This window comes from Myzus persicae, unplaced genomic scaffold, assembly GCF_001856785.1.
Source record: "Myzus persicae strain clone G006 unplaced genomic scaffold, MPER_G0061.0, whole genome shotgun sequence".
NCBI lineage: Eukaryota > Metazoa > Arthropoda > Insecta > Hemiptera > Aphididae > Myzus > Myzus persicae.
In genome coordinates, this window is record NW_019101928.1 from 144,071 (window position 1) to 196,021 (window position 51,951).

General features: G+C 29.2%; 8 protein-coding genes across 8 annotated transcripts; 3 read left to right on the plus strand and 5 right to left on the minus strand.

Annotated features, from left to right (window-relative positions):
* Positions 1 to 7,432: 7,432 nt before the first annotated feature.
* LOC111030780 (TBC1 domain family member 13) lies at positions 7,433 to 11,497 on the minus strand. The gene is made up of 9 exons (XM_022310450.1): positions 11,309 to 11,497; positions 11,153 to 11,226; positions 10,942 to 11,067; positions 10,583 to 10,715; positions 10,147 to 10,505; positions 9,567 to 9,768; positions 9,363 to 9,485; positions 8,551 to 8,676; positions 7,433 to 7,829 (listed from the first exon to the last, which is right to left on the minus strand). The coding sequence occupies exons 1-9, from the start codon at positions 11,326 to 11,328 to the stop codon at positions 7,808 to 7,810; spliced, it is 1,185 nt and encodes a 394-aa protein (XP_022166142.1). The 5' UTR covers positions 11,329 to 11,497; the 3' UTR covers positions 7,433 to 7,807.
* Positions 11,498 to 11,644: 147 nt separating this feature from the next.
* Positions 11,645 to 17,787, plus strand: LOC111030779 (nibrin). The gene is made up of 11 exons (XM_022310447.1): positions 11,645 to 11,988; positions 12,072 to 12,202; positions 12,284 to 12,444; positions 12,554 to 12,713; positions 14,343 to 14,604; positions 14,668 to 14,796; positions 15,400 to 15,578; positions 15,647 to 15,825; positions 15,893 to 16,682; positions 16,762 to 16,914; positions 17,533 to 17,787. Exons 1-11 carry the CDS (start codon positions 11,928 to 11,930, stop codon positions 17,590 to 17,592), a joined length of 2,265 nt encoding a protein of 754 aa, XP_022166139.1. The 5' UTR covers positions 11,645 to 11,927; the 3' UTR covers positions 17,593 to 17,787.
* Positions 17,766 to 20,591, minus strand: LOC111030786. The gene is made up of 4 exons (XM_022310457.1): positions 20,585 to 20,591; positions 20,181 to 20,234; positions 19,955 to 20,104; positions 17,766 to 17,900 (listed from the first exon to the last, which is right to left on the minus strand). The coding sequence occupies exons 1-4, from the start codon at positions 20,589 to 20,591 to the stop codon at positions 17,782 to 17,784; spliced, it is 330 nt and encodes a 109-aa protein (XP_022166149.1). The 3' UTR covers positions 17,766 to 17,781.
* A 135-nt stretch (positions 20,592 to 20,726) lies between these two features.
* Positions 20,727 to 22,011, minus strand: LOC111030781 (60S ribosomal protein L14). The gene is made up of 4 exons (XM_022310451.1): positions 21,880 to 22,011; positions 21,244 to 21,345; positions 20,979 to 21,173; positions 20,727 to 20,902 (listed from the first exon to the last, which is right to left on the minus strand). The coding sequence occupies exons 1-4, from the start codon at positions 21,880 to 21,882 to the stop codon at positions 20,753 to 20,755; spliced, it is 450 nt and encodes a 149-aa protein (XP_022166143.1). The 5' UTR covers positions 21,883 to 22,011; the 3' UTR covers positions 20,727 to 20,752.
* A 4,705-nt stretch (positions 22,012 to 26,716) lies between these two features.
* Positions 26,717 to 35,312, plus strand: LOC111030794 (zinc finger protein on ecdysone puffs-like). Its single transcript, XM_022310478.1, has 13 exons — positions 26,717 to 26,938; positions 27,174 to 27,457; positions 28,583 to 28,638; positions 29,555 to 30,030; positions 32,606 to 32,672; positions 32,735 to 32,992; positions 33,071 to 33,166; positions 33,240 to 33,470; positions 33,547 to 33,648; positions 33,737 to 33,857; positions 33,933 to 34,019; positions 34,314 to 34,543; positions 34,604 to 35,312. Exons 1-13 carry the CDS (start codon positions 26,922 to 26,924, stop codon positions 34,787 to 34,789), a joined length of 2,211 nt encoding a protein of 736 aa, XP_022166170.1. The 5' UTR covers positions 26,717 to 26,921; the 3' UTR covers positions 34,790 to 35,312.
* A 2,800-nt stretch (positions 35,313 to 38,112) lies between these two features.
* On the minus strand, positions 38,113 to 39,577 carry LOC111030797 (multifunctional methyltransferase subunit TRM112-like protein). Its single transcript, XM_022310482.1, has 4 exons — positions 39,237 to 39,577; positions 39,031 to 39,132; positions 38,832 to 38,924; positions 38,113 to 38,348 (listed from the first exon to the last, which is right to left on the minus strand). The coding sequence occupies exons 1-4, from the start codon at positions 39,312 to 39,314 to the stop codon at positions 38,244 to 38,246; spliced, it is 378 nt and encodes a 125-aa protein (XP_022166174.1). The 5' UTR covers positions 39,315 to 39,577; the 3' UTR covers positions 38,113 to 38,243.
* A 2,322-nt stretch (positions 39,578 to 41,899) lies between these two features.
* LOC111030796 (DNA-directed RNA polymerase II subunit RPB9) lies at positions 41,900 to 43,413 on the plus strand. Its single transcript, XM_022310481.1, has 5 exons — positions 41,900 to 42,111; positions 42,322 to 42,376; positions 42,563 to 42,636; positions 42,708 to 42,834; positions 43,061 to 43,413. The coding sequence occupies exons 1-5, from the start codon at positions 42,047 to 42,049 to the stop codon at positions 43,130 to 43,132; spliced, it is 393 nt and encodes a 130-aa protein (XP_022166173.1). The 5' UTR covers positions 41,900 to 42,046; the 3' UTR covers positions 43,133 to 43,413.
* On the minus strand, positions 43,224 to 47,218 carry LOC111030795 (activating signal cointegrator 1). Its single transcript, XM_022310480.1, has 12 exons — positions 46,846 to 47,218; positions 46,646 to 46,764; positions 46,468 to 46,577; positions 45,735 to 45,819; positions 45,559 to 45,677; positions 45,341 to 45,492; positions 45,052 to 45,215; positions 44,846 to 44,976; positions 44,392 to 44,573; positions 43,889 to 44,010; positions 43,395 to 43,583; positions 43,224 to 43,337 (listed from the first exon to the last, which is right to left on the minus strand). Exons 1-12 carry the CDS (start codon positions 46,929 to 46,931, stop codon positions 43,276 to 43,278), a joined length of 1,521 nt encoding a protein of 506 aa, XP_022166172.1. The 5' UTR covers positions 46,932 to 47,218; the 3' UTR covers positions 43,224 to 43,275.
* Between the last annotated feature and the right edge of the window lie 4,733 nt (positions 47,219 to 51,951).

A 51,951-nucleotide genomic window follows, 5' to 3' on the forward strand; every position in this document is an offset into this window, starting at 1 on the left:
TATTATTTTAAAAACGTTCGTATAGTTAATTATGATTTAAATAAATCGTATAATATAATGAAAAATATATTAGTTTATTATAATTATATCGGGGGTAAATTTGGAGCAAGCGGGTTGTCGGAAAAACGGGCGAGGCACGTTTGGGCCAGGGACGTTTAGGTCACTAATGAAAATGCAACCTGTTTGGACCAGGATTTTGTGAACCCGTTTGGGCCAATTTTTTTTTTAGTATATTTTAAATAAAGAACTTCTAAATAATTACTAGAAAGCTCGCTAAGGCCCGTTTCACATGGACGAGTATCGTACGCGCACGCTTTTAGTTTACATTGGTTAAGTTTATACGCGTCGTATCGGCGAACAAAACGCGCCATCGTCGGAGTAATAAGATGTCCAGTTAAACTGTGTAAACTAATTTGTAATTTGTAGATTATGTACAGAGCAAAATTATTTATAATTGATAACTGACCAAAAACCCACAGTTATACGTATAATACAAATGTAAAAAAATACATTTTCGTAATTCAGTGGACTCGTATTTAAAAAATTAATAATTTGACAAATTGTATATTGTACCTAATGTATCTATTTATTTTTTAATATTTTTATCTTTAAGCCGAAGTAATCATATATATTTGATATTATTATAAAAAAACAATAATAATAATAATAATAATAAGAAACGGCATTTTTAACCATGCCAAAGATAGTCCTAAGCCTGTTAAAAATAAAATGGGAAGGAAAATGCTGGTCCAAACGAGTTGTATACAAGTAATATTTTTTAGTCCAAACGGGTCTTTAAAAATGGTCCAAACGAGCTGTGTTTTAGAAAAATTGGTCCAAACGGGTCCTGCCCATTTTCATTAGTGACCTAAACGTCCCTGGCCCAAACGTGCCTCGCCCATACAAGTAATATTTTTTAGTCCAAACGGGTCTTTAAAATTGGTCAAAACGAGCTGTGTTTTAGAAAAATTGGTCCAAACGGGTCCTGCCCGGAAAAACAAACCTTTTTTATTTCGGAGCAAATGGGCTATACCCAAAACGGGTAATCAGAAAAAAAGAACAATTTTTAATAATATGATTTATACCTCTGTACTTTACTGTATAAGTGTATCCTTTAAAGGTTTTTTTGTCACCGCCTTTGTTGGATTTAAAAGTTTCCATTTCAATTTGTTTTAATATATTTACAAATTAGAATTTTTATATTATTAAAAACACTGACACTTCTGTGACGTGACCGTTAACAGAATATAATTTTTATAATATTGGAAAACACTTGTCACTTCACTGACTGGCAACAGACTAAATTTGTTCACTCAAATAATAGTATAGACGTATGAAAAGATCTACATAGGGAATTTCCAGTAATAAAAAGTTATTTTACTTTATATTATAACACTAGTTATATTTGATGATAATAAGTATGAAAAGGTCACTGTGATCTTTGCATAGAGAATTTCCACTAATAAAAAATTTATTTTACTCTATATTATACCACAAGTTATAGTTTAATGTATAAAAATGAAGAATAAAAGATAATAATATATTTTCATAGCATTTTTCCATATTATTGATACCCTTAATATTTTAATTTTCATAAACAATTATTAATACATTCCAAATTTTTAAAAATTGTTCTTTTTTTCTGTTGTTCAAAAAGAACAAAATTCTTGTACTTTTTTTCCGGGATTTCCCAAAACGAATTCATTTTTTTTTTGGCGCAAATTGGTAACACCCATTATACGTGTGCACTATATTTTAATAATATTAGGTACCTATGTTATAATATAATGAAATACCGTATACCTATAGGGCAGGGATGGCGAACCTTTTTGTACCACCGCGTATCAAATAAAAATGTTGGTTGGCTGTTGTTTTCCCTGCATGTCAACTAGTTCGATAACACTTCAATTTTTTTTTCAAAAACTTTATAAATATCATCAAACTCTTATACATTCGTGTGTGTCGCCAAAATAGTGTGCTCGGGTCACTCTGTGACACGCGTATCATAGGTTCATCATCTCTATTCTTTGCTATAGGGCATAAGTACTCCCGAGTTTATTAATTGTATTATATAATACGTTCGAATGGTATGAACATAATAATATGTTGTGCGTATAGCTATTTTTAACGCTACGTCGTCGTCGTCGTATTTATACACGAGAAACGGACGAGATCTCAATCCGAAATCGAATTTACATATTATATATATGTATGTAATAATATTAATAAGTATGTATTCAAATGACTCGCGAGTGTGTTTTACGATATCCGCATGTAGGTACGCGGGCAGGCGGTCGGTTTTTAAAACGATTTTTTATTACTTTTTTTCTCAGTGTTTGCTCGCGACGTAAAACATAATCGTGTACGAAATGATACAGGTACATCACGCCGTTTCCGACCATCGATCGCCGAATCCGATCGACTGTTATTATGTTATAATACATATAGATATATAACCGATATAGGTGTAATACCTATACTGCGGTATGCGTCGGTCGTCGATCTTTATGAAAAGTTTTCGTTTTATGACTTTTAACTACCTGTAGTTGGTATATAATAATATGCGCGCTTGTGTGTAGACAGCATAGGTACCGTTACGAAAACGATGACAATTTGCGGTCAGCGGTTCGATATATAATATTTGTTATATCGTTTAGCTATAATTGTATGGGCCTGTATGATTATTCACAGACTTTAAGAAATGTATTTTAAACTTTTTTTAGTAGGTAGGTACAGTGCGCAATTTAGGTTCATTTTTTTATGAGTATAATATAATATGTGAGTAAATCAAAATTTATATTTTTTTTTTATTTTTTACTTATTCCACGTAAAAAAGCATATTTTGAATGCAAATGTACATTTGATTACTATTGTAGCTGTATAATACATATAAACATTGTTATTAGTTACCTATTACTAATAATTTGTATCTAGGCGGGTTTGATTATAAAAACAGTAAGTAGGCACTTGTTTCTGACTTGCATTGATTAGTGTACCTATACAAACAATTTCAGAGTGACGTTGAAATGACTAATAGGTATGCGTTGAAAATAATTTTGTTCCAGAGACATAAAATACTGTAATGACCAGTAGGGATGTATAATTCAGGAAGGACAGGAACTATATAGATATCATTTGTATGTTATATATTTTTGAGGTGCTGTTGATAGATAGCTTCAAAACCATGTAAAATAAAATGTAACTAGTGTACCACATTAGTTTGTATTATTTTAAACTATTCTATTCAGGCTGTGAAGTTATTTTAAAGAATAATTTAGAAGAATAAGTATGTTTATTTTTAAAAATTGAAAATGGCACCAAACATATTTTTTAATATACCTACTCATTTCGTGTATAAAGTAGGGTAAACGGTGTTGAGATGATGTTAAGAATAAAGGCTCGAAATAAGTTCTTTTCTTTTTTTTTCGCTCTAAACCAAGCCAATAGGGATGTATATCTACTTTTTCTTTAAATGGGCCAAATACAAAACAAACTATGGACATAATTTTATTTATCACAATCCTGGTGAACTGGCACATTGTTGAAAATATTATGTGACATGTTATGTTCTAGAGATTTCATTGTATTGTTATACTATTACGACTAAAAAAATGTACACAACGCATCGCAGAGCATTTAAATGTGCACACTGCACACCCACGGACTATACTTCTAAATACCCAAGTTAACTATCAATTATATTGATTTAAAGTGAATAAATAAAGAATTACTTTTTATCAGATTCAAGTTACGTTAATGTTTAAATAATTACCTAAGTAATAAATATTTTAATGAAATTATTATTGATACCCAATGCATAAACATATTCTACTTTTATTATTTTAAAAATTTAAACCATATTACTGGCTATTTATGTATTAAAAAAATAAAAAATAAAAACTTGACTTGACTTGATAAGTTAGTTGTAAGTTTCCATGGAACCAACTTTTAACTTAAACGAGTTTTAAAAAAAACTCGGTTAGCTATTAACTTTTAAAATGTTTCGTATCATATCAACTTGACTCGGTTAAAAATTATCATCAAATCGCCCAAGATTGTAGGTAGGTGCCTAATGATACTCACGCGTCGCAGCAGAAATAAATGTGAGCGTAAAACGTGGTTTGACTTTATTCAAAAATCTATAAGTACCTATTACACTCTTAAGTATTTGGTACCGAACTGACGTGCTCAAAAAAATAAAAAATAAAAATACTCCAGTACGTTACATCACTGATGCGGTGCTTCAGAGGGGGTGCCCAGACTTATCGAGTACCTACCTATATATTATATATACGCGACTAATCCGTTCTCCGAGTTCGACTATTGTTTCGTCGATGACTGCGTATATAATATTACAATATAATAATATACATTGTGTCTGAGGACGACCACTGTTGTACAGTTACGACTTATGTATAATATGTGAATGGGAAAAAACGAAAATTTATAACACAATATTATATCGTCGTACGTAGTTGCTCGCGTGTATAAGCCGGGTGAGTAGTATCAAAAAGAATTAACACACTAGTGCGGAGAGATTTCGCGAGTTACACATAAATACATACTTTGTCTCCTTGCGCGTGCGTCGAAGGAAGATGGGGTTTTACTTGAATTTTCTTTGTTCGGAGGGGGATTAATGAAAAAAAACAAAAAACACCAACCATCTATTATACCGTTTTGAGTGTTTTTATTTAGGTAAGACCCATCGTGGTTACGCTGCAACACCGAGGAAGAATAAATATCGTCTAGAACAAAAAATCATTCACATAATATTAACCCAATAAACTGTGTACAATAAGCATTGTAAATATTATATTTAATTAATCATTTATCGCCAGTGGCGTAACTTGATAATATAAGGGCACCGTGTGAAAGCTTAAGGACGGAGGCCCTTACTTATTGCCTACCAATGCAACGAAAAACAGTTGTATCGTATATGCCTTAATATAACTCTAAAAAATATTGTTTTCTCACATGCCGTGGTTGATAATTATTAGTCATATTTATTTTTTTATAAAATCAAACATAAATCAACTATTCTAGTTTTCCGGCGCCAAAGTCTTTAGGAAATTATTTTATTAGTATCCAATTCAGCTGTCCTCTCTTTTTCAATGTTTAATATACTGATGACGGAAAGGCGATTTTGGCCAATTGAGTTTCGAAGGTACAACATTTAATTTTGAGAAAGATATCTCTGCCAAACAACTAGGTAACGTTAAATGAATGAGACATCAATATCACTGTATGTAGTGCTAAAATGATTTTCTAAAATAAATAAGACAAGATTTTATATATTTCATTTCTGAAATGTTTGCAAACAACTCTTATTTATAGATAGTACCTACTTGACGTGTAAAGTCTGGACTTCTGTCATAATTTTACAAGCCTGGGCAAGTTGATGATTATTTTTAACTGAGTTAAGTTAAGTTGAAAGAAAACATTTTGAAAAGTTTAAAGTTAATAGTTATGGTATTTTTTTTAAAAACACAGTTAAGTTAAAAGTTATTTGAAAACTTATAATTAACTTAAGTTAAGTGATTTGAAAACTTATAATTAACTTAACTTAAGATATTTATTTATTTATTTTTAATATATAAGTAGCTATAGTTATATGGTTTAAAATAATAAAAAGTAAATGTTTATGAAGCTCAAATAGGATGCTTTAGTCATCCATAATAATTTAATTATATTTATTATTTAATTTTGTATCAATGAACGAAATTAGATTTGATGAGAAGTAACTCGTTATTTATTAAGTTTGTATCGATAAAAATTGATTAAGTTAAAAATTAAGTTAATGAAAATTAAATTTTAAAGGGTTAAAATTAACTTAACTTTTTAACTTGCTCAGGCTTGTCATTTTCTAACTGTACAAAATTACATGAAGCTTTGACTATTTCTTCCTTTTTACGGTAATACCTATTATCTATATAATATCTTATTGGTGTCCGGATATTCAAGGTTAGGTTAGGTAGGTAGGTAGTTTTAATGTCCCATTTATAATTCTATATGTAGGTAGGTACCTACTTCAATAGTTTTTAGAAATAAATTGTATAATCCCTATTATTTGTTTGTTTCACAAAGAGTAAAAATAATACCTAATTTATAAAAAAAACTACTTAACGTCATACATTGTGTAACTACTAAGTCACAGTGCTGTTAATTTTAAAAACATTTTTTATAAACACGAGCACAAGTACGCATTAAAAACCTTGTAGTACTGCACAAATAGATTTTCTTTGACTAATCTACTCTTGTATAGTTTAGAACATGAGGGAAGACAGTGTGGAACTTGTAGGTTGGTGAAGCATTTTGAAGATCCGTGCAAAAGCTTTGACCTAGAATTTCTCAAAAGTATATATATATATATATATTCGCATAAGGATATATTATTATTCAATAAATAACAATATGGTATTAACAGGAAGAAACAGAAAATTCTCAACTTTAAAATACATTATTTGCTATTAGTAATGTACTCATAAAATAATACTCGTATTGTTTTTTTTATTAATATATTTTGTTCAGTATAAATTACTGGCATAACTATATTATTTGTTATGGCTTATTATTTACTCCTACCACATAATACAACTTTTAATGTTCCAACTGGTTAACAATCCTCCAAATGTTATATTAAAAAAAAAAAAAATGTTTATATATAGGAAGACTATTACAGGAATGAAGCAAACAGTAATTTAGAACACCAATAAGTACCTACTAAATAATACAAAATGATCATCCAAAACCAAATTTGAATAGGTATATCAAAATATTCAGCTTTAAAACAAGAGATTAAAAATGTATGTTCATTAAAATGTGAAAAATTTAAAAATGAATTAATGATAGAAATATTAAAATATTTTTTGAAAAAATTAGTTCTTCGATAAAAGAATATCTAGATTTTTTATTGTATAAATAAGTTCCCCTTTTTTTCCTGCACTCCGAGCAAACTTTGTTATTCTAAACAAAGAAGATAGACAAGTTTCACAATTTTTTGAGACATGATTCAATTATAAGTGGGTGTGTTAACAGGGCCGGCTCAATCAAAATAGTGGACTAGGTAAAATCAAATTTTTTAGCGACTAAAATAATAATATTAGCACTGTTTTGAAAATGCCCCCCCCCCTACTAAAGAGCTGTCCTAGGTGTGCACCTATGTTGCCTACCCCTTGAACCGGACCTGTGTGTAGGTAGTTGTTGGTTATCCTTTTCATACATTTAATTTTGTACTGTTATTTTGTGCTACTGACTGCAGATGTAGGGAGGTATGCTTACTATGGCTAGGTATGCTGTATATTTTATATCTTAGTCCATACTTATATGGTAATAACTATGAAAATTAAATCCACTCCTTCCCCCCAATCCATTCAATTGTACATAAGTTAATGTAAAAATCAAAATTACAGACATCAAATAATCAAATGCCAAGTATTATTATAAGTATTAAATTATTACGGAATCATTAAAACAAAGTTGCATGTATATTCTAAAACACTAGTTATAGAATAATTGAACAAAACCCTCATGAAAAAAACAATTTTTATAATAAATAGCGTAAAACAATGATTTTGTAACACTTAAAGAGTTAAGTAATATAGACATATAGTCGTACAAATAGAATAAAAATATTAACAAGTAGTTGATTATAGATAGCTTAGATAGCTTATAACATAAATAATGCTTAATGCGATATGAATAAAAAATAAATAAACTTGTAATTGAGAAAATTGAAAAAAAAATCACAAAACAATGTTTGATCATTTCTCAGAGAGCTGAAGGTGAAACACCTGGTATTCATGCGTCTTCATGTTCCATTAGGTTCCTCACTGAAAACCACAAAAATGTAATGATAACATTACCATGAATGTATTATATGAAACCAATCATACATGCAAATACTTAGGATATGTCTCAGTGGCCATGGATAGCGGCATAGAGATTATGTAAGCTCATATAAGGATTAGAAGTTGTTAAAAAGACGTTATAGCCATATTATGTGTTGTCTCCATCTTACTAACATGGAACATGGCAAAACAGTTTTTGAGCAGAACAACTTAGCTCCTCCTGTATTCATAAGAGTTACCAAAATTCTACAACACATAGGGAAAAAAAGTTGTTCCGCACAAAAACACTTATTACTATGTTACTTGTTAGTAAGACTCAATTAAAATGTATAAGTTAAAATCAAACAGATAATACCTTCAGGAACATGAGCTTAATTTTTAATTTTTAGTAAAAATAATGTGCATCTACTAAGTACTAACTAATACCATTAATTTGTTTACAGCATATTTTTCAGTAAATTCTCATTAATTTATATTTTTCCACAAGTTTCATCATGATGTTATGTTTAAAAAGGTATTATTATATTATAGTAGAAAGTTTTCCAATATTTTAAAGTAAAAAGAATAACTGAAACCAATCATTCAATACAAGTATCCTGCTTTAATTTTCTACAGTACACTAGGTGGTAAGTATAATTCAGTTTTATCTCAAAACTCAACATTAATAACTATATACAATAAATGATTGTAATTTTTTACTTACCCTCTGTTCTTAAAGCTCAATTCTGCAGCTTTATTCAATATAACCCGCGTTTCAACATTGGGATAATTCTGCAAAAGTTTGACAATTGTCGAAAAATCTCCTGCCAGTATTTGATCTCTGATTAAACTATAAAAAAGTGTAATAATATATTAATTTAAAAAAAATAGCATGCGGCCTTCAAAGCCCTTTTTTTGACCTCCCTAGAAGACATATTATGTATCTTAATTAAACAACTATAAGTAACTAAACCATCATAATTATATATTAATATCAATCTGTAATGAAATAACTAATAACTTATGCATTTAATAAGATTATGTTTCCAATAGAAAAAAATAAAAATAATAATAAAATTGTTTTTTCTCTTGATGGATTGGACTATTTATATGAATGTGTGAATTGGCCAGCCAACTACAAAATGTTGGACTACCCTGGTCTAAGTCATCATGCAAAAAGTGAAGAATATGATTTGCATTAGCATTTATCATACACAGCTCTCAGCAAAATTAAGGAAACACTGATTAAGATATGAAATTAAATTATAATTTATAAGTTGTAACCTTCTAAATATGAAAAATGATTATTCAGCTACAGCCAAAATAATTAGCAAACTAACTATACAACAAAGCAGCTTTCTGCAACCTTTCAACAATTTATCACGGTATCGGTGAAAACAATTAAAATATTTAAAATAAATCTAATATGGTACACTATTATACAAGCTTTGGTGAGATCACTTCTACTGCTCTCCCCTAAAACATTTGTTTGTTCTAAATTACTAAATATTATTGTAATACCCAAACCAAACTTACACTATCATTGCACAGCATATATCGATGAGAAATGAAAATCGCTGTGAATCAGAAAACAACGAATCCCATATCCTTAAGACTTCTGGCAGTGAAAATTCTTGTGACAATAACAGAGTTAACCATCTAAAAAAAAGTATACATAAAGACAACAAACAAACAAATTAATGATGAATACAACACAAAAATAATCACAAAACAACTTACCTAAAACTATAGTACTGTGGATAAATATCATTTTTAACTAAATAATTATGGACAACTGGATCATTTTCTTTCAACCTGTCTGTTACCTTACGCATCATGTTCACAATTCCAGTATCTGTTTCATCCAATGTCTTTATGAAAAAATCACGAATTTCCGACATAAGATTAGTAAAGACAAAAAAACAGTCAGCCTCTGCATGCTCTGAAATGATAATTAAGTAGCCATTTTAGATAGTTATTTTTTCATCATATACATTTACATTAAATGCATGTATTTGTGAATATTATTGTGTTGCAAAAATACACCATGATTTTCTATAAATGTATAACACAATAAAACATTTCATAAAAATAAATAACTGAATGGGTGTAATGTAGATGGTTAATACAACATCAACGTTTTTTAAATATGAATGTTATTATTTTGTTATACATTAGAAATTATATATATATATATATATATATAATACTAATCAATATGAGAATAACCATATTATATATTATTAGACTAAAATATAAATAATCAATGTGGGTCGGTCGCATACAAATATATCTGAAGGATAAAATTTAATATATTTACCTTTCATTTTAATAATTGGATCAGTAGCAAAACAATAATAAATTGGACCAATTATTTCATTCATGCCTTGTACATAACCCTGTCCAGGATTTAATTTGTAATAAACAAACAATATCCTTTCCACCACCTCCCAATGAGCTTCAGAACCTTCTTCCAGTGGCTTGAATTCAGAAGTACTGGTTTGTTCGGATTTCTGTGATATTTTAACAATACCAAGACCTTTTCGTACAACATTTGCACTATTTAAAAAATGCATACCAACTCTTCTGTTCAATCGTTTGGTGCCGCAACTGTATACAACAATAGGTAATGGATAATCAGTTGCTTGTTGGAAGAATGATAATTCAGGATGTAATCGCCTATAATTTAGAAAATAATTATAAATTATTACTACATATTCTTTAGACTGAAACTATGAATTATGATTTATGATTACCTGACATCTTTATCTATTTGCGTAAGAGCTTCATTATCTTTAAAAAATGTGTTCCACTTGCTGTTGGGATCCTCACTCAATGGATGATCACATTCTTCACTGTCAATTGAACCCGGAGTGACTAATATTTCATCTGGAGAATTGAAATATGAATTAATTGATTTTAATATATATTCATCAATATAATTTTTTTAAATTTACAAGTTATCGTTTAGATCTGCCCTAATACATGTAATTAAAAAAAAAATTTGTGATCCTAATGCCCTATGATTTTAATTGTTATAACTTAAAACACATATTATTATAATTATAGTACTATACTATAACACCCAAATAATAGATACAATAATTTGAATTACCTAACCACTGCTGGTATAATTTTCTATGGTGGTCTAGCTGTTCATCCCATTTATTTCTATCGCATGGTAAGTAATCAAACAACAACCTCCAACATAACGACCTGTAACCTTTAACATCAGGAATACCTGTAAAAAATGTATCACACATAAATGTACAGGGTACTAGAATATTTAAGAAAAAGGTACACTGAATAATAATATTAATAACTACCATTGAAACAGAACTCTCTCAGTTTTGATAGATCGATCACTTCCGATTCTAACACTTGGTCAAGATCCTTCAACCTGGGAAAAAAAATATTATTTCATTGAGTCATCATCTAGTGACTGATGTTGGAATGTTGTGTCCAAACTGCTTAAAGTTTACCTCAAATCGTACGAAGACATTGTGAACAGCGATTGTCAGACGATATTCTGAGGACCTGAATTTGACCGGATTAACATTTAAACACATACCAGACGTCAAATGATTAAATGTTTTACCCAACTAAAGAGACCGTTAGAGATTAAAAAAGCTCTGGCATGCAATTCAGATTATTATTAACAATACCATACGTCTGCCGTTTTCGTTTTATCAAACGTTTCGAAATAACAACACAGTTATCTTATCACAAATAAGAAGAAAAAAAAACAACGAAAAAATTCTGTTTAATCTCTGAATTTTTGAATATTATAGGAGACAGCGTGTCAGTGACACAGTGACTACCGGCTTTAAAGTGTGGTCAATATTGTGAGGCACGTCCCACAACAACTGTGATTTAAATATTAATATTGTTTTTGTGGAATGTAGATAAACAATAAATTATATTTTTATTGTCCGCCTCTACCGATCGATTTTCAGTGTTCTATTTCTGTAAACCTGTCAAATCTGTTATCATCTGGGTCGGACCGCGGGAAGACACTCAACAGACTGAGACAGCAAGCAAGCTGCATTAACAAAACTGACCGCAGAATTATAGAAACGCGTTTTTCAATTTTTTACTGAAATGTCCTTCAGTTATCTGCGCCAAAATTGTATGCCCATACTGACATTGAGAAATGTAAAAAGTAAGTACTCCGAATGTTTGATTTAACAGTGACAAATGTATTTTATATTGTGTATAATTGCTCGATATATTGTTGTATTACAGCACAGGAATACTACGACATATTATGGAGAGAGATTCATCTGATTGGTCGTGCTGGATTTGGTGCTGATCTAGAAATATCTGACGATTCGTCTATTAGCCGTTGTCATGCAAATCTCACGCTTGTCAAAAAAGTACCTACAGATTGTTTCATTGCCATTGGTATTTGGTACTCTAAATAACTTAAAGTGTTGATTTGTCATTTTAAATTCTAGTCATCTGGCAATCTAATGAAACTGTTTTTGATTCTTGTGGACAAGCAATCAAAGTATGGAACGTTTATTAATAATCTGGATGAACCAATTGAAAGAAATCGCCCTAAAATTTTAAAAATTGGTGACAAAATTCGTTTTGGCGTAATGGATAGTAATTGGACGTGAGTAAATCTCAATTCTCAATTATTAGCTATTAATTACTATTTCTAGATTATAAACAGTTTAAAAACAAATTGTAAGATCTGTGCATCAATACTTATTTTATTACAGTGTTGAAGAATATACTTTAGTGGTTTGTCCATCAACATTGAAAACTTATGAAAAAGATGAGTTGAAAAATATGATAACATCATTTGGAGGACGAGTAGAGCGTAATTGGTCTGAAGAGTGTACACACCTCTGTATGAATTCTGTCACTGTTACAGAAAAGGTAAATTATGCCTGTTAAATTTGTTGTACCTACCTAATTTATATTTTTGTTTTATTTTATAATTTGATACATTACAATATTATCTAAACCAGCTATTCTTTAACTTGTTTATCCGTGGAACCTTTCTTTATATGCACTTTTATCATGGAGCGCCAACTTTTTTTTTAGCTTTTTAACCTTTTTTTATTTACCTAGCTTTCAACCATAAGTTATGATAGCTTAACACTATTAGAACCATAACTTTGTTTCAATACTTTTAGTGTCACATTTTATAAAAGTTATAACATCATGTTAAAATTTTAAATTTTGAAAAATGCACACGTTTTGCAGAACCCTGAGGTGACCTCCATGGAACCCTAGGGCTCCACGAAACACAGTTTATGAAACGCTGATCTAAACATAATTAATGAAACAAAAGCTATTACGTACAAATCTGTAACTGAACCTATCTATAATTAATTTTTAACATATATTAATATAATAAATGTTTAATAATTATTGTTAAGTAATAGAACAAAATAAGAACTTCTCGGCATTGGTATAATGTTACCATCAAAAAGAAAATCAACAACTAATAAAAAAAAATGACTGCTTGAACTTTATTATATCAAAAGTATTCCAAAAAGAAATTTAATATAAAAATGTAATAAAAGAAATATTATTGTTCTAAAAAAAAATCCATTTTAAGAAGATGCTACACCGCATGTATTGTCTGCTTGCGCCAAATGCAAAACCTTGCAGATACTGTTTTTCACGAGTAAGAACCACTCAGGAAACAACCAAATTTTTACACCATAAAGAAGAGAAAATTAACTGTGCGCCGTTGTTTCTAATTTTTCGATATCACTAATACAAAAAAACTTCTTATTGTTTAAAAATTCAACATTTTTAAGTTTTTCAAATTTGAATAGCTTTTTTTAGTTTTGATATCAAAAAAATAAAAACCAAGTTGCACAGTAAAAGTTTTCCCAAACTTTGGTGCTTAGCTTGGACTACAGCCTGAGTGGCTTTTACCTGTGAAAAATAGTTTTTGCTTCATTTTACATTTGTAAGACGGACACAACATATGCGGGTGTATCATTTTTTTTTTTTTTAATGCAATATTTACAATCTATACAACAAGTAGTACAATAAGTACATTTGATAATAAGGTAGTATAATACATGACTTGAATGGGGAAAACCGTCCATCAACAGTACCTCCTAATAATGATGGGTTCTCAATGGAGACCGTTTTTTTTTTTTTTATTGTGCTAGGCAAGGGCGTCTCTTGGGCATTTTCTTTTTAACCTTCTAGGAGGGTTGCTCGGGAATGGTTAAAGAGGACATGCGAGAAATAAGAGGGTTTTGGTTTAGGTGTAGTTTGGAGTGAAACTGTTTGTAGTGACGAGTTGCTAATTCATTGACAGTTGAGATTTGTAGATCCTTATGTAGTGCGTTGTTAGTCATGTACCAGGAGGCTCCATCATATTTTTAATAATATTCTTATTCATTTATAATTTTTTTTTTCGTATAAAATCAATCTTATGACTGTAGGGCAGATTTTTTTCAGTGTCTTTTATGATTCATCAGATATGTTTTCCTTATATCATATTCTACATACTGTATTAAACATTTTAGTCACTTTCAGGTGTTATTATGTCTAGCATCTGCAAAATCAATAGTAACCGTTCAGTATTTTATTGAATTAATGAGAGGTTTAAACCCTCATTCATTATCTAAAGTACCAGCCTGTATAGATTACAAACCTCAATTGGCCGAAAGTCTTTTAAACCCAAATTCATTGTCGTTAGATGTGAATAACAAACGAAAAACGCTGTTTTCTGGAAAAACATTTATATGTTCTACAGTTAATCAACTAAATCGTCTTTCAAAATTAGTGAAATTAACAGGTGAACAAAGTTTTACAACAAATGTAGATTATAAGAAGTATAACCTTATATTTTGTTATTTAGGTGGGGAAATTATGAGTTACTCTGCTGGAATGTTATCTGACAATGATATTTTAAGCAGTACAAAATATATTCTAATGCAACGAGATCCACAGACTGAAGAAGATAATCATTTGTACCAACGGATTCTGGGTAATTTCTCCTTGATGTTTGTGAAATTTGAATAGATGGTTTAATGTATGGAAAGGTTAAAATTAATGTATAATATTTTTACTTGGGTGTGTTGTTGTTCGTAACTAAAATATAATTTTAACTATTGTAATTTATAACAAATCTAAAAAATATTAATTTATAAAGCTGTATACTAAATAGTAAATAGTTTAAAAGCAATTTGTAAAGATTGAGTGAACATTTGTTTGTCTACTTATATTTCTCATGGTTAATAAGATAGATAAGAGAAAGAATAGTTGGATAGAAACTATACAGTTAAAATGGAATGTAGTAATGTACACATTTTACAGCTAAAATAGTGGTGAACAGCGTGAGCATTTCCCCCCCCCCCCCTTTATTGTCGTTGCGTTTATTGAAAACCTATAATAAAATACACAAAGCATAATAATAACTGTTACATTAAATATTAATGTACAGTATTATTTTCGTAAGTGAGTCATAATCCTAATGGCCAACTGAATTCTAAAATCAACTAACTAATTATTTATTTAATGTAATAAGTAATTTACCTAAGACTGTTTTAAATAATTAACAATTGTTTTGCTTTATTATTATTGGTTTTAGAAAAACTTAAGATGGTGAACAAAAGGTCTATACCAGAAAATGATATTGGATTTGCCATTATTTTTTCAAATACTACAAAACATTGTAATCCTAGTTTCAATGTATCTTTAGTTAATCTTGAATCTCAGTCCAATTCAATTAAATCACAAGAGTCCATTGTCTTGGCTTCTGAAACTGAGGTACTTAATTGTGTAGTTTTATTTATACTAAAATAAAAACTAATTGGGTTAATTTTTTTATGTTTCAGGTTTTAACTGTTAATAATAGTGAGTTATTATCAGTAAATACCATACTAGATTCTCTTCCAAACACTATTCCAGATTCTTCTCCAAACACCATACCAGATTCTCTTCCAAACACTATTTCAGATTCTCCTCTAAACACCATACCAGATTCTCTTCCAAACACAGGAGGTGCTTTTAAGAGGTATTTCATTGCATTCTAAATTGTGTTACACTGTCCTTTTTTTATAATCTTATTAACTTTATTTTAGACCATTTGAAGTTGTATTTGACTCCGAAGAAATTATACAACCAATTAATAAACGTTTCTTATTGGCAAATGGCGAAGGAGAAAATAACAGTAAGGAAACAATAAGAATAGAAAATGAATGCGAAATTGAACCAACTCCATCTTGTAGTAACCATAATGTGCAAAGTCCTATTCCTAAAACACAAACAGTTGATACAAATGATAATTTGTCTTTAACCACAGTGTCAAGCTCACACTGCATTTCAAACACCAATAAATCTTCTTTGATGTTTGAACCAACTCCATCCAGTGGTAACCAAAATATGCAAAGTCCTACACCTAAAAACCAAACAGTTACCACAAATGATAATTTGGGTTTAACCACAGTATCAAACTCACAACACATTTCAAACAGAAATAAATTATCAGCGTGGCTTCAAAGCACTGTAGCTGACAATAATGTGAACAATACTAATAATTTACAGTCAAAGACTGCTGAAAACCTGGCTGTACCTTCAAAAAGAAAGATAGCAAATGATAACCCAGTATTTAATAATGAAAACGAAGACCCGTTCAACTATATGGATATCGACGAAGTTGAAGAACATCCAAAAAAAAAGCCAAGGAATAGAGATATGAATTCAATATTTTTTCCTATAACTGACACATCATCTAGCAATAAAAGTGAACCATCTAAAACTGTGGAGACTAATGCCAATGTAGCGGTGGATCCAAATTTTATTATGAATTTACTCTCCGAGGCCAAAGGTACTGGACAGTTCATAGATGCGAGTATACCGCATAATAAATCGGTAAGAAAATATATGAAAATAGTGATGATATAGTGTGTATGTATGTAATTCATTAACCAATTATTTATAAATATTTCAGTCTGATAATACAAATGAAGACACCAAATACGATTCCTTATTAAATTCGGTCATTGTGGAAACTGTCAGTATGGTGGTGTCCAGACCTACACAGACTGCAAACATCATTCAAGGAAATAATTCTAATCTTCAAAACTTTAAGAAATTTAAGAAGGTAACAGTTAAAAGTAATCATAACTGAAGGGGGAAACACCCCCCTGTAATTAATTATTAAGTAAATTAAATTATATATTTATATTATATACTACCTCTAAAAGTAATGAATTATCATTGTCAATTTTCGAATGGATAAATGTAATTACTAGTTTTATAAAAGAAAAAAACATATCTATTATGAATTATACTAAGTCGTGTTTCAGAGCAATTCCAATATTTTGACATACTGTTCAACTTAAAAATTATAAATAGGACGTAACTTGTATGATATTTATGTACTTGGATAAGCCTGGGGCTTTTTTAAAATCAGATTTAGTGTAACAATATCTAAAATATGTAAATATTTTTTCTGAATTTTTTTAAATATAATAAACTTCAAATCATTAATATAAGAACTATTGAAATATCAGAAGCCAACAATTATATAATATTGTTCATGTTATTTATTTTAATATTTTTTTGTGAGTAGGTATGATATCATAAGATAATAAATTCATAAACACTTTTTATTACAAGTGTATTACCTTTAAGTACCATTATACTAACAGTTTACCCCACCTATATTTGAAAAGAATTTCAGTTTAAATTAACATTATGTTTATAATTTTTGTTTTAGAAAGGACCAACCATGCGGATTCCACATATCGTTCCTATGGAATTCATTCAAATCGATTAATATGGCTTTATGTTTATTAAAAATTGAATTATTCCTTATTCGAGTTAAGTGCTGTTTAATTATAATGTTTTTACTTGTTTATTTATGTATAACAATATATTTTTATGAATTAAATAAACTGTATTGTATATGAGCCATGTAATAATGTTTTGTTGAGTTCTACATATAATAAAAATTTGTATTGTGTGATTAGTATTTTTGACGCTCCATATCGAGTATAATTTCATTTAATATAATACTGGATTCTACAACTTCACGTAACGTATTATTATCACAGCTGACAAAATCCATTTCCACACCAGGAGCTCCTAAATAAAAATGTATAATTATGACTCAATTTCTTTTTAAAAAGTTACAAATATAACAGTCATCTATGGCCCATGCCATGTAATTCACATAAATGAATTGAATGATGATGATTATTAGCTACTAGCTAGTATTTCTAAGGCTCTCTATATCAGCGTTTCCCAAAGTGTGTTCCTTAGGGTTCCGTGGGACAATGTCAAGGGTTCCGTTAGATGTATGAGATTATTGAGAAAATTATGTTTATTTAATGTTTGTTGTTTAAAAAATTTTTGATTGAAAATTTTTTTTAAACTAAGTTTAATAATGAAAAGTCATTAACAGTATCATTAAAATATTATTTGGACTTGAGAGTTTAAGGAATTAATTTTCCTTTTTTAATTTACAAAAATTGTAGTTGAGTTGGATTAGACATTAGGGTTCCGCAAAACACAAACAATTTTTTAAGGGTGCCGTGGTCGTAAAAGTTTGGGAACCGCTGCTCTATATAATGACATTAGTAAGTGTATTATATTCATATAAGTTTTAGAATTATAAAAAAAAAACCAAGCTTTTGTTTAATGTTTAGAAATAAATATTGAATACAATTATTATTCCTACTATATTTGTGTTGTTTATAATATTTATAATTGTATTACTGTTAATTTATTAACATTTGAAGTTCTCATTACTTATATTATCGCCAAAATATTAGGAAACGTAATGTTTTTTTCCGAGGATTTTAATTTCATTTACTGTATTATTATATTATAGAAATGTTAATTAGACTTGTACACTGTACATACCACACATCAATATAAGTTTTTGTTAAGAAAATAACTTGTACTTTTATACCAATATGTAAATAATGTAACTCAAATTTAAAAAAAAGAAAAAAATGTTTCCTGGGCAAATTAAAATGTAAGCATGTAAATGAACAACATAACAATAAAATTAAAACCAGTAGGAATGTAGAACTGTTGGATTTCGATGACTATTTTTTGATCTAAAAATAACACACTCGAGGTGGAGAGAAGTTTAAAATTAAATTATTGAAAAAAGAGCTCAATGTGGAAAATAAAATTAATTTATTATTATAAAAATAATTGAATTACATTGATTCTTCAGAATGGGATAATTAATTAACCCCGTAGAGTGAATTTCTGACAAGGTTGGCTCAAAAAAGCTCAGAATACTTTATGTAACAAGCGAATGTTTAACAACATTATGGCAGCGCTATAAGCATTAATTCATAAAACAAAAAGTTTTGTTATTTTTATTTGTTTAATAAAGCATTTTATAGTGTATTTGTATTTCGTTGTCAAGTTTTACATTTAACCACAGCGGATAACTCTAATTATAGTCCATATTTAGTTATAATTAAAAGAATATTATGTACCTAAATCTTTCTTTTTAAACTTGGTAAATGATAATTCATCTGACTGTAAATGTGTTAAGTAAGACTTGAAACAAACCGCAAACGCTTAGTAATTATAAAATAAAAATAGAGTATAAACAATAATTTTTTATAATATTAATAGGCAATGAATAGGAGGGTGGGGCAAAGTTCCATCAGGTTAATGTTTAGGAAAATGTATGGTGGGGCATTGGGGATGCTGAGTAGAGCAGATACATTTTGTACGTGTAACACTCAGTAGTTTTTATATTCTAAGTTCTAAATAGATAATAAGTATGGACTTTTAAATAATTAGAAATGTTTTAATAATACTACCTATATGGGCTTACATGGTTTTTTTTTTTATGCAAATAAGTAATTATAACACAGAATTGAAACAACTTTAACAATGATGTACACACTTTACGATTTTATTTTTACTTTTTTAACATACACCTTGTCACCTTTATGGTTGCACCTCTGGTCATAATGTTCTTATCCAAGAATTGGATTAGAATTACATTACTTGATAGTGATTTAATGGATGTTTAATAAATATTTGGTTTTCCTCTATTTTTTTAAAATTTAATTAGCTTATGAAATATCATTAACTAAAATATAACGGTACAATTAAATGATCTATGAATATTTACAAAATAACTATAATAAATTATTTGGACATACCATAGTTTTGAAAATTATCCCATAGTTCTAGGGCCAATACCATTGGTTTAATTTCTTTATTTTCATTTTGTTCAACTATGAACTTAAGACGGTTACGATTAATATTATCCAAAGTCAACCAATTAAAAAACATCTCTTTGAGTTGAGAAACTATAGATAAAATTAATTTGTAATAAATTCAAAATTGTATGTTAAATTTAAAAAATGCATGTTATATTAGTCTTACCAAAAGGTATGAGATCTGTTAATGAAACAACATTCTGGTAAGCAGACATTTTTACTACATATGATTGTCACAAGATTATTCTACTAAATAATTGTAATATTTAGCGAAAGTAATACAGAAATTAATTCCATAGATTCTAAAATCTTTGGGATGTCTTTGAATACAATATATTTTATCAAATACATTTATTTTTTACATAAAAGAAAAAATTTAATATCCCTGGTAAGAAAATACCCACAAAATTCTAATTAAACATACAACCTTGCTACAAACCTTTTAATTGTCGTATTGATATTGATATGTTGGAGTATTAAACAAACATAACAATACAAATTGTATTCAACTTCGTAAAAGTAGTAAAATATTTTGTGCAATAGATATTTTAAATAAAATCAGGAGTTCACACAACATAAGATTAAAACTACTAAAAAATTAAACGTAAATAAAGTTAGATTCTTCATTAGGAGAAAAAGGGTGATAATGTATTACCATTGCAAGAATTGGTTGATCATTAAATGCTTATAACCAAAATAAAATAAAACAACATTTACATAAATTCAAATTAAAATTTATTACGCCTTAGCAACTTTAGCAACTGCTGTCTTTTTTTTTGGACAATAAGTTTTGTTAAACAGTGCTTGGTAGACATTAGTCCTGATCTTGTTTCTGATTTTTCTTGCTCTCTTCAGCTTGAATCTTTCAAAATCACCCAAAGAAGCGCGCTGAAATCAACAAGATTCAGAAATATAATATAATATACTACTATACATAATATGTTTTATAAATAAAAATATTTACCTTCTCCCTGTTGGCGGCTTTTTCTGCCCATCTGCTTTGAACCCACAATTTGTTTAAATCAGCTTTTTTCCATGCTTGACGAACAGTCCTGGTTGATCCATTGTAAGGGAAATTAATCTTAAACTTAGTCAAGTGAATTTGACTAATACGCATCTTTGACCTAGGTACTCCAGTTTCTGGTCCATCTACCAAAACCTATGAAATAAAACATAGTTATTAACATGATCTATTGAATAAACAAATAACAAAAAATAAAAATACTAACAGTTTTTTGATCGATGCAATCGACTATTGAAACAATTTTGCCTTTGTAAGGACCATCAACAACGTAGACCACTCGGCCAGTTTCGACAAACCTCTTGAAAGGCTATAAAATATGTATAGAGATAAATAATAACCCTAACAACCAATTAAATACAAAATCTTCAACATTTAAGTGGTCAATTTGCAAACCGTAATAAGAGCTTAGTAAATTATTAATATTTAAAAGTAAATATATGATTATTGTGATCTGATTAAAGTTTATCTACAGTTAATAATAATGTTAAATAAGAAAGTCAATGATTTAGGTTTAGATTTAGTCAACTCGAAATTAACATAAGACAAAAAATACAGCAAAATTATTGTAAAAAGTTAATGTATTAACTCGAAGAGATAGTCGAATGCTAGATACCGAAATAGATTATCTTAGTTAAAATATCGAAAAACAGACAATTACCCATAAATCGAGTTGTAAAACGAGGTACTTATATTAACACGGACATAATATCGTTAACGCAATACGTATCGCTCGAACGCGATTTACTATTGATTAATACAGAAAAACGATTGGAAAATTTAATTATATCACCACAAATGTCGGGATTTTATACTACAATTAATAAAATAAACGACTACTTACCATTTTTCAGAAATATTGCTCACTTACACGTTGATTGTTGAACCTAAAAGAATGAGAAACTAAAAGGCTGGAACTGTGGTGCTCAGAAGACAATCATAACCTCACATTAACTGAAATGAAAAAATTACAGCACGGCTTTCATGGAACATGATTGAACATGTTTCGTTTCCTCCATGAAATTAACAAAAAAAAGGTGGGCAAGTGGATTGCGGTCATGACACAGATATACATTACACAGGACGAGTTCTTAAGCATGCTCACCCCCGTTTTTCCCTTTAACAGTACATTTATTCAAATTCTGATTTTTAGAATTTCTAAGTAGACCTACAGACCATATTTTCAAATTTCCGATTTCTTTTTTGTACTATTAAAGGAGAGCGCTGTGGTGATACAAACTTTTATTTTTCAAATGAAAAACCTCCTTTTTACTGAAAATAATTAATTAGAGGATAATTTTTTTTGAACATTTCGATACATCTAAAATCAAAATTTTAATGAGTAGTTTCTGAGTTATTAAAATGTTTAAACTATGGATAATAATCGTTAAAAATGGTTTCATAAAAATAAAAACCATATGTATAATGCTAGAAATAGTATTATTATACTTGAATCATTTTTACAAATTATTCATATTGATTTTTTTTATTAATTTTAAACATAAGACTCCTAGCCTAAGGCTATCTATAACTAGTGATGTTTGAGTATTTATATTTATAAATCAATAGTAATTGTTAACTTTTTCAAATTGTCTAAGCCAATTATGATTATCTTCTTAACCCATTGGCCATAGGGCATAGATATATTATACTTATAACACACAGTTACAAAACACAAAAAATACCGGCTTAAATTTTGATTTAGTAACATCAAAATTTAAAAAATATATCTGCTGGATGATGAAAAATGAAAAAGGTAGGTTTCTAATCGAAAAACTGAAGTTTGTATTGCCATAGAATATAGAAATATAGGATCATCCTTAAGTGGTACAAAACATTTCAATGATTCAAAAAATTGTCTTCAAGTCAAATTCCTAAAATATAAATTATAATATATTATGTATAATTTAAGCATACAATTAGGATAAACATGTTCAAATCATCCTGTGTAACTATAAAGTATAAACATTAAACCACAGAATAGAGATTAAAGGATTAAACATACTATATGATTATATATTTATGTATCTGCGGGCAGTGTCGCAACTAGAGATGCATGGGCCAAGGTGCGAGTTGAAATTTTGGGCCACCTATTTCAAACTTTTATGTCTGAAAAGGCCCCCCTATGTAGAATAAAGGTACTATTTTGGCGGTGCTGTCTGTGAGCTACTTGGGTAAATTATAGGAGCAGATCAAAAGGGCTTAAGAGGGGCCGCACAAAATTTTAATAGACCCCGAAACATTCCCTTCATTTATTTTTAAGCTTATTCGATATTATTTTTATTTTTTTATTATATGTAGGTAGTAGGGCTTTAGGCCTCCCCTCAAACCTTGAGCACTATTTTTACCTATGGTTAGTATGGTTACGAATATAGACATCTTAATTCTGCTGAGTAAGTACTCTGTAGTAGCAGTAGTAGTGATGTAATAACAGAGTGCTGACAGTACTTTACTAATTAGTAATTACTCTGTGTTGGATATGTTGAATTTAAATTAAAAGATATTGATATTGATTTATCATTGTACATTTGTACCCAAACGAATACGGAATAATTATTATAAATGGAAACGGTCTTCTAGACAAGCATACTATTTTATATTGTAATTGGTAATTTATTTTACTATTAGTATTATGGAAGTATTACATTATTCATATTTAACTATTATAAATTAAAATATTATACATATAAATATAAAAAAACTTTAACAGATATTATTGATATAAGGTTTTAAGACAATATCGCCTAACAGCAGTAGAAAGTTATAAATATAACGTTTATCTAGTATATTCGTGGTGTAAAATCGTCACCGTCATCAATAATACTTTTGAATTACAATTTACACAAAAACTTTAGGTTGTTGTAATGTTCGAGTGACATTGTGTACTAAGTAGGTATTTATAAAAGAAAAGTGTGATTTTTATTTTCTGGTTTCAAAATAACATAGATACTTACTAAATACTAAGAACAGTATATTCATGTTCAATATTTTTAAGGTTTTGGACAGAGCAACTACTTTATACTAACAAATTAAAAATATTGCCTTAAAAACATTAAATATTTCAAGTATCTATAAATAACGCGAAAATAATCAAAATATTTTGAAAATTATATACCTAGAGATAAATTATGTTTAGAAAAGAAAAATATTATTAACTCGTTTAATGACAATTTTAAGTATTCAAGTTATTTTTAACTGCCTAATATCCCAATACACAATCACAATAAGGAAATTGTCTACTTTTTTTTGTTTTTCGCTTTTCCTATAATTATTAAGAAGATTAAAAAGTCCCAATTAGATTCACTTTCCTATCAGAAAAGATATTGAAGTTTAAAATCTATGTATTTTTACTGCCTCAAAAAGTAGTTGCAGACAAAAAACTCCAATATATCATTGTGAAATCAATTCATTCATCACTTTGGTCACCTAAAATGGAGTACTTTTTAAATTATTGGAAAGATGATATTATTATAAAGTAAATATACCTATTGACAAAATTTACTATTTTCTATTTACAACAAAGTACAAGCTATGAACAAATCTCACACATGTTTAGGACGTTTAGATACCTACTACTTACTGGTTACCTAATCCTAATGACCTAATATGTAGTATAAAAAATTATATAATACAGGCCCCTGAGCAGCTGTGATTAAAGTCTGCAATAGCTATAGTATGTTCTATTACTACGAGTGAACTTCGCATTATACAGGGTGATTCACCAAGCATGTTTACACCCAATTTTTCGTTTAATAATACATTTATTAAAATTTTAATTTTTATACTTTAATGGACTAATGACCGAATTTTAAAGTTCTTGACATTTTTTTGTGCTAGGTACTTATAATGAGTATCCTGTGGATAAATAATTTTCTGTTTTTTAAATGAGAACCCCTATTTTTCAATGTTAACTAATTGATTGATATTTTTTTGCAATTCTGATGTACCTACCTAGTTCAAAATTCAAACGCTTAGTTTCCTAACCGTTTTATAATACGAATAATAGAACTTAAAATATATTTTACAAAAATATAAAATAGAACCATCTATAATATCGGATCTACAATCTAGTATTATTTTATTATACTTGGACCATTTAAAAAAAAATTAATTGTTGTTTGATTAATATTAATTACTTCAATATTGTCAATTTTCAAATCAGCATTGTTCTTATACCTTCCAAGTTCCAACCTATTATCGTGGACCTATTGTTTTCAGTAGGTATTTAAAGTTAAATAACTTAAAAACGACTTGTTGGAATTTTGATTTTGAATTTTGATACGTCATCATTTTTTCTTATATTCTTTTAAAAAGGTCAAATCCTGTTTTGGTTCCGCATAAAAAAGTGTGTAATTGTGTGATATGAAAAATTACAGAACAAATAGCAGCAGTGCAGCACAGCTGTAATAATTTATGTCTACACTCTGCAGTAGGTACTGCGATTCTAGGAAAAAGTACCTAAAAAAGTAAAAAGTAGTCAAGAGTAAAAAAATTCAACAAAGCCACATATTATAGTTAAATTAATAAATAATGTCACATTGTCATATAATATTAGTTATTTTTAACTACATAGGTATAGGGAAGTACTTTCTAATTTCGTATACCTACTAATTACTATATTACTACACTTAAATATAGGCATTATCCATAATAAATTTTCTGTACTACATACGCAAAAATAGACCCCGCAGGTGTTTATTATTTGTTATTTTGTAAAACGTGCAATTTCAACGAAATTATTATTTTTTTTTTTTTAACAAAATTTTATATTACGCTATCTGTTACAATTAATGAACAATAAGCTTAAGTGATAAAAATATAATAAAATAGACAGAAGAGACTGAGGGAAGATACCACCCATCGGAGGTACTTCAGTCAACGAAATTAAAAAAAAAAAAAAATACTTGCAAATTGTAAACGCTCGAGTTAGAGCCTTTGAGGTGTATACCTTGGGCATTGGCCATTGGCGAAGCTAGGGTTAAGATTCTGTTGTGAGATCTACAGTCCACCTATATAACCATTAGGTAATTTGAAAAAACCCATAGGGGGCTTATATCCCCTATAGTATGAAGTGATCCCCCCATAGTTGCGCCACTGGCACGGACCAATAGATATTAGATGGACTTTATCTTGAAAGCAAAATTCATCATCAACTTTACTGTATTATAGTAAAAAGTATTGTCCGTGTATTTATTATATATATTAAGAATATCAAAACCATTTTAATATGTATAGATGAATAAGCCGAGTTGGTTCTCGAGTTGTTACGAAGGATAGAATATTAGAATATCCAAAGTGGTTCCGAATTATTTTAAAAACATTTTCTTTCCATTTTTTACAGACTTAGGACTGTCTAAATATACATACCTATTATGCATTTGTGCAGGTGTAGTTAGAAACTGTATTTTTTTGTTTCATAATAGGTAGGTCACATAATGTTTAAAAATTGTAAAATATAAATAATAATAATAATAATAATAATAATAATAATATCAAATATAATATCATTTACGGCCTTACGGGTACAGACTGTGAGCACACCAATAAGGATACGTAAAAATGTGTGGGCACACAGAATATAGAAATGCCGCGCTTTTCTGTCCCCGGAGTACATATCGATTTTTCTTCCAAGGACAAACACGTATCACCGCTACTAGCTTATCATGGGGGGGTTGGCGGTGTGGCCCTGGGGCGGCGGAGATACAGTTCTTACAATATTTGTGTGCCGTTGCTGTTCGAGGCCATTTTGCGAATGTTTATTCCGAAGTTCGGTTAGAGTTCAGTCAGACAGTCACTAGTCGCCGCGTTCGCTGGAGCTTCGTATCGGCGGAATTTTCGCCGCACCTTCGCCATCCGCACGCTCATTGGTGATCGACTGTCGACACTATGGCCTACAGATCTAGGTAACTATGGACAGTAAACAAACTCCGATCTTTTGAGTGGATAGGAGGTACCTACAACAAGTTATTGTTGTTGTTACTTGTGAAATATCACCGTGCGTCATTCGCCAAATCGAAATATTTTGAGTATCATCTCATTACTAGTCTGTGTGCCTGGTGGTCGCTGTCCGTTAATTACCTAAAACTATACGCACACTGGATTATTTAATCTAATATTTATTTGTTTGTACGTGTTTAGTCGTGGTGGTTTTGGCAACACAAGAGGAGGAAATCGTGGGACTTCTTACAATTCGAATTATGGCAGTCCAAGAGGTAGTCGAGGTGGAAATAACTACAACGACAGTTACAGAAGCCGAGGTAATAGTTCATTTCGTGGATCTCGAGGAGGCATCCGAGGAAATAGTGGATCTTGGTCCACTAATTCACCATCAACCGGTGGTTATAGCACCATGAATCGTAACAGTGGATCTAACTGGTCGCCTCAAGGAGACTCAAATTATGAATCAAGAAATCGCTATACTGGTAAGATTTACATCTTTTGGTATATTTCTACTTTACCAGGCACCCTTTTTTTTGCTAATTTTTTTTAAACTTATGTAGTTAAGTATGCTATAAACGATGGTGAAGTCAGAATTTGGCGTACGGACTTAGTTTTGAAGTTATGGCCTAATAAAGTTTGCTATTTTGCAATATTTTTATGCTTTCGCGCATTACCTTATTTTACTACGATTATTTCAAATATTGATATTTTTTTTAAACATACCCTATGGCCTACTTGAGGTGGGAGTATAGTTGAAAGATATTTTAGATTTGCGGTGCAAAGCGATGGCGCCAAGGAACGCAGCGATGAGTGTCGCAAAACATGTAATCAGTAATCACTACCCATACTTCGACTAACTTGTGCTTCAAAAACAACATCGACTAATTCCTAGGCCTACTTTAGGTGGTTTTACACAACAAATAGAAGGATATTTTCGATTTTAATGTCCAAGGTAGCATGGCAAGCGAGTGACCACGCTGGGAGTAAACGTACTTTAAAAACAATTATTGTTGAAATCCTAAGTTTACCCGAGGTGGTTTTACACAAGTCGAGGGATATTTTCAATTTTTATGTCCTAGCAAGCGAGTGACCCCACGCAGGCAGTAAACGTATTTTCCTAAGTTAAATCCTTAGTTTACCCAAGGTAGTTGCAAAAGTTTCCAAAACACATATTTTGGAAAAATATATATGTTTGAAAAATTCGCTTAGAAGCCACATTTCAATATGGTTAAAATTTTCTTTTTTAAAAATAAAGTGCAATAAACTATGCGTGCGGTGAGTGGCGTGAAGTGAGTATCCGTGAATGCGACGTTACCATTGCGCCATGCTTCTACAGAATACTCATAGGCATTGTGGGTATTAATGGTTGATATATAATTTTAAAACTTCAACTAGCAATAACTTCGGAACTAAATTCGTGCTCCAAATTCTGATTTCACCAACATTTTTTCTTATTTGAATCCTTATTTAGCTACCATAAGAATTTTAACTTGATTTTAAGTATTTTTGTTCATTTCTAACATGAAGTTAAATTATTCAGATTATTTATTATTATTTTATGTCTATTGTATATAAGTACTCATTGCTGTTAATATTTATAATTTTAGGTAATAATGATCGATATTCAAGTAGTCATAATGATGACTATAGACGGTATAAAGAGGTATGTTTGATAATATTAAATAACTATTTAGCTGTGATTTCAATTTACAATATCTTGGGAGTTGGGTATCACTTAAACATTGCTTTTCTTAATATATTTGTTTTAATAAAATAGAACATATTTATTATAATTTAATAGTATACATAATATTAAGTTAACTACCTATGTAGGGATTATATTTATTTTAGTTCACAGTATCATTTTGAAAATATTAACAATAGTATTAAATTCTATGTACATTATTTTAATGTAGTATTTGCAATATGTAGTTCATATTACATCTTAAAAAGAAATAAAAATTAAATATAATATGTATTTGAAAATTTCTAAATAGCCCTATGTAGAAATTTAAAGAGATAAATATTTAACCTGGTATTAAAATACCAGGTAAATTATGGCTTCATATATATTTCATATATCGTACTCCATGTATTTCCAACTAAAAAAATTTCTTCTTTCGGTTACAACAATTTTTATACTATTAATTCTCATTCAAGAATTTTAGTTAAACAGTAAATTATTTAATACTGATACAATAATTTCCTATTACAATTTTTAAAAATGCTATAGAATTAGATAAATTTTTGAATTAATTGGAAAACTGCTAACGTTTTATGTTGAATTGGATCTACACAAATGCTATTTATGTATTGCTACTACAAATAAATAAATTGAATCGAAGACTGCCCAGTGTCTCAAAACCAATTTGTCTTGCAAGATGATAATAATATCAGTAAACAATTATTAAAGGGTTCCATATTTAAATATATTTAATAAAATTATTATTATTATTATTATTGATGATGCATTTTGAAATTATATTTTATGTTTTTACAAACATATGTATAATATATATTAAAATAAATATGTAAAATAAAAAGATGAGATTGACACATTGATTGAAAATTGCACGCAGGGTGGAAGAAGTCACAGAGACTCAGACATGGGTGGATATTCAAGCTCCGGTGAAGACTTTGGCCGTTATAGTAGTGGTGGTGGTGGTAGCAGTTACATAGACGAACGTAGTAGCAGATCATCCTATGCTCCTGATAATAGCTATGGAGGAAGTAGCAGTTACAGAGGTCGTGAGAGTTCACGTGACTATGGTTCAGATTTCCGTAAGCCATTGCCTCCTGATGATGATCGTTCTTCACCACCTTCCCCTAGATATTCTGGCCCATCAAATAGAGGCAGGGGTACTAGGGGATTCCGTGTTGCTGAAAGACCTGGCATGAGGGGTAGGTCTTCTGCCAGTGTGTCTTATAGAGGATCATTTGGAGGTAGTGCAGGACTTATCAAACGCAAACGACTTGAACCTACACCAAGTTGGCGCACAAATCCCATTCGTAAAGGATATGATATGGCAAACAGAAGAATACATACAGTCAAAAGGTAATTTAATGGCGACTGTCATGTTTATATGAAGCGTTACCAAAGATGATCAAAACAGTAACATATCTAAGTAAATAGTAAACATATATAAAAAATATTTTAAAAAAACAACATGAAAAACCTATTTATAGGCTATAGAGCCATTTTGCAGAATGAAAAAATATTAAACAAATATTGTTGAATAATCGTACAAATTACTTATAAGTAATTTTTGGTGTTCAGAAAATATAAAATACAATTAATGGTCATTGTTCTGACTAAAATTCATTAAAGATTATTGTGTTTACTTATGCATGTACAATGGATAATATTTTACAACAACGTTTTTGAATATGCCATTGAATTAAATTTGGAGTTAAACGATGAAATACATAGATACAGTAAATTATTCGTTCAGATGCCAATATTAAATATCAACAACATTTTTCTACGTACAATATGTTTAAAATAAATAATTTGTCTGTATTGAGTTATACTCTATGAATTAATGAAACAAACTCAATTGAAGATGTAATTTGTGGATGAACTCCAGATGAAATAATGATATCAAATTGTAATGCCATAGCATTTATTATTCGCAACAAATTAACATCAATACATTTATATTAGTATTAATTTTGAAACTACCCTATTTTAATTGATTAGTATTATATGACAAATATAATATATAGTATATAGATTGTATACATCGCTGGGTACACAGTCAAATGATAACACCAAAAAATCATAGTATTATAATTATTATTGATAGAAGATAATTTTGAAACTTCCATTTCTTCACAATCATTAGCTGATATATCAATACAAAGTATACTGTCTTGTGTTGAAATTTGTATTCGACATCAACAAGTCTGTGTGTACATTGGTATTCACCTCCTATTCAATGTTGTGTTTTGGAATTAGATTTTTTGACGTGCATCCAGTTTCAATGGTTTTGTTAAAGAACTATACTAATATCATAGAAGTGTTTAGATTCTTCTATCAAATTCTAAATTTACTCTTATTTTATAAAATACTACATAACTTATATATATATTGTATGCAATGGGATTCATTGAAGTGTCTACAACTCTAAACTCAATGTTTTGAAAACATTGTTTTTATATAATTTGATGTCATTCCAAAACAACATTTTTTAAAAACATAATATATTGTTTACAATTTTCTAAAAACATCAGTTCATAGAGTTTGTTGATACATAAAAATTGAAGTTTGAACGAGTAATATTAATTTTTTTTTACAAAGAATTTATTTTGACTTGCGGGATGAGTGTTCAGGTTACCCCTACAAGTAGAATTAATGAACAGCTCATTTGAAATTCAATTTTTATGTATCAAAGTAATCTGAGAATATTCTGCTTCAGAATATGTATTTAGATATACACAAATATTTATTTAAAAAGTTAAAACTTTTTGAAATAATGATTGTAGACACTTAAATTAAGCATTTTGAAAACATAATAAATAATTTAATAAAAAAATCTCTTCTAAAGCACATTTTTTTAAAGCTTACCTATAATTATAGGAGTCAGAAAACAAGTCTGATTTAATTTTTTTGGAAAAAAGTCTTATTTTATTGTTGATATGAATGATATGAATAATATGAATAGTGAAAGGTAATTTAATTACAATTAATAATATTGAAAAATAATTTGTTATCAACAATATAAAAATGAATGATATAAGAATGTAACATTGTTTAAACAAATATTTTATTTATGAATGCAATGGCCAATATTAATTAAAAATTCTTAAATTGATATTTCATTATCAATTGTCCACTATAGAGCATAAAACATTTATATTTTATGTATTATTTAGTTTTTATCTGTGAAGTGATTACACTTCTTAGACATTTTTTGAGAGCATTTCCATCAGATGCTTATTGATAGATCCTGATTGTGTATGAAAAACAATTAACAATTTTTTTTTCCTGATTTCAAAATCATTACTTTCATTTCTATGCAAATAACTGCGATTAGACAACAACTAGATTTCTTTATTTGTTATCATGCCATCAATTTCATATTTTATCTCATGATACAGATTAATTTTGCTATATTTATTACCTTACCTTCTAAAACACATTATTTTTATATTTCCCTTACCATTTATTACAGTAGGTTTAATAACAAAAAATCAAATCAAACTTTTTTCTGCTTAGTAATTTTGTGGTCGTAATTTTTTTCCAACAAATTTAATCGGGCTTTTTCAAAATGTCTATAATTACAATAATCTTTAAAGTTTATTTTATTTCTGAAGTTTCCTCTAAAAACACATTCAAATAGTGATCAGTGTATTGTTTAGTATTGGAGTAATTTCATTGTTACTATTCCAGCTGTAAAATTCTACATTTATGATCCAAAAAATATTATGATCTGTGCCATTTCAGTATGTTCTTATTTCAAATTAAGTGAAATTAATATCATATAATTTAATGTTATTATTTATTATTATAGGTTATGCAGTTTTAATCAAATATCAATAAGTCATAGATTTTTTAAATATAATGAGTTAAACCAATAACATTAATATTTTTATTTTAGCTATATTAATAACTTTAAAATTTTTAACAGAACTAGTATGCGAGATCATGATGATTATCGTGCAAGAAAAATTGCAGAATTCAGGGAAAAAACTCGTGTATGTATAAATAACAGAAAAGATAATGGTTTCTTTTATTTATAATTTTGTAAATACTTTAGCAACTTCGTGAACGTGTAAGGTCTCCGTCAGTGGATGAAGAAGAAGTGGAAGAGGAAGTTGAAGAAGAAGTAGAGGAAGAAGAATCAGCCAATGATGAAGGGGCAGAAAGACTTGAGGATGATGGTGAAAAAAAGGAAAAATCTCCCAAAAAGAAAAAGAAAGTTATTAAAAAAGTGATGAAAATTGTTAAGAAAAAAGTTAAAAAACAAAAACTAAATGGCGATATATCTAAAACTGGTTCTGGAGATAAAACTTCAGTGAGTAATTTATATATGAATCAACAGATATTTGTGGTTTATTATTATTTATTGATGTTTTTTTTATTTTTCATGCAGCCTCGAAAAATTGAAAACAATTTGTTAGATTCTAGAGGTGAACCGTTTATTAAACTATTGTGTCCACATTGCGAAGTAACCTGCAAGACATTTAGAGTAAGTAGACATTTTACGATTTAAATTTTTCACGTTTACAAATTGTATTGTAATTTTAATTGTGTACATTTAGGAATATGAGATACATTTATTGAAAATACGTCATCGCACAGCCATGTCTCAATTAGCCCGTAAACGTAAGCATGAATTATTCATGTTTCGTCAGGATCAACGCAAGGAACAAAAAGAAATTGATGACAAAGCAACTGAAGACGAACCAAAAACTGAGATAAACTATTGCAAATTATGCCAACTAAATTTCAAACAACCAAAAAGTGATCACTTCAGTAGTACTTTGCACAAGGTAAGTGTAAAACTGTCAAAATTGTGAACAAATGTGTATCGTAAATCATAACTAATGAATAAACATTTTGTTTCAGAAAATTAAACAATTTCTACAACCCGCTTGTAATGTTTGTCATTTGATGTTTGCATCGCCAATGCGTTATGAACACCATTTGTGCAGCACCAACCATTTAAAGGTGATGATTTTTTGTTTGAAAATTATAAGATTCATCCAATTATTATTGTGTATGGTGTTATAATATAATAATTTCTTGCTTCTTGCAGAAAGTTGATGTTTATGATCGTCGGACTAAAAGAATGGCTGCTGTTCCAAGTGCAGATGAAGCTGATGGAGATGTGGATATGGACAATTTTATGGTTTTGGATTCTGTTGGATCTGGGGATGGTTAGTCATCATAGACCTTCAAAAATGAAATACAAACAAATAAAACAATTAATAATAATTAATTTGTATCTTTAGATGAGGGATCAGAAGACGGTGAAAATGCTCAAGATAATAAAGATGATGGAAAAAAGAAATCAAAGTCCAAAAAAGAAATAAGTCTGGGTGAGTTATAAATCTTTATTATTATATATGTAAGATACTTACTAGTTACTAATATTTCTACAACTACATCAATAAAAATATTAATACAATTTATAATGCTTTTTATAAGAAAAGAAGCTGATTTTATAAATCATTACTCAGTTTTAAATGAAAAATTCATTATTTTTCCAGATATTTGTTGGTTTTTTTTTATCATACGCTAATTGCATTTTTAGGATATTAATACTATTTTTAATAGTTGTTTAAATTTATTTTTACTGATCAATGTAAAATACTTTTGTAATTTTTCTTTAGGTAAAGAATTTTGTAAAAAAGTTGAAGTATATTACTGTGAATTGTGCAAGTTCAATTTGCCCCCACATGATGATGTTGAACAGCAATTGAATTTGCATTGCCGTAATCGTGTACATTTACAACGATATGTGCAACATTGTGAAAAAAATAAATCCCAAGAAAAGACTGTAGAAGTGGTTAGCAAGGAATGTACCGATGATGCAAAATCTGACAGTGAATCATCTAACAAAGTATAAAATATTTTATAATTTCCAATGCACATTAACTCTACTCTTAATTTGCACTTCCAGGGTGTTGGAAATGAGGATAAAAATGAAACTTCTGACAATGGTGATGATTCATCGAGTCTAAATATTCAACATGACGAAGAAATGAAAAATGAATTTTGGGCTACATTGGATACTGTCATAGAAGCTAATAAAAGTAAAGATGACTCGGATAATGAAAAATCTAATGGTGATTCAGAGTCCAAATGAATATTTTTAAAGTAATATTATGTAAACACTGATATGCTACTACTCAAATCAGTAGTCATATATCTGTTGTCCGTGGTAATTTTCTGTAAGACAAATAAAATGTGACTGTTGTTTCCTTTTTAAAAGTTTGTGAAGTAGGTATAATTGTTTTTTTATATTCAACTTTAAATTAATAGTTGTATGTTAGTTGTACTCAATTTATGTGTAATTTTCTGCCAACTATTGATAATTTTAAGCTTTTTGTAGTTTAAAGTGTAAACTCGTATAATTGTACTGTAAAATATTTTTAGATAATATTATGAAAAACAAAAAAATAGAAATCAGTTCTTGTTTTAAATTCAATTTTGACATGAAAAATTAAACATACCAGCCTTGGTTCTCAACCATTAGGTCAAATAGTATTAACCCATGGTTTGCAGCCAAAAGATTTGGTTTTATTTTTATTTTTATATTACCTATTAATTTTTACATATTTTTTTCTTTAAAATTTAAGTGTAAATAAAATAATTTACTTGGGCTTAAATTTTAGTTATTTTTTAAAAATGCTTCATTTATTGTAAATCTGTTGCCATTTCTTTAGATTTAAGTTCTGTAAAAAGGTTGGGAACCACTGCATTAAAGTTTCATAGTGGATATAATCTCAATTTTTATTCTACAAAAATATTAAATTAGATGATTACAAACAAAGTACAATATTATATATATATATGTAAGAATATATTTAAAATTGAGATGTCTTAAAAAAACTAAGTCTGTCATACAAAATACTACTATCTTTAAATTTAATGAAAAGAACTCAAATTTTCTTGATCTAAAATAAATAATTGCTCGTCATAATTTTGAAGATATATATAATATTATAACTAAACAATTTTAAATTTTAAGAAATCTTATACTATCTTAAAAAAAAAATAAAATATTTTTAAAATATTGGATGCGGACACATACCTTTACCTATAACACTGGATTAATGCATCAATTACCTATTTATTTAAAATCAGAAAAATAATATAATTTTAAAGCTATTGGAAGCGAGTCATTATTTAATCGTTTTTTCGTGTATTCAGACCCCAATAAGCAGGAGAAAAAAATTTTCCTTCAGAAGCCAGATATTAATTTTTTTTTTTTTTAATGCAATATTTACAATCTATACAATAAATAGTACAATAAGTAAATTTAATAAGAAGGTAGTATAATACATGACTCGAGGGGGAAAACCATCCATCAACAGTACCTCCTAATAATGGTAGATGGAGACCGTTTTTTTTTTGTGTGTTAGGCAAGGGCGTCCCTAGGCCATTTTCTTTTTAACCTTCTTGGAGGGTTGCTGAGGATGGTTAAAGAGGACATGTGAGAAATAAGAGTGTTTTGGTTTAGGTGTAGTTTGGAATGAAACTTTTTATAGTGACGAGTTGCTAATTCATTGACAGTTGAGATTTGTAGATCCTTGTGTAATGCGTTGTTATATTAATTAAGAAAAAAAAATTTCTATGTTACTTCGGAAATGGATTTTCGATTATTTCGAAGTATTTAGCAACACTTAAGTGAAGATGAATTTTGAAAAAAAAGAAAATTAATTTGGTACTTCACCAATTAAGCAGTACAAAAAAATCGAAAATCAATTTTCCCCGCATAACTCAGAAAACAGAGAATAAGAAAATTCAAATAATAATATGTTTTCAAAACCGGGCTTTTGCCTTTTGGTACCGGGTGAATTGTTCCTACCGCTTTTTGGGTCTTTCGTGACGAAACTTTTTTGATCGCAAAATATTGTGACGTGTGACTGTGCGAGGACGCCACAATGCCACATCCGCCCTTGTGTTGTCTCCGTCTTAAAAAATATCATGTAAGACGTGGCAAAAACTGTTTCAGTGTTTCGTGCGGGTAAGAACCGAGAAGACCAAAGTAATAAGAAACCGAATTTCCACCACGAACAGGAGGAGAATATTTTAACCGTGTCGTTGAGTTTTTTCGACAACGCCGATGAGAATCAAAAGTTATCCGAGTGTGGAAAACGTAAAAATATCCGATATTTAAAAGCGTTACAACTCCTTTCTTATCGATGACACCAAACAAATAAAAACGCGCTAAGACACGGAAAACATTATCTTCTATAATGTTATAATGTGTACACTTTTGGTGTCTCTACTGGGAATACACGCCGAGTGGTTCTATCCCTCGCAAAACAGTTTTTGTTATGTTGTATTGTAATTAGAAGACGCAGTCGACACGCTCGGGCGGTGGTGTCCTCTTAGTTACCTACGTAAAGCGTTCGAACTGCTCGAAGAACTCGAGCACACTAAATTAGTGGCGTGCTTAGGGTTTTTCCGGCTATAGGCACTTTCCATTTCGCCTCCCCCCCTCCATCCTTCCTAGAATTATTTATAAAACATATTTATTGTATTATAATATCGTACTGTGTTGTGTATGGGTATAATATAGTTGTAGGTACACGTAGATAGATGTTTAATTTTGAGCGAACGAAAAAATTAGTTGAGTTTGATTTCATCAAATGAAAAATACTTTTTATAATTTTGTAAAAAAAATCGTCGAAATTTGCCGCTCTAGGCCCGTTCCCGTAGCCCGTAGGGCCTGGGCCTAAATACGCCTCTTGACACTAATGATCGGTCACCTCGGACACGGTCACACATGCCTCACGGAGGATATGGGATATTGCCTAAATCCGACCCCTTAAAAACGGTCGCTTTCAACAGCCTTGTTGCACTTGTTAAATTAAAGCATGTCTTAATGTTAATATATTTTATATTTTTTTAATATTAAAATTAAATATTACATGATTTGACTTTGAGTTCAATGAGAATGCAGTATCAACATCAATTTATTTTGTTGGTCAAATATGGATAGTTAATTGTGAAATTATTTCCCAGCGGCGAGTAAATAATTATTAAGATATTTTTATGCTATAGTGACCAAATTATAAATTACTGTCATAAGAACATGACAGTATTTTTTCTTTTATCGACAAGGTTCAGAACCAAATATTGCCCAGTTTTAATCCAGGATCGAATATAGCAAAAATGTTTCTCTTATTTACATTATATAACATCAATATCAAATTAACAATTATAAATAATATATATAGTGATTCATATGTATATATATATATACATATATGATTGGTTATGTGACTCAAAATATAAGTCTTCTTCAATCATGTACTAGTTCTAAGCTCAATGTAAAGTATACAGTATACTAGAGTATGTATCTTGAGAGGAGGTTTTTGGAGAAACAGTTGTAATGACAACGTAAAACTGTATTTATCTCAGCATACTACACATGTGTAAGTGTAAATAGATACCGCAGTTACTAAGTGGTTTTATTTTAATCAAAGGTACACAATTGTAAATCAGGTTGAATACATTTTTTATTAAAACTTGAAAAAAAAAATTATATGTACGGTTTTAACATACATGGAGTAATTAAGATGTAGCGTTTATGATACTTCATTCTCATTTAAAAGTAAGTTAGGTATACCAGCTGATATTGGGAATACTCTTTCTGTTTCTGGACATATAAGTTCACCATTTATAATTTCTACCTAAATAAAATAAAGAAAATCATAAATTATTAATCATAATAGGTATAGCAAAATATTATATATATTATATTTTCATAGTAAATCAACAGGTTAATTTAAAATATATGATCGGATCTAAATATCAACAATGGTTATAAGATGGTTAGATGATCTGATACAACATTTAATCAGTAATAAAGTAAATAAATCATTTTTAAAAGTAAATCTACACTAAAAATTTATAGTAAATATAAGTTATGAGAAATTTAACTTGTTTCCAAATTTAAATGCAAATTAATAAAGTAACAAGTGTTAACAAATATAGTGGAGGGGTGTGTTTAAAAGGAAATTGATTATATAAATGATTAGACAAATGTAAGGTACAAATGACAAGTTATTATAGTTAACTATTAAGACAATATATGAAACACATTCATACTATAAAGACTCCAACATTAAAAAAAATAAAGAATGATTGTATTTAATACATCAGTCAAGACTTACTTCCATGAGTACATGATGTACCTTTTTGAGATATTCTTCATCATCTTCATAGTCATCAATTAACTCATCAGACAGATCATTGCTATGGCCGATCTAGAATGAAAAACAAACAAACACCTTGTGAAACCCATTAATACCATGATAGATTGATGTCAATTGCTCGCTTAACAGCAATGAAACAATCATACAATGTCCGTACTTGCACAGCGGCGTTAATAAAAACTTTCCAATCAAGTTTTGGTATGATCTTCTTCACAAACTCCTTATTGAATTCAGATTCGGATATCTTGACGTCTTTCGCCTGTCAAAAAACAATGTGTAGAACACACAATATTGCAATAGGGAGACAACGGTAGTAAATCAATGAGGATAACAGGGAATTAGAACAACAATGAAATCACTCACGACAATGCGAAGCGGATATCCTACTTTGACTCCTTTCAGACTCTTGGACGATAGCAAATTGTGCGTCAACAGTTTCATGGCTGGTGATCACGCGATGTGAACAATGGCGTATCGCAAAAATTAATTATTGATCGACAGCTGGACAGACCACGTGAAACCGCAGAGCATGGCTGGAATATGTGAATTGTGAATATGACTGAAAAAAGTAAAATAAACAACAAAACACAATCAGGGCCCAAAAACGGCGGCCACGGGCATTAGGTACGAAGCCGGTTGGTGTGCTCGGTCGCGGTAGTCGTGCGGTACCATAAATTATTTCTTATCTAATATCACAGAATATTAATATTCACAAATTTTTAATAACAATACACGTCTAGGTGATGCATATAAAACGTGTCTATACTCATGACAAAATATTTTGTCATGTTTATTGTCTAAACTCATTATTTCCGAAAATTTTAATTTTTAATGATTTGATAAATACACTATTTTTTTCTATTTTCTGAGTATTTTGCTTTTTTCTATGATATCTACCATACATTTTTTTTCCTATGCCGAACCTGACTATTTTAATGTTAAAGAGATAAAATTTCCTAGTACGTTAAGGTTACATCTTTTAAAAAGAAGTAAACATTTTTTTTTTCAATGTTGTTTTGAAATAACATTTATGTAAAAACAATTATATTTTCAAACAATTTAAAACTTCTCAAAATAATAAGTGTACTGTGTAGACCTTGGATGGATCACTCTGCACATAAATTGAATGCAATCAATATCGTAGACCTTACACCCAACCAAGTTTATAGGTGTATGCATAATGTATATTGTGACATTGTGTTAAATATTATCATTCATCATAGACCGATATACAGTATACAATAATATACAATATTATTATTGTTCTGTGATATTATTATTTACACTAATAAACAGAATATTGTATCACCTAGTGCGCATGTCCGCTGAACTTTTTTTTTTTCGTGCGGAACTACATCCGCTAGCTAAGCTACAAGATTTTCAAGGAAGAATTTGGAGTGTATCGATACGTATCGACTATCGAGGCAATTTTGAGCGTTCAAGAAGTTACACGTGCAGTATACAAGCGATACGTACCGACCCGTATCGGACTCGGACTTCGATACGAGGTGGTACGTATCGATACGTATCGAATTTTTCTTCTTGAAAATTTTGCTAGCTTACTTATACATGGTTCCTCCGTCTCTTTTACTATGGTGTATTTTTCCTCAGTCTATTCCGTGAAAATATGATGTCTTAGGGGGTGGTAACTATATTATGGTTACAACTAGGTCGCCAATATAGTTTACAAGCTGTAGTCAATTTTTGGTATAGTGGGCTTCAACTTTACGCGATATCAAAAAAGTGATGTCCAATCACAATACGTCAATTTGATCGACGACGCGACGTCGTAGCTGTGAATCCCGGCTACTAGATAGTCCATTTTAAATCGTTTGCACGGACCACGGTCTTAGAATAATAATTGTATATGATCCAAGCCCCATTGTTTCTAGAGGTACATGACGTGTAGTGCCTGGGGGGCTAGAGCAATCTGTGTTAAGAATTAAATATTAGAAATTAAAATTAGGTAAGAACAAACCAGTCGCATAACTCAGATGGCACGTGTAAAAAATATACTAGTCGTGCTAGGTTACTCAAAACTATAATATACCTATTGGCGATAAAACTCTTGTCAATTTTTGGGGCCGCGGGAAATGGGCTGTGACGGGGATTCGAAGACAAATAACATAATATTTTGCATTTAAACGGAGGCTTACAGCCCGTTACAGCTTTACTGCTTATCGCTTTCTATCGCAAATTATAATTTCAAAAATAAATTATTATTATTTTAGTACGTTGTCAATAGACTCAACCAGAATGCGCTAGTAACGACACCTGTATAAAAACAACGTCCGTGGTAGATAGTGTGTAGTGTGTACCACAGAACATATTTTGGTGATGATACCCATGATATAATAATGTAATGAACACACAACAGCTACAGCATATTTTAAAATAAAAGTTTTTTTTACAGATAATAAGTTCTTTTGATTTTACAATATCAGGTGTTAATCTTATAAATCGTATTTTATTTAGTACCAAGTAAACTGTAGGTCGCTTATAAGGAAAAATAGGCCTGTAAGTGTTCAATTTTGCACGCTCTCATGCATGCAATTATATTATATTTGTATAATAATCACTACATTGTAACATTGTACTCTTACCTGATCCCCTACTATACATACCTTTTTCAAAATTAACATTTTTTATAGATGAACCCCGTGTTATTTGATTTAACCATTTATTCCTCAGATTTACATCTTTAGGAAACCTATGTAAGTGTACATTTTTGGGTTTAACTAAATTTTTTTGCTTGCTGCCGCTCATACAGCCTTCAAATACACAAACTGGCATTATAAATTATAATTTAGTAAATATTTAATAGCAGAAGTACTTATTAAAATTTATTAAATCAAAAATTGAATATTTTTAATGTGATAATTTAATCATGATTAAATTCCAAAACAAAAAATACCGCCAAAAAAGTTTGATATTATGATAATATTTAAACCAATGAAAATTGGCGAAAGACCAGCGCCATATTTGCGCAACAGAAAACATAAATACGTCCGCTGATATCATACCTAGTTTATTATATCATGATGATACCGTAGTACTATAGATTGTTGTGTAGTAAATAAGGAACTTACCGTTTACTTTTAAATTTAAATATTCTGTCTACAGACATAATTTGTTAATTATTTCGAGCTCTTGCTGAACGAACTTGCTTCCATATGTCGGGCTACGATTCCCGGAGTGATGGACCCGGTTTTGTCGGAATTAGATTCTGTCAAGAATGGTAATAAATATCATACTAGTTAATTTTATAAAGTTGCTTAGTTTTGTTTAATTTTTGATCGGACTTATTCGGACCACAGTGTTGAAGTACTAATTTTTTAATTTTAAAGTCGAAACAGCAAGTTGCGATCGATAATTTAAATTGTTAAGGAGTGCAAACGACAAATATATATAAAAATACTGACTAATTTTTGTGTTGTTTGTTTTCCAGTAACAACATGCTGTATCCCAAAGAAGACAAAGAACATAAAGTTCTGTTGTACGCTGTGAGTAAAATATAAATATTATTTTTGGTTAATGTATTTTTTTTTCAAATAATTACCACATGCCAAAATTGTTTGGTCGTGTAAAAAGTAGACTAGATTTCTACATTAATTTTGTGAGTTACTTAAGTTATTGATGATTCATGTGTACATTTAAGTATTAAGTATATAAGGTGTTCAATGTTTCAGTGTCGAAATTGTGATCACAGACAAATGGCAGACAGCAATTGCATTTATGTAAACAAAATTATGCACGAAATCAAGTAATTTAAAATGTCTATCCAAACTGACTTTGTAACTTAATTGACAGATTTATTTTTTTTTTGGCATTTAGTGAACTTACACATATTGTTTCCGATGTAACGTCTGATCCAACTTTACCCAGGTCTGAAGATCATCCCTGTCCAAAATGTAAACATCGTGAATCAGTATTTTTCCAAGCTCAAACTAGACGTGCAGAGGTAAACGTTATAGGTACTATACTTTGTTCAGAATAAGAACATATTGGACGGTAAACAAAATGTGGTTCTAGTTAGCTTCAAGTTAGTTCTAGTTTGCGCATCCTCCCCATTCCACAGACCATTTCTGTTGACACTGCTCGTCATGCTGTATGCGTTTTTAATCTGAACAGAGTATAGGTATTTTATTTTAATTAAATCTTAATTTGGATATTTTTTTTTTTTCCAGGAGGAAATGAGATTGTATTATGTATGTACCAATCCTCATTGCATACATCGCTGGACTGAGTCTTCTATTTAATTATTATACAATGTATGGTTTTATTTATTCATTTAAAGACAATATTTATAATTGAAATTATAAAAAATAAAATATAGGTATTTTTTAATCATACACTTTATTATGAACAATGGAAAATAAACTATTAATTAACAATATCACATTCAATTTATTTCTTTCATTAAACATTTTTGAGCAGCGTTACAAATTTTCTCATCTAATTTAACTGAAAAAAAAAAAATTAAAACAATAGAATATTCTACAGTTTATTTTAAACGCTTACAAATTTTATGTTGTCCTTTAATCGGAAAATGATTTGACATCATGATTGGATCTTCACATATAAACATAAACGGACTTTCATTTTCTCCTTGAGGAAATTTTGAAATGTATTCTTCTTGGGACAAACAATCAACTACATTCACACAGCCTAACAAACATCCAGTAGGATATCGTTTTGGAAATTCAACATCTAAACACAAGGCAGAGATAATAAAAAAATATATGGTATTTTATGTGATTAAGCATAGTTTACATTTTAAAAATAAAAAGAACAAATTCTCATGTTTTTTTTTTTTAATAGATACTTATTCAGGATCTTCATAAATTGTTTTTATTGAAATTAAAAAAAACCAATTGTTATATAAAAAAACTAGTAAATTAGTTGTAATTCATGAAGTTATTCATCATAAACTTGAAAATTCTCACTGTATTTTTGATATTTTTTTAATTGCTAAAGTTATGAGGAGCCCCTATAACTCCCAAATGTGCTCTTACCTCCTTTTAAATGTTTATAAAACGTCTCAATTCGTTCTATATCCTCTTGACTAGGTTTTTTAGCTGTTGATGCAATCCAAAGTCTTCCACGATATGGTGTAAACCATGTACGGCCTTCATGACTAAAATTAAAGAAAATAAAAAATGTTTACTAGTTAGTAGTGTAAAGAAACTAGAAAGTGCCATTTAAGTTAACTCATTAATTATAATATAATATATTGTATGCAGGAATATTAAAATAACTTATAAAACATATTTAAATTTTTTATATAGCGAGTAAGTTTATTTTTAGTGAAGGTTATTATAGCCAATTAATGATTGTGGAACTAAAATTCTATAGATACTTAAAAATAAAAATTTTGCAAAATATGTTTGTTTAAATAAAAAATTATACACATAGTACAAACATTATTAAGGGATTTTTAGCAATTAAAGTTGTCATTTCTAATTATTTTAAAAGAAATATGTTATAAATTCTCATCACAAGAAGATATTTTAACTACCTTTTAATGTTAAGTAACAAGAGAGATGCATATGGCTGATGCATGCTTAAACAAAAACCTGGATCGGCAATTGACATTTGCTCACCATCTTGTACCCTGCTGAATCCTGGATTATTTTGTTCAAGAGTTTTGTTAGGATCAGTGGTGTGTTTTTTAATTTTTTGTATAGCCTTATCATCGAACTGAAAGAATCAAATGCTTTTAAATTATACACCAAATGTATTCAATTAATATACAAAAGCGAATCAAGATTTTCAAGAAGAAAAATTCGATACGTATCGATACGAAATAGTTATGTACCACCTCGTATCGGAGTTCGAGTCTGATACGGGTCAGTACGTATAGCTTGTATATTGCACGTGTAACATCTTGAACGCTCAAAATTGACCCGATACGTACCGATACACTCCAAATTCTTTCTTGAAAATCTTGTATAAGTATAACTATTTAATACCTTTATATCAATTTTTATCAAAGGATTGTTAAGATGTTCATTGATCATAGTTGGAAGCATCTCTTCACCATCAGACACTACATCATTATCATCTTCAATATCGGATTCATTGTCTTCATAGACTTGTCTACCTGTTAGTATACAAAATAACTGTTATTTTTATCCCTATCTTATTAACAATCCATTCATTATAAATTATAATATACCGGCAAAATCAATAGTGATTTTTTTTGTTTTTCTTGACCCGTGTTTTTTTTCTTGACGTTCTTCTTCCTTCTTTTGTAACTGTTCTCTTTGCTTCGATGATAACCAACCACTATTAACTGAATAATAGTCCATTTGATCATCTATTACATTAGTACGCTTAGCACTGTATAACAATATAAATAATAAATATTTGTTTTTACTAAAACCTAGTTATTATACTGTTTATAACTTTTGAAAACAATAAGTAATATATTTTAAAAACTAATTAATAACACTGATGTTTCTAACCTAGTACGATCAAATTCTAGTAGTTTATTACGATGTTCAAGAGCTTTATTATCTGCGGCCGCCGTAATAGTTTGTTCAATTAATTGGTTATACAATTGTTTGGATTTATTATTATTGCAGTTCAACAAAAGTTTCTCATCGTTCGAACATACCTATCACATATTTATAAATGATTTTATTTCAAAACAAATGTTGACATTTTTTTAATAATCTCATACCAATTTACCACATATAACACATGGACCAGATCCTTCTTGTTTGCATACAACTCTACCGCATTCTAAACAGTTATTTACTAAACCATGCCTAGATGCTTGACAATTACACTTATGACGACCTTAACGACAAATTCAAAATTTAATAAATATTTAACTATATGAAGATACATTTTTACCTTTTAAAAACACCTCTTGTCGATTAAGACCTTCATCTGTATAAATGTTGACATATTTTTTATTTTTTGGTTTAGATTCTTTTTTCTGTAAATATAACCAATGTATTCCAACACATGAAAATGCGTAACACATAAAATAACAATAATTCTTAAAAGCACAAGCAAATAACCCAGTTGTAACAATAATAATATAAACAAACATATCTTAAATAACATTAGGAAAGGAAACAAAAATAAAAAATGTACCTAACACATGGTTCTACATTGACAATCCACATCATCCTTAATCCTTACTAGGGAACAATTAGCGGCATAGTGGCTAATGAATAGAATATACTGGTACAGAGAAAAGATACATAATTGAGAAGAAAAATAAAGAACCTTCAAATTAGTTAAGAAAACAAGAGACAGATAATCCAATATAACCCAAATTGGCTTAAACTCTACTGTCAGCAAGCAAGGAAAATTTTAAAAATAAAAGAATAAACCATGGATTAAGTGATTTACTTAAGAATGAAATCGCATGAAACTTAGGTTTTAAGATTATTTCATGATTAATCAATTAAATCACTGTATTGAAAAAGATAGTATCTATTTCACTTAGTTTAAGTACTCAATACTATTAAACCTATTAATGACATTTTCTAAAAGCAACAAATTATAAATATTTTTATTTCTACCAAAATACAAAGTACTTAATAATAATATATTAAATAATTTTCAATAAATGTACCTTTTGATTGCTAGTTGTGTTTGGTTTTTGTGAATCTTCTTTTACAGAAGATTTTGAATTTTGCTTAGGAGGGCGTGTATTCTGAACACTAGATGTTGGTTTTTGGTTTACTAAATGAAGCATTCAAGTAGAATTTAATGGACAAATAATAAACAGCAAAATATAAAAATAAACTTACAAGTTCTATGTTTTTTTTTTAAATCTATTAAAAATTGTTTATGAACTTGAGATTTAATATCTAATAACGAATGACAGTATTCATCAAGGTCTTGTTCTGACTGCATGGAAATTATGTATCTGAAAGCAAATAATATATATATAACTGTATAGTCTGACAAAATTTAGTTTCTAAAAGAACACAAAAATTAGAATACATACTCAGCCATGTCACTTTGTACTTCAAACTGTAGTAAAGCAGTAAGTTTATCACAAATCCACTGAGTAAACTCTTGTTTGGACATCATTATTGAAGACTAACAAATTAAAGCACAATAGTAAAGTAAATAATTTTAGTAAATAAATACAAATTACAGTTAAAAATTATAAGTTTAAAGTTTTAACCGTAGACTTATTAGTTATAATATTATGTACTGAGTTTCCCCCAACCCCTACCATAATTTGTTGCCATGTGCCAACATTGATAAAAAGAGATAGTCAAGTCAATACTCAATACCCGTCATATTACTCAAATTATATAATGGAAACCGACTACCTAAGGTGTATGCTATCTTTTTCTAAAAAAGTTGTTATCTTTGCGGTCGAATTATATTTTCTCTCTCCCATGCTATCGTTATCTACACCCCTATGGTTGCCCATCGGTTTAAAATCGAAAACCAAGGTGGATATCCACCTTGCTTTCACCCTTGGTTGCACCATGGATATCTTGCGAATTTTCGGACCATTGAAGTTCACCTTACAAATTTACAAGTTTACTTTACAACCATGGTAATACATCAAATAGGTATGTCAGCGATATACCGGTTTTGGAACAATTCGCGCCGTGTTCTGTGACGTAGAATTTTGCCGTTTCTCATTGGTCTTCTACCGATGATTACTCCACCGCCACTCGATCGCCCAACCATTTGGCGAAATGGCACGTCACTGACATGCGTACCATAAGTTACTGACATACCTTTTTATTTATTCACTTATTTATTTATCATGTTTACAAATTGTCACGACTCTACTTTTATAAAAGAGGGCAAGTGGATGTCACTCTGCCAGTGGAGTATTTTGTGTGATTTATCGGGGGACGACCAACATTTAATACACCAAACAAACAAAATTTTTAGAATTATTTACTGATGCAAAAAAAAAATATTGAACTTACTATTTTTCAAATTACCTATGTTAGAAATTGCCAAGTAATTTTATATTTGAAACAGTACTTATAATAAGGTATACTTAAACATTTTTTTTTAATACCGATGGACTTGAGTCTTGATTACTTGATTACTAGAGCATAAACATTCGTTAAGTATTTACAAAATGTCATTGTTGTTATTCGTTATCTGTATAGGTTTAAATTAGGTTGAGGTTTACTTATTTATTAATTTATTATAAAACTGTGAATACCTATAATAGGTACTTAAAAAAAAAAATTTTATTTAAAAATCATTTATTGTTTTGGATTTTGAATATAAGTTCACAATTATTCATTGCTATTATATTTTCGCTGTTGGTATTTTTATAATCTTAGTAACTCTCGGTGGAATTCAAATAATTTCTGGTATAATAATTACTATTCACTTCTCTGCTACACTGCTGCAATAATAATATTACTTACCTAGTATATTTGATAATATTATTGTGATTTAAGTAATTTATTTTACTATTAGGCATTAGTACTACAGCAGATTAAATTAATTTTTGTCAAAAATATTGCGTTTGCAAATGCCATTATTATGCGTATATTTGAGCTATATTGTATACACAGTAAAATAATTGTACTACTCAAATAATCGCAAATAATATTTTTAAATTACAAAAAAATCACTAAAATCGTTATTCTTGGTTTTGATGTGTAATTTCGTCAAAATTTGTCGGTAAAAAATTAAAAAACTATTTATAACTTTTTTAGATTTTTTTGTTACACTAAATTTTCAATCTTAAGCTATAAAAATATAATGTCTTCCATTTTTTTAATAATGATAAGATATTTGTATGAGAATTTGTTAATTACGGGTTAATACTTATCCAATGTCTAACTTCAAAAACTCGTAAAAAATTAATTTGACTTTCTGGTTAGGTACCTTTTTTAAGGTAGAAAAAATTAGAGGAATCTTGTATAAATATGTCCAAAATACCAAATCTTTTTTTAAAAAATAATTTTTTTTTTTTGTATACCTATCTAATTCAAAATAAATTACAAATTTTTGTCATTTTTACGAATTTTGTCAAAATTTTAAATTCAAGAGCTCATAAAAAATTGTTATGGATTTACGCTCAACTTTTTTTTAATTTCCACTTACAACTTAAGATGAACGTTGTATTACATTTCCAAGTTTTTTGATAGAGCGAAAAATTATACATCAACAATAAGTAAATTAAAAAAAAACTTATAAGACTCGATCTTTTCTTATGCCTATAAATAGCTAAAAAATAATGGTAATATTTCGAAAATGTCACATAGTGCATAGGATTTGCTTACATAAAAATTCAATGACAATTTCATCTATATACGATTATGTTTTTAAGAGTTACTCTAAAAAACAAAATAGATTTTTTCAAAAACTACGTCTGCTTAAAAATCTCAGTTTTTCCTGTCGATTTTGAAAGTTATTGCAAATTTTTTACTTTTGACCTCCCATAATACCAACTAGGTTTATTTTAATACCAAAAAAGATAATATTATAGAAAATCAAAGCATTTTAACTGCCTCAAAAATAAAAATATAAAAAACACACACCAGTTTAAATTCAAAACATACGCTCAGAATCTAAAATATGAAGAGAAATACACTTTAATACACTGGCTGTCACTGCCTTGAAGAACATTCTATAAGAGCTTTACTTACTCCACGTCACCACTATAGCCACCAGTCACATCAAAATGTTAAAACGAGTACTTATACAGTACCGGATTAAGACCAAGCACAATAAATTAAAAAACTTTACTCAATTTTTTCTCTGTTTTAACATTTTATGTTTATTTTTTAAAATGGAAAATTAAATTCGCCATAATATATTATATAACTTCGGAAATAGGTATAGGGGCTTTAAATTAAATGTAAACATTTTAAATGTAATTTGTCACCTTTTTTTAATTATTTACTTCTCATGTACTTTTATTTTGTTTCATTTACGCATATTTAACGATATTTTGAAATGAAACTTCTTTACGCTAGGTAGTGGGGAAAAAAAAGCGAACTAGCGGCTGTACGAACCCGAACGCGTTCATGTCCGTGTGCGCAGCCGCGGATTGTCATAGCTGTATTTTGTAAACGGCTATAGGTTTTGGGCGGCCACATGTATAACATAACGAAAATTACCCCCCCTTTTTTTTTATTTAATTATATCTCGGTCCGGTTTCTACTTGGGTACCCCGTTTTACCACCAAAAATTTTGTCTTTAGACCCTCTACATAGCCCCATATAGTCGGGGTACTTTTGACACCCCCCCCCCCTCAAAAAAATATATTCTTTTCTAAGACTTCTTTCTTTTTCACTCATTCACGTGTACCGTTCAAAAGAAGTTTCACTTCCCACGCGTGTACTGGTAACACACACTTTTTTTTAAAATACACATAATAATTATTGTCTTTTATAATATGACGTAGGTACCTAAATATTCAGTTATTATGGAGGAATACGATTCCTCACGTTTTTTTTAAACACGATTCCACACAATTTATTGTTCATAGGAATTGGGTGCAACGTTGTCAAATTCATTACAAGCTAACAATTATAGCCGTCATTACAAAATATAAATATGATGTAAAATAATTATAAAAAAATAATAATCTAAAAAATAGTTATCTCATAGTGAGCCGTCATTACAAAAAATAATGTAAAAAAATCTAATACAATTTTTTCCCTTGATACATAAAGCCAATGGATGCAAGATATTTTATAATATTTGTATGTATTTTATAATTATTGTAATGTTGTATAACGTTATGTATGCGTTTTAAATCGGATGATCCCATTTTATTGGGCACGTTTCTAGCAATTGAGTTCATTTTTGTCATAATTACGGCTTGTATATTTAGTACACTAGTACTGATATTACTACATGCGTTGGTGGACGAGTACTGTGAAATTGTCCGTTGTACATTCTATGAAAACTTTCTGCCCCATTTGTGATTTGAACAAAACAATTTTTGTCAATATCCCTAAATAAAATGTATTATGAAAAAAAAAATGTAAGGTACCTTGGAGTAATCGAAGGTTCACTTGCCCATAATTCAGGTGTGAATATAGACAACCAGGTTCTATGTACGATTTAAGTATGTAATCAGAAAATATATTTGCCTTCACTTTCATTTGGACACGTATACTTATGAGTTCTAAAAATCCTTCTTCAACCTTTTCCAATGGGAGAAACGGTAATCCAAAAAATTATTTTAACCAAATGCCTATAATTCATCTCCATCATCCATCAAATATGAAGTTCTTAAAATATTGTGTTTTTATATCCAAATAACAAATGTATGTGATATTATACATAGTGTGTTTTACTTAAAATATATAAAAATTATATTCTCAACTTGGCAACGTCGCATTCGAATACAAATTACAATACGGAGTTGGGTAGAAAAAAAGGTAATATCAAACAACTTGCGGAATCGTGTTCTAACCAATTATTATATACTAAACATAGCCACATAGGTAACTGCAAGTCTAAAGTCTTCAAAACAATGTCTTATAATGCAGGTCTGTTATTTTGGCCAGAAATAATAATGGTTTAAACCATAGCCCATCATAGATCAAAGATAAATATAGCCACGGATATACTTATAGGTACATCAAATAACTTAATATTTAAATATAAAATATAGATACCGTGAAATAAACACGCTGTGCATTGACCAGACGAGTATACTTTTTAAATTTCTTTTTTTATTCGTTACTTATTGAGAACGTAATGATCATTGCCATTACATTGTCAATGCCCATTAAAAAAATAACTACATAATATAGGTACCTATTCAAGTTACTAGCCAATAAACAAATTGCATATTATTTTTAATATTAAAAAAAAGGCTATAAGCACAGTTAACTGCTCTGCTACAGCATGCTGTACAGTTGGCGCGTCGAGTGTAGTAATGAACTATAACAATTTAAGTTACAACAATAACTGTTTAATTATTTACCTAACTGAATAAGTTAATAAGTTAAAAATAAAAATAATGAACTAGTTGACATAAAAAGTTAAAAAAATTAAGTTTTTAAGTTTTTGACCAGTTAATGTCTATCTTTGGGGATCTATCAAACAGTAGATATTATAAGGAATTATGACTGGGCGACCTTAAAAAAAAAATTAG

Bases quoted from the DNA above. Each gene is read 5' to 3' on its own strand.
- LOC111030795 (XM_022310480.1), bottom strand. From the start codon at position 46,931: ATGATGTCCAAACAAGAGTTTACTCAGTGGATTTGTGATAAACTTACT. The intron at 46,765-46,845 runs GTATGTATTCTA...ATTTGCTTTCAG, and splicing joins GTACAAAGTGACATGGCTGA to ATACATAATTTCCATGCAGT. The intron at 43,584-43,888 runs GTAAGAGCACAT...CCTTGTGTTTAG, and splicing joins TTATAAACATTTAAAAGGAG to ATGTTGAATTTCCAAAACGA.
- LOC111030781 (XM_022310451.1), bottom strand. The intron at 21,174-21,243 runs GTTAGTATTTTT...TTTATTTCATAG, and splicing joins ATTGCATCGATCAAAAAACT to GTTTTGGTAGATGGACCAGA. The intron at 20,903-20,978 runs GTAAATATTTTT...TGTTGATTTCAG, and splicing joins AAGCCGCCAACAGGGAGAAG to CGCGCTTCTTTGGGTGATTT.
- LOC111030796 (XM_022310481.1), top strand. From the start codon at position 42,047: ATGTCGGGCTACGATTCCCGGAGTGATGGACCCGGTTTTGTCGGAATT. The intron at 42,637-42,707 runs GTAATTTAAAAT...TTTGGCATTTAG, and splicing joins AAAATTATGCACGAAATCAA to TGAACTTACACATATTGTTT. The intron at 42,835-43,060 runs GTAAACGTTATA...TTTTTTTTCCAG, and splicing joins CTCAAACTAGACGTGCAGAG to GAGGAAATGAGATTGTATTA.
- LOC111030786 (XM_022310457.1), bottom strand. The intron at 20,105-20,180 runs GTAAGACTAATA...TTTTATCTATAG, and splicing joins AACAGATCTCATACCTTTTG to TTTCTCAACTCAAAGAGATG. The intron at 17,901-19,954 runs GTATGTCCAAAT...ATTTTTATTTAG, and splicing joins GGATAATTTTCAAAACTATG to GAGCTCCTGGTGTGGAAATG.
- LOC111030794 (XM_022310478.1), top strand. The intron at 28,639-29,554 runs GTATGTTTGATA...AATTGCACGCAG, and splicing joins ACTATAGACGGTATAAAGAG to GGTGGAAGAAGTCACAGAGA. The intron at 33,167-33,239 runs GTAAGTAGACAT...GTGTACATTTAG, and splicing joins TAACCTGCAAGACATTTAGA to GAATATGAGATACATTTATT.
- LOC111030780 (XM_022310450.1), bottom strand. From the start codon at position 11,328: ATGTCTTCGTACGATTTGAG. The intron at 10,716-10,941 runs GTAATTCAAATT...TCAATTCTCCAG, and splicing joins ATTATACCAGCAGTGGTTAG to ATGAAATATTAGTCACTCCG. The intron at 10,506-10,582 runs GTAATCATAAAT...TCTAAATTATAG, and splicing joins CAAATAGATAAAGATGTCAG to GCGATTACATCCTGAATTAT.
- LOC111030779 (XM_022310447.1), top strand. From the start codon at position 11,928: ATGTCCTTCAGTTATCTGCGCCAAAATTGTATGCCCATACTGACATTG. The intron at 12,445-12,553 runs GTGAGTAAATCT...ATTTTATTACAG, and splicing joins GTAATGGATAGTAATTGGAC to TGTTGAAGAATATACTTTAG. The intron at 14,797-15,399 runs GTAATTTCTCCT...TATTGGTTTTAG, and splicing joins TTTGTACCAACGGATTCTGG to AAAAACTTAAGATGGTGAAC.
- LOC111030797 (XM_022310482.1), bottom strand. From the start codon at position 39,314: ATGAAACTGTTGACGCACAATTTGCTATCGTCCAAGAGTCTGAAAGGA. The intron at 39,133-39,236 runs GTGAGTGATTTC...GTTTTTTGACAG, and splicing joins GATATCCGCTTCGCATTGTC to GCGAAAGACGTCAAGATATC. The intron at 38,349-38,831 runs GTAAGTCTTGAC...TATTTTATTTAG, and splicing joins TACATCATGTACTCATGGAA to GTAGAAATTATAAATGGTGA.